Source organism: Furipterus horrens, unplaced genomic scaffold, assembly GCF_987537825.1.
Source record: "Furipterus horrens unplaced genomic scaffold, mFurHor1.1.pri manual_scaffold_7, whole genome shotgun sequence".
In the NCBI taxonomy this organism is placed as follows: Eukaryota; Metazoa; Chordata; class Mammalia; order Chiroptera; family Furipteridae; genus Furipterus; species Furipterus horrens.
In genome coordinates, this window is record NW_028327177.1 from 54,704,442 (window position 1) to 54,776,530 (window position 72,089).

Sequence of the window (72,089 nt, forward strand, 5' to 3'; positions counted from 1 at the left end):
GGCAGGAGGTTTGGACAGTCTCCACCCCAGGACTTAGAGGGCCCCAGCTGCCTAGGCCTGAGAACAAGGTACCTATTGAGCATGTGAAGCCACACAGGTGAAAGACACATGCATGTCTTTCATGGCTGGAGAAGCCTGTCTATGAGCCAGCTCCTGGGACACGGCCTCCCCTAACATCTGCCTGTTGCCTTATACCCTGTGTCCTGGAACTAGACAAAATGCCCATGACCTATAGGTGCCTTCTCTGCAAGCCTAGGGCTGCTGGGGTCCTCCAGAACTTGGGGGCCCCTCAAAGCAATTCCCAAACTCCAGAGAAATTGTGGTGAGTTAGCAGCTTTGAAGCAGCAATAGCCAGTCAAACCCAATTTACTTTTGCTGCCAAATGGGGCTTTTGGCTTTCCAGCCATCAAGATAACCAGGTATCTCTCAATGTGGGGAAACAGCAGCCAGTTTGCCAGGCTGTCCCTGATAAGGCAGTTCAGAATTTCCCAGCTCAACCTTCAGAGGGGAATTACACGCATGGTTAGTTTAGGGCTTTTAATAAGACATGAGTTTTTACCAAATCCTAAAACCCAGCCTCTCCAACACCTACCTGGTCCCTGGTTCTTGGTGTCCAAGATCTGCTCAGCCCAAACACCAGCCTGTGACTTTCTCCCCAGCACCCTGGTCCTATAAAATCTGTGCATCTGCAGCAGGTGCCACATGTGATACCTTAGAGCACAGAGGTTATCCAGACCTACTAGAGAACTCCTAGAACCAGTTTCCAACTTTTTGCTTAGCCTCCAGCTTGGAGGGAGGCCCGACCCCAGCACAAAGTTTTTGTGAGTTGACAGCTTGAAAGTGGCAACAGTCAGTCAGTCTCCACTGGGGGACTTCCGGATTTTCAATCATCAGTGGAGGGAACAGTTCTGGTCCCTCGTCTGGTCTAACAAGGCCATCCAGATTTTCCCAGCTCACCTTCAGTGAGCAATAGCTCATATGGTTAAGTTAGGGCTTTCAATAGGAAAATGGCTTATCCTATCACTGGTTTTAAGCAGCAGTTTCCCATACAAGATACTGGTCATTTACCCTGGAGCTGTCATTAGTAAACAAGCAGCAATGTGTTGTTCAACTGAGACCTGCTTATAGATCATTGTCCATGTGGCAATCAGCTTTGGTTGCTCCTCAGGTGGCTCTAAAGTCTGTCCTAAATGAAAAGAGGATGCTTGCTCATGGATATGGTGGGTACCTCCTTGAAAATGCTCCTGTGTAAAGCATTTTCATTATATAATGGAACTAATTGGTCACTGCCATCCTTATTAGAGTTTTTCTCTGAAATCATTCAAGATGCTATGGATATCACATGTTTTATAATTGTATGTCTTTCAGTCATTGAGGCAGTCTCAATGAATTCCCAATAGCAGGCTAACTGTCCCTTAATGAATGTGTACAAGGGCAGCATTACCTGGACATTTTCTCACCAAACCCCCAATGGTTGCTGTTTGGAGGCATTCATGACTTTTGCCATAAGTACCAAGCTACATGAGTACAGATGAGAGACATTTTCAATACCACATCTGAGTGAGGATTATAAGGACCCAAAGTTGCTGACAGTACTACCACTTTTGGTAATTCAGACATGGTCTGCTTTTGTTCTGATCCCTACTAAAATACAGCTTTTCTTCAGGTAGTCTTAGGTAGGAGTTAGAAATGTTCCCAAATGTGGAATATATATTTCAAAATTCAAATAACAACCCAAGTGCTGAGCTTTTTGTTTGGTCCTATGGGTTTGTAGTGACATCAGTTTATTTTTAGTCACTGTGGAATATCGAGTGGGTCCTGCCCAGATAATTCCTAATGACTTTACTGTCTGGCAGGCCCTTGGGTATTTGCTGAATTTATAAATCAGCCCTGGTTGGCCATGCGCATTACCATTGCATTCAAATCAGTGTTAACCTGCTTTTCAGTTTCCAATATTATCATAATGTCATCAATATAATGTATTATTACACTTGAACCTGAATCATGTCCAAATTCCTTCTGACCAAATATGACAGTAAGCTGGTGAGTTCAGATAACCCTGTGGCAGCACAGTAAAACTGAATGTCAGTCCTTCCCATGTGAAGAAAAACTGTCAGGTTGGCTGTTTTCCAAGGCTGAGATAGAGAAGAAAGCACTTGCAAGGTCAGTCACTGACTACTAGCCTCCTGTAGCCTGCTGTATTTTCTGAGTGACAGAGACCATATCCAGAACTGCTGAGACCATGGGCAGCGAGTCTAAGAATTTTTTTGTGTGTGTAGCTATTGCTTTAGCATCAAATTCTGCAACCTTTTTAAGTGTACAGAAGAGATTCCAGATTACAGTCTCATTTGTATTACTCCTAACCAGAGAAGTAGGAACTTGCCAAGAGAAATGAATCCTGAATCATGAAAGCCTCCTGGTAGGTGCTTTTTAACTCAACAATGTAAATTTAAGGAAATTGATCAATGAGGTGTCCTGGTTTTCTTGTGAACAGTGAGTGGCACAGTTAGATAACCTAAGAGTCACTGTTAACCATCTAGGCATTTATAGATCCAAGGAGAATGATAACCACTACAGACAAAGATAAATCCTGTCAGACACACAGCACTTCCATTAAGGTGGCACTGTTAATGTTTTAATTTGCAGAAATTATTGCATTTATACATTCAAACAAGGGGTCAGTCAGATTTTCTCCTATCCTGAAATAAGTCGTTATAAATTTCAGAGTTTACCCCCTTTATCAATGGCCTAGGAGATATGAATGACAGCATTATCTTTCTAGGCCAATGACAAAGTAACAGAAATAAAGAAAAAAAAAGATTTCATGTTTAGTTAAAGTATGAAGTGTTGATGTGATATGGTGTCTTGGAAGGAAGTTATCTACCTTGGTGTTAGTTACTTTTTTCTTCCTGTTCAATTTGTCTCTAGCATTTGTACAGAACCAGATGTCGGGTTGCACCTTTTTTAATTGTGAGGTGTATATCCAAGGTTCGAGGTATTGTAGTTTGGCTGCCATCTGGGTATTAAGTAGGACCTGGCATTGGACCTTTCAAGGAGATTCAAGAGTATTTTTGTTCTTGATGATGCCAAGTCAGAAGAGTGGGAGAAAATTGGACATGTTCATTAGGAGAAGTGAAGTCAGCTATTTTGAGAAAACTAGAAGAATTGAGGATCTAGTCCAGTTTATGGGTATATAACAAAACCTCAAAGAGAATTAACATGATTAGAACTTTATATATTCAAAAGCACAACATATTTTTCTCTACATAATTACTCCACATTTAACCAAAGATAATCACACTAAAAACAATTTGTTTGCATTAAACTTGGTCTTATTATTTAAATAAGTGTAGCAAGAATAATGTTTGATCATGTAAACTATGTTTAAGACTGCTTTGGTAGACCTTTTTATAAAAAATCTCAGATGGAACTCGTAAGTGCCTGTGAGGTCAGGAAACCAGGCAAAGGCTCCAGCAGTTCCATAAAGCTGAGTCTATGTACATGTCTCTGAAATACTACATTCCTGCCAAAGCCTTGGTAATAGAGCCAAGGTTTCCAATTGTGTCCTAATACAAGGACAACCATCAAATGTGTTAAAAGATAACATGAACTTACTTGATCTCTAATAAACCTACAAAGGATAAGAGCATTACATATTAATCAAACCAATGAGCATAATAAACTAGATTTTATTTACTAAAAATTAATCCTAGATCATATGGGTAAAATAAAAGGAGGATTCTATGGAAGTTAACCTGACAGGGTGATCTGATCATAAATTCTTAACTGGGCAGGTCATGGTGGGTATTTATGCCAAAAGCATGTAACTTCTTCCATAAAGGCTTATATTTGTGTCAAGCAAGTCCTGTTTATTGTTTCTGTGCAGCTAAGTTAACATATTTGAAATGCCTCTTTTGAGACCCCTCCTCCTAATATGACCACCATTTTAGATTGCTCCTTCTAAAGCATAGCCAGCCTCAAGGGAGCACAAAAACTTAACTATCCTATAATACGGTCTCTGCCTTTCTTTCTTCCACCTTCATGTAATCTTCTTTAGGTTCCTTTATTGATCTCAAAAGCATAAAAGAAACTGCAAACTGTTATTCTATAATGTATTTATCTCTGTCTTTTGAGATCTTGCTCCCAGGTGTACCCTCTGTTTGGCTCTAATAAAATTTTTAATACAAATTCTCTACAGGTTTGGATGTTCTTACATTGACAATCATATAAACATGAAAAACATTTGGTTAATTATCTGTTAGGTTTGTGCCCAGAAGAAGGGAATAATCACGTAGACCAGTTCAAAGCCTTTATTGAATGATGTTCAAGAGGGCAGGCTGAGTTGAGTGGATTACAGTACCAAGGGAAGGGGTAGGGGAATTTTTAAGGGCATGGAGCAACACCCAGGGGGTGGGGTCACCAGAGTCCAGGATGTAGGTGAAACAACAATGTCCTCTGGGTAGGGATGATTGCAATGGGAACAGGAAAGCTGGGAGATTTATGGCCCTTGTTCCTGGGAAATGCTCAAGGGGAGAGAAACCAGGTCTCAGTAGGATGCTGGCGGCTAAGCTTCAGTTGCCTCTGATAACAGGGAACTTTGTGATCAGGTACATGGCTGGTGATGCATACCCTCTGATTCAGCACAGGTGTTGGCTCAGGTCCTGTGAGACTGCGGGCCACAGTCCCAAGAACACAGTGACCATTGACCATAGCCTGTCCTGCAAGTCCTGACACAGGTGGCAGTTTTCAAGGCAGGCAACATGGGGTCTCTGGCCCTAACATTATCTATTATATTTCTGGGAATTTTATGAATGCTTAATTCACATAAGTGCTTAATGTTCTTTAAGCCAATTAAATAGAAGTATTTACAAATTAATTTTACTAATTCCCTCTGAAGGTAAAAAATACCCTACATTTATAGCACATATGTATATAGATGCACATAAAAATACATACAGACATAAACAGAGAGCTTATAGCTTCTGTTTTAAAATTTTTGCCATGAATTAGGCACAATAATAGGAAACCACTATTGTGGACTAAAAAGGGGGGGAGTCCTGTGGAAAGTAACTTCATAAGAGGATCTGATCATAAATTTCTAACTAGTCAGGTCATGGTGGGTAGTCACACCCCAGGCTTATAAGTTTTTAGTAATAAAATCCAGGGTCCTTATGACTTTGATTAAATTGTTTTAAATTCTAGCTCTAGAAATCATATTTCTCTTTCTATACATATACCCCTCAGAGACTAGCCTTTCCCTGGAATAATCAGCAACCCCAAGGCAAAAGAAGACAGTAGCTCAAACCTGAATAATGATCACAAAGTCCAGACTGTTGGCAAGCTAGAGATAACATCGGGACCTAAGTTTTGTTTCAGCTCCTGAGCCCTAAGCTGGAACGACCCCCTGGCTACTTTTCTATGAAACTAGATAGAAGGACATGGGAAAAGACCTCATAACTTTCTTAAGACCTGTCAGCTCCCAGCATGACTTTGAGTCCCCTAAACCACAATGTCTGTAATTTTGCCCTATATAATCGGTAACCTGCATGTCATCAAGGAGGTCTGGCTTTTGAGCATTTATTTAACACAGAAGAGAAAAAAAGCTACCCATCTTAAATAAAATGATTTAATATTCTCTGAGAGATATAATATATACTTAAATCATCCAAAAAGACTTGTAAATGTTTAAATCATTTTCTATTGTTATATAATTTTCTTTTTTTACATTATATTTTACTGATTGTGCTATCACAGTTGTCCCAATTTTTCCCCTTTGTCCTCTTGACTCAGCACCTCCCACTCCCTCAGGCTATCCCCCCACCATTGTTCATGTCCATGGGTCATGCATATATGTTCTTTCTTTAGCTACTCCATTTCCTATACTGTATTTTATATTCCCATGGCTATTCTGTAACTACCTATTTGTACTTCTTAATCCCCTCACCTCTTCACCCATTTATATAATTTAAGATGAGTTGTGGAATGAATGATTACTTAATTTTGGCAATTTATGGCATATTTAATGTGTCCAATTTCAATATAAACTATTTTATTTGAGTATATACACTTTGTAAAACATGTTTAAGTCTATATTCCAACATCTACATTTAAACTTTCCAGTTAGATTTTTTGAAATGTTTATTTTTAAAAAAAAGTCAGTATTTATAGTCTTGAATGGATCATGCTAAGTGAAATGTCAGATGGAAAATGACAAAAACTGTATGGTTTCAGTCATTAGTGAAATATTAAATAAAAAAGTAACAAACTAACAAAACAAACTCATACATACGGAAAATGGTGGTTACCAGAGTGGAAGGAGGTAGGAGGAGGGCCGCGTGGAGAATCAGGGGCAATTATGTGGCAATGGAAGGAAAACAACTTCAGGTGGGGAACATGAAATAAAGTACATGTGTTGAATTATAATCATATAAACCTGAAAATTATATGATGTTGTTAACCAATGTTACACCAATTAGTTTAATTTAAAAAATCAGTACTTGAAGTTTTTATTAAGTTGAGGAGAAATGAGTATGAAAAAGTAAAGGGGAAAACTTGAATAGCTTTTAACTATTGAAAATATTTTGTACATGCTAAAAAAATTATGAGCAAAAAATATTTTTTAAAATCTCTGATGTGTCTTTTCAGTCATGATAAACAGAAAGAAAGAGAAGGCATCTAACCAAGCACCTCTGTGAATATTTAAAGAGACTAAGGCCTTAAAAATGATTCTTTAAAAGTATCACTCCTAACTTTTAAACAGGTGAGGGGATATTTTTGTACATAATTTATTTTTTATAACTCAGCTGCTCGTTTTATTTCCAATTATACTGTAAAAGAATTAAACATGTTACTGGGTTGCATGGAAACTCTTACTAACAGATACTCTAAATATTAATTTATGTAGTCTATAATTCTCACTAACAAAAGTATAACTGTATTTAAAAATGAAATGAGTTAAATAAAGCTCATTTCTCATTAAGGACATTCACACTCTCCCATGTACATGTATCACACACACAAAAAAAGATTTCTGCAGTGTAAGGAGAAGGTGCTGTGACTGATTAAATGTGTCAAAAGTAGTTTGCGAAGTTTTGTGCTAGAGATTTCTCACTGGACGCGACATTCCACAGTCGGGTACATCTTAGAGGAAAATATGACAATAACCACAAAATATTTAAACATATATCTCTTTGATTCAATAATTCCAAGCTTAGAATTTATAAGGCTGATGTAATCATATGTATGTAGCAAAATAAATAATGAAAACAATGAAAAGAAAAAATATCCACCCTATATCCCTCAATAAATAATTTGGTTAGTAAATTGTGATACACCCATAGAATTGAATTCTATGTTATGGCTACTACAGTAAGAGATTTCCAAAATATTGGGTTGGCCAAAAAGTTTAATTTTTTTCTTTAAAAAAAAAAGACACATTTTTTATTTTCACCAATAACTTTATTAATTTGGATATTTTGAGTATGTCAGCTATCTCCTGTGTGGTATAATGTTGATTGTTCTCAATGTCTCAATTTGATTGCTATCAACTTCAACTGGTCTATCCAACTGTGGAACATTGTGTCCAGTGAGAAATCTCCAGCACAAAACTTCACAAACCACTTTTGACACGTTCAATCAGTCATAGCACCTTCTCCATACACTGCATAAACCTTTTTATTTTTTTGCATTTCAGTTGTGTTTTTACCTTTCTTGAAATAATAAAGCATAATATGCTGAAAATGTTGCTTATTTTCTTTCACCTTCAATATTAAAATGGCTAAACAAAAATTCACCATTTTTGATAAGTTCTTTTTTTAAATGCACACTAATATGAGAGCTGTCACAATAACATCTAACAAAATTGCTTCAAATGGAGTTAAAGACAAATAAGTGTTATTAGAGTCACCTTATGGGAAAAAAAACAAACAAACGAACTTTTTGGCCAACCTAATATAGTGTAGAGACAAAAAATGAAGTGCTGAACTGTGTTCTTCTTGTGCATGCTGGGCATGGAGCATGGGCACAGACTCCAGACTTCTAAATGGGGCCAAAGGTCAGGTGTGCAAGTATTTTCAGAAGTGGACTGAGACCAAGGTGGGTCTGCTAGACGGGTCTGGAAATAGATTCTTGCTAAGTTATAGGAAGAGCACTTCAGAGACTCATGCATGTAGGAATGTTTGAGCAATAGGGTCAAGATTTATTTATTGGAAGGGTGTGTAGGGCATAGATGCCCCTGGAGAGACTTCCATACTGCCTCATCCATGACCAGGTGGCTCAGCTCTGTCTTGCTGGGGAAGAAGCCCAGCCTCTGGGGCTGCAACCCACACTGGTCCTCACTAAGCTCAGCAGGAAGGCCAGCACTCCAAGAAGCTTTTCCATTTCTCTGGTATTGGCATCCGAAGCTTCAGTAGTCTGCCTTAGCCTCTGTTCCCCTCCAGCTCACCTTGGCACTGCACTTCAGCCACTGCAGCTGCCACACCAAGGCCCCATGGATGCTATGTAGAGAGAATGCTGCACAAATGCCTTGGGCCTTTGTTAAAGTTTGGTTATTGTGGGAGACATGCAGGCATGTTTTGAGAGACTTTGACGACCATGTGTGGAGACTCACCAAAAAACAGGAACTTGGGACTTAAGCAGCAGGTTTCTTATCTTTCATGCTTTCTCTGAATCCCACCCTCTGGAGGATTTTAAAGATAGAACAGAAATACAAAATGGCTTTAAAGGAAAAGGGAATCTGCTCTGTTTTTCTCTGTATAGCCTCAAATCCTTGTCAGTAGAATGTGAAAAACAGAATGATTAAGTAAGAGGAAATGTTTTTGACCTTGTGTAGAATACCTGGATGTTTCAACCCTGTATTGATCTTTATTTCCTTTTCACTCCCTACCATTTGGGGAAGGGTTGCATGTTTTCCTTATGCATTTCCACGTGTGGAAAGTAGATAAAAACCCTGGCTAATAAAGTAATGAGGACAATTTTCCTCAGAGAAAATCCCCTCACTTCCTTCCTCAGTTGGAGAGTGTCTGAGTAGTTTCTTCATCCACTCTGAGGGACCCAGAGTCTCTTACTGGTTATATTTACTTGGTTTTTGGAAGGGGTAAGCTTTCTTTCAAAGTACCAATCTTCTTCCTAATTCTTCATAGGTTTGTGTTGGGCCTTCCACACCCAATCCCTTTCTTGGATCTCCTAGGGTCTGTGTCCTTATCCTATTCAATCCTTCTTCAATATTTTCCCAAGCTAGACTCAACCCCTTTAAAGCTGCCATTTTAACTCTTACTGTGCATGCTTCATAGTTTTGCCTCATCACCTGGTTTCTACTGAACGTGCTTCAGCAGAGGAACTTCTCCCTGACTAAATCTTTCTTCCCAGGACAAAGCCAGTCTTTCTTGACTGCTTGGGAATTAAGGCCCCCTTGGGAAGGATGCAGCTGTCCCCTGGGATGTCTCTGAAGCTGTCTCTACCTAGGTAATCCATCTTATTTAGATAACTGACTCCCTTCTTCTTCATTAATATCTAACTAGCTTCCTACTGTAACAGAAGGGTGTGAGAAATGCTCACAACAAAAACCAGGACACTGGACTTGAGCAGCAAAGTGAGGTGTTTATTCATGAGTCTGCAGAGTCAGGTGCACCCTCAGCCAGGAGAATGTGCGCACCAAGTAGACAAAGAAAACTGGTTTATAGTAATGCATTTAGCTCCCCCTCCCCAACACAATTAGCTCCCCTACCCCTCTCTTTCTCTTCAGTTTCTCCATTACTGTTTACTCCGGAGTTACAATCTAATGCGATTATCTAAATGCCCCTATTGTGATTTGTAAATATGCTAATGCTGTCAACTTTCTTCTCAGAGATCCTCTAATTACATTTGCCCTTAAGACCCTTCAATTACATTTTTCCTTTGTTACTCATGATTTTCTACTGGTTTGGGAGTCACTATGTTCTTGTTCCTTACAAGGGGCATGTATTTTTTACCACATGAACTTCTGAATTGTTGAAAATTTTACTATCAGGATTGTGATAGTAATAAAAACAAGTCAATATGGATTACTAAGCTGCTGAGAGGAATCGGCTCAAGGACAGTGAAATGCCACCTCTCCACTGTGACAGGACACAGTGGCATGATTGTGCTATTTGATTCCACCTCCACATTTAAAGTTGATTGAATCAGTAATGGACACTTGATTCTATATAAGTCAACCAGATTCTCTCCTTCAAAGAATTTGTTATTGAGACTAAAAGAGAGCAACTTGTAAATGTAAAATTGTTATTTAATTGAGCTATATAGCTGAGTCATAGCAGCTGTATTATTTCCTGTGCATAAAAAGAAGCAGACTAACTGAGAGGATGAAGATGTCTTGTCTGTGTGCAACAGCTGTATGAACATTGAATGAAAGGGAGAACGCTTGGGATTCTCCAAAAGGAAGAGCATGTGCAAGAGTCCTGAGGCCAGGGGTTGCATCTTTTTTAAGAAGCAGTAGGTGGGTGGGCTAAGTAGTGTGCATTGAGGAGAGACAGAGAGGTGTAGTGAGTAGTGAGAGGGAGCAATTGTGCAGTCATAAGGTTCTGGGTCCTTTAAATTAGAGAGAGTCTTGATGTTTCCTCTGAATGAGGCAGAAACCACTACCTGATTTTACTCTGACTTTCCACTTTATTAGGATTACCTTGATTTAGAGGAAGCAAAGGCAGTCAGAAGCTGGTTGCATTAATCCAGTGGAAAATATTAGTTTCTTGTGTCAGAGTGGTAGGATGAAATTTCCACTAAACTGAAATAGGGAAGAATGTGAGAAATGGAGACATGAGGAGAAATATCAGATTCTAAGGTGTGGACAGGCAGGTTAAGTCTGCAATGCCTACAGGAAATGCAAGTGAAGATGTCAGTAAGGCAGTTGGATAAGCAGCCTTGAGGTCAAGGGAGAGGTCCACAATGGAGATACAAATATAGGAATCATCAGTGTGTAGGAGGAACTTCAAGCGGTGAGGCTAGGTGAGTCTCCTTTGAAGTGAGTATGCAACAGAAGAGAGAGTCAAGGACTGAGATCAAAGGCAGTACAGGACTTGGAAGGTAGGAGTTTAGGTAGGAGACAGCAAAGAAGATTCAGAAAGGCACCAGATAGGCTGGAGGAAGGGAAGGGAAGGGAAGGGAAGGGAAGGGAAGGGAAAGGAAGGGAAGGGAAGGGAAGAGGAGGGGAGGGGAGGAGAGGGAAAAACAAAGTGAGGGAGAGGGAGGAATGTAGGAGAAGGGAGGGAATGAAAGAGAAAAAAGGGAAGAGGAAGGGAAGAGAAGATGGGAGGAAAAGCAAAGCAAGGAGGGGAAAATGCAGGGTCAGGAAATAGGGAAAAGAGTACAGGGGAGAGGAGAGAAGAAACAGAAAAAGAAAATATTTAAAAAAAACAGAAAAACAAAAATATCACAGGGGCTCAACAGAAAATGGAGGCAACAGAAAAAAGAATTAGTGAACTTGAAGATAAAACAATGAAATTTATCCAACATGCACAACAGGAGGGAGAAAAAATATATATAAGCTGTCTTAGGCCCTGGAGATAATAACAAAAGATTCAATATTCATATTATCACAGCCTCAAGGAAAAAGAGAAAATAGGACTGAAAGCATATTTGAAATAACAATGGCTGGAAATAGCCCAGATTTGCTGAAATACACAGCTTGAAGAAACTGAGAAAGTTTTTCTATTTCTTATATTTGCATGTGAGTTTAAATTTATTGCAATAAAAATAGTAGAGAGAGAAAAATTTGATTCCCAGTTTTTAGTGGTGATATCAGCAAGATGGCAGAATAAAAGTTTTATATCATCATCCTTCTAACATCTGGAATTCCAGTGGAAAAGTTTTAGAACACCGGTAAAAAAAAATACCTGGAGCAGAAGTATTAAGTGGCTCTAAGGATCCAAGATTTGAATGATTACCATGCACATACAAAGGAATCTATGCAGACGACTACTTAGTGAAGAGAGTAACTCAGCATAAGTGTTACATTGTTGCCACAGCTGACTGTCACCTTAAATGGAGAATCAGGAAGATCCCTGGAGTTCCCATTATGTACCTTTCTAACCATAGATACAACATTGAGCAGATGCCAGATGATTATGGAGCCTCTTGTTCTAATACTTAAGTGAAAATGTTCCTTTGCTTTCCTTCAACTAACTTTCTCTGTTGTCAGTTTATTTGCTCCACTCAGCCATGTACTCTGTTATGGGCTGAGTATGGTTAAATGCACTCATTTTTTTATGTTGTTTTGAAAATGAAAAAAAAATCTGAGAGAAATTTAAGAGGGTAAGAAGAACATTTTTACCTTACACACATTACCCCATCCTCAAGGCAGCACAGCTTAGTGCTCAGAGAGATGTTTTGACCTATAAATTCTCCCATGGGAAAAAATGAGAGCATAGTGATTGAGTACCCAGCATTTTCAGTCCTGTGGGATACTGCTCAAAGGCCCAATCTTTCACACCCACTCAGAATACTAAGGTTATTAGCCTGGCTGGGGGGTGGGGATAGCCTGAGAATAGGGAATAGAGATGGGGTCTTACAGCAACAAAGGCTAGGGACTCATCAAAGAGCCAGGTGTCATATTAACTGCTGTGTGGACCACAACAGGAAGCCCACCCATGAGCTCCTTGGGACGCCCCAACTGCAAAACTCCCCAACTGGCCCAAAAGCACCCTAAATACTCTGAATAGCTACCCATGCCTTTGGCCAAATACCTGTGCATGCTTCTATGAACAGCAAGTGAGAGATTATGGAGACAGCTCCCGAGTGTGCACTGAAAGCTGGCCTGACTCTGTTGGATTGGTGGGAGAGGCAAAAGCTTGAACCTTTAAGGGTACAACCCTAGGAAAAATAAACTAGATTTTAGAACCCAGATTGGCTTTGTAGGGTCAAGAAAAGGTATACAATTTTAAGAATTCCCCCTTAAGAGGGAACAAGAAGTGTAGACAGGGCACATCTATTGAAAAGTTACAAGAGAGCCTCAGAATCTCTAGCAAGTGGCCAGTGAAGGTGTTTTTCTCTCAAAGCCACTTAGTGAAGCCTAGAAGAGATGACTACTTCTCTAATTGTGAAGACAACAATGCAACTTCAAAGAATGTCAACAAAACAATGAATTATAATACTACCAACAAAACAAAATAATTTTGACAACAAAAAAATGGAGATCTATTAATTGTCTGACAAAGGATTTAAAATAATAATTCTTTTAAGGAAGCTCAGCAAGGTAAAGAAAAACACCAATAGAAAACTAAATAAAATTAGGTAAATAATACATAAGCAAATAAGAGGTTCCACACAGAGACAGAAATCATAAGAAAGTAGCAAACAGGGACTTCCAGCCAAGATGGAGGCTTAGATGGACATGCTTGGTCTCCCTCTACAACTAGAGAGGAATACAACTACTTCAAAACAAAAGATAACTAGAAAGTCCAGAAAATAAAACTACATGGAAGCCCAATGTACAAAGTTATAAACCAGCAGCGCCCTTTGGGCAGGTAAGAGCGAAAGGGGGCGGAGCTGTTTGCGGTAGCACCAGGGACAGCGGCAGGGAGAACAGTCTCAGCTGCAGTCTAACCCCGGCAGCTCCCGACCCCAACGCTCGGAAAAACAACCACCACATCGCGTCGAACAGTGAGGCTCAGAGGGCGGGAGGACGGATCCCAGTCTCCTAGCAGAATAACTGCGGGAATCCATCTTGGACCCCCGCCCCCACACAAAGTGCCACAGTGCTTCGAAATAGGTTGCGGGTAGCCACTGGTTGCTGAGCAGTGATGACAAAGGGCCACTGCGCGGCGAAAAAGGTTGTGGATCGCCGCCAGTCGCTGGGTTGTGACGAGTACACAGGCACTGCCCCCTATAGCCAGCCCAAGAAAGCAAAACGCATCTGTCAAAATGAGACAGACAACTATAGAAATCCCGGTGGCGCAGCTCACCAGGCAACAGATGAAGAACCTGACAGATGAACAAATAAGAAACCTGTCAGAGGCTCAGTTCAGGGCCATTGTTATCAGGTGGCTTACAGAATTAACAAAAGATCTGGAAGAAGATGAGAAAGATTGAAAAACACTCATACTGAAAGGAACAAAACCTCATATGAGACAGATGGTGAGGAAATAAAATCCAGAGTTCAAATCCACAAACCAGAACATAGAGAAGGAACAAACAGTCAACCAGTGCAGAGAGAGGAAACGGGAAGCAAGGATGAGAGGATCAGAAACCTCTGGGACAGCTATAAGAGATCGAATATATGGATCATAGGATTGCCAGAGGGCGAAGAAGAAGAACTAGAAATTGAAAAATTAAGTGAAAATATAATAAAGCAGAACTTTCCAAACTTGGGGAAGGAAATAGACTTACAGGTCCAGGAAGCACAGAGAGTTCCAAAACAACTGGACCCAGGGAGAACCACTCCAAGACACATTATAATCAAAATGTCAAGAGTTAAAGATAAAGAGAGAATGTTAAAAGCAGCAAGAGAGAAGAAAAGAATCATGTACAAAGGGGTCCCAATTAGACTATCAGCTGACTTCTCAAGGGAGACCCTGTAGGCAAGAAGGGATTGGCAAGAAATATTCAAAGCAATGAAAATCCAAAACCTACAACCACGAATACTTTATCCAGTGAAGCTGTCATTCAGAATAGAAGGGCAGAGAAAGTGTTTCCAGGACAAAATAAAACTGAAAGAGTTCATTAGATCCAAACCACTGTTATATGAGTTGTTAAAAGGACTGGTTTAGAAAAAGGAGGATCAAAACTATGAACACTAAAATGAAAACTACATCACAAGAAACAACAACAGAAGCTAGGGAATTGAAGCAAAGGCAAACTAAATAGGCAATGAGAGTGGAAAAAGAACTATAGATATGGGAAACATATTGGGGGGGAGGTCAGCAGGGAAGGGGAAGGGGGAGAGGGAGGGAGATGGTATAGGAATTAAGAAACATCATAGGAGGAAATGGAATAGACAGAGGTTGAGAAGAACTATATGTACAACCAATGGACATGGACTAAAAGGGGGGGACAAGGGGAGGGAGGGGGGCCACCGCATGGAGGGGAGCAGAGGGAAGGGAAATTGGAACAAATGTAACACTGTAATCAATAAAACACATTTAAAAAAAAAGAAAGTAGCAAACCAATTCTGAAGCTAAAAAATACAATGAATGATGTGAAAACAGCAGGTTTGACCATGCAGAAGATACTGTAAACTATAGAATAGTCATGCAAAATTGAACAATGAAAGCAGAGGAGAAAAAAAGAATGAAAAGGAATGAGAAAACCTTATGGAATCTAGAGGAACCATCAAAAAGATGAATACAGGTTTTCCTCAGATATAGTGAGGTTTCCATTCACACCACCACAGAAAAAGTGAATATCATAATAAAGTGAGTTATACACTTTTTTTGGCTTCTCAGTGCATATAAAAGTTATGTTTATACTATACTGTAGTCTATTAGTGTACAATAGCATTATGTGTAAAATAAAGTGAACATACTTTAATAAAATATATTCATTGTAAAAAAAACAAAAAACAAAAAACCCACCTGTCTTCTGAACCTTCAGTGATATAATCTTTTGTAAACTTTTTTTCTGGTGGAGAGTAATGCCACAGTGTAGATGGCTGCTGACTGATCAGGTTATTTGTGGCAATTTTTAAAAATAGGACAGCAATATGTTTGTCACATTGATTGACTCTCCCTTTCACCAACAGTTTTTCTGTAGCTTGTGATGCTGTTTGATAGCATCTTAACAATAGAACTTTTTACAAAATTGGAGTCTTATCTCTCAACTGGAGGTAAGAAACATATGATGAAATTCAACTCTATTGATGTTTTTTTAAAAGAATATTATGAAATTAAAATATAAGAACACATCCAAGATTTTATAAGGGGAATAGTTTTAAAAATACAGTTAATCTTATGCCTACAGGTGAAAGATGAACTGCATCCCTCTAGAATAAAAAACAAGGCAAGGATGTCTACTCTTACTACTTTCATTCAATTAGTACTAAAAACTATAGTCAGTGTAATGAGACAAGAAAAACAAATGATCATATAATTTAGAAAAGAATAAATAATGGTGCCACTATTTTCAGAAGACATGGTAGCCTATGCAGAAAATTCAAAAGAATCTACAAAAAGTAAAACCTCCTAGAATTATTAAGCCTATTCAATGACATCTCAGGGTACTAATAAACATACAAAAATCAAATCTACCTCTATACATCTATATACTGTCAATGAACACATAGAAAAAATTAAAAGACAGTGTCATTTACAATTGGTAGTAAAGTAAAATAAGTATAGTTTTAACATTATATGTACTGGACTGGTAGGGTGAAACACTGATTAAACCAATCAATTTTGATCTAAATAAATGGGGAGGGGCTGCACCACATCCCGGATGCCTGCGAGAGTCATTGTGGCTCTGCTCTAAGTGACCCCACTGCCAAGGCCTCTGATGAAGATGAATTGAATCTTCTAGTTATCATAGTTGATACCAATCCAATTTGATGGGAAAAGCAAGCATTAAAGGAGTCACAGGTAAGATTGCTTGAGGAGGCCTCTGGGTAATCTGGCTTAGCTGAGTATATGTTGATATTGCACTTCCAAAAAAATAGCTTAAGTAAGGTATCATTTAAATATCATAAAATTCATCTGTTTTAATATACAATCCAATGATTTTTAGTTAAATCACAATAAAGTCATGTAACCATCACCACAGTTCGGTTTAAGAACATTCCTATTTCCCCAAAAGTTTCCCTCGTGTTGGTTTACACTCAGTCACAGGTTCTGGCCCCTAGTCCCAGGCAACTGCTGGTCTGCGTTCCGTCTCTTTACCACCTTTTCTGGACATTTCACGTATTGATTCTTCGTGATATGTGGTCTTTCACTTTTGCTTACAATCATTTTTTTGCCATATAGAAATTTTAATAGGTTTGTTTTACTTTTTAAAAATAAAGTAAAATTTATCAGCAAAAAAAAAAAATTATGAGACAAATTTTGTTTCATGGATTGTAAGACAAAACAGAATAAAATGTCATTTTTTTACTGAATTGTTATATAGATTTTGCCCAATCCTTATCAAAATTTCCAGAAGATTTGTTATAGAAATACATACAATTATTCTAAAATGTATATAAAAAGACAAAACAAATGTAATAGCTAAAATCATCCTGAAAATATGAAAATAAATGTGGAAGTATCAGTCTACCCCAATTCAATACATCTACAGTAATTTAAACTGTATGTACAGGTGGAGGACAAGACACACATATGCATTGAATAGGACAGAGAACCCAAAAAGATACAAAAATAAGCTCAACTCTATTTTCACAAATTTGCAAAACACTTCAATTGAAGATGAATAGACTTTTCAACACATGGCATTCATAGACAAGAAAATGAACCTCAATCTACACTTAATATTGTATATAAAAACTAAATCAAAATGAATTAGGATTTAAATATAAAATATAGAATTACAAAACTTGTAGAAAAATAAGAAAAAAAAATCTTCAGGATGTAGGGCTAGACAGAATTCTTAGATTTTTCATCAAAAGCACAATCCATAAAAGGAAATGTTAGTAAATTAGAATTTGACAATATTTAAAACTCTTGCTCTGTGAAAAAACCTGTTAGGAAAATAAAAAATAAGTCCCAGATTTGGAGAAAATATTTTCCAACAACATATCTGACAGAAGACTACTATCTTGAATATATTAGTATCTTTCAAAATTCAACAGTAGAAAAAGAAAAAAGTTCAATCATAAAAAAAGGGTAAAAGACAATTAAAGAACATATACAGATGGAAAATAAGAACATGAAAATATGACCAACTTTTTTAGCCTTTAGAAAATGCAAACTGAAACAATGAGAGCCTTGGCAAGTGTGGCTCAGTTGGTTGGAGCAGCATCCCATAGTCTAAAAGATCGCAGTTTTGATTTCCAGCTAGGGCCCATACCCAGGTTGCGATTTCAATCCCTGGTGGGGGCACATACCCTGTCAGGATACATATGAGAAGGCAATTAATCAATGTTTTTCTTTCACATTGTTTCACAATGTTTCTCTCTCTCTTTCTCCTCTTCTGTCTCTTCCACTCTGTCTTAAAGCAATGAAAAAATGTCCTTGGCTGAGGATAAAAAATAAAATAAAATCATGATACACCATTACACATACACAAAAATGTTTAAAACAAATAATGATAAAAACAAATGTCAGTGATAATTTGAGAAAATAGGATAATATACATTGTTGAAGAGAATATAAAATGGTTAAGCTACTTTGGAAGACAGTTTGAACCCAATAATTGTGCTCCTGGCCATTTATTCCAGAGATATAAAACCTTACATTCACAGAAAACTCTGTATAAAAATGTTCATAGACACTTTATTTGTAATAGATAAAAATCAGAAACAACTCAGAGAAAGACAAATGATTTCCACATGTCAATAATTAAATAAACTTTGGTGCATTTATATCATGGAACACTAATCAGCAAAAAAAAAAAAAAGGAACAGATTATTGACATATGCAATAACTTCAATGTATTTTCAGAGAATTATGCTGAGTGAATAAAGCTAATGTTAAAAGGTTACATAATGCATACTTTCACTTATTAATATTTTTGAAATGACCAAATTATAAAAATAAGAAACAGATTAATGGTTCCAGGGTGAAGGATAGGTATTGGGGATAGGCAGAAATTGTGGCAAAAAGAAAACTGATGTGGTTATAATAGGGCACCTTATAAAATATATGATAATCTGACCACTATGTTGTACATATGAAACTAATATAAATAAATGTTACTTCTCTGTACTATATCTTACAACTACATAACAAAAGGCAATTCTCTCAAAATAGAAAATTTTATTATAAATAATTCATGAAGGGCAAACAAAAATATAGAGGTAAAAAGATATATATCTTTTTTTAGAAAGTAAATGCTTCAAATACCATATTTTATATCTAAAAATATAGTAGTAATATTTTTCAATAGTTTTCTATTGAATGTATGCTAGAACAACTTTCATTTTCTGTAGTTGACTGCTCTTTAAATGTCATTCACTCTTCACTCTCTGTTGATAAGAATTAGACAATGTTCCAAAAGAGAACAATGTTTCAGAAAAGCAGGATCAGAGCAGGGCAGTGACGCCAGTCTCTTGGACAGAGAAATGTCTACTCCTGACACTATTATCAGTGTAGGACTTTCATTAGATTTTATTTTTCACATCATTTTACTACATGGCTCTATGAAGACTGTGTATCCTTGAGCACTTCTCTGGCAATGAGCAGAAATGATAAAGGAAGGTGAAAGCCATGGCGAGGAACTGGGATGAGGGGAGAAATCTACAGCGATCACCCTGGAAGCCCTGAATGCCAGGCACTCGGGAGAAGGCCCAGCTTTCTGCCCTTGGCTCATGGCATCAGTTTTACTGATTGTTCACAGGAAAAACTTGCTAATTCTATTTTTAAGTTAATAAAACTGGATATTGTGACCGAGAGCACTATTGGAAATAATTAGGAAAAATGGAAGCCCAGCTGTAACTAGCTCTAATTGCTGAAAACTCTCAGGTAGCGGTGATCAAAGCAAGTCCTACTGTATAAAGGACAGTACATCTGGTAGTGGGGAAAGTGAAAAAGGTTACCCCAAAGACTAAAGAGATGTAATTCAGCATAAACAATTGTAAAAGACACTGGGAAGTACTTGAAATTACCAAAGATGTTGAAGGTGAAAATTTGAAAAAAGCTTATAAAAAGCTTGATTGGAGTTTAATCCATACAAAACCATGCACCTGAAGCAACGGATTTTTTTTTTTAATTGGGAATGCTTATGCTGTTCTAAGCGATCCAAAAAAAAAGCTCCAAAACCATCTAACCTCACAAGCAATGCAGAACAAACATGGGTTTGATGTAGTCTCATTTGTTTAATATTTCTTTTCTTTCTCTTGGCTGGAGCAATAAATCCAATAAAATACCGCTACAACTTCTGGCCAGGATGGAGGCATAGACAGACATGCTGCGTCTCCCTCTACAACTAAGAAGGAATACAACTACCTCAAAACTAGAAACAACCAGAAGTTCCAGGAAATCAAACTGCATGGAAGTCCAGCAAACAGAGATATAAAGAAGAAATACTATCCAGACAGGTAGGAGGGGCAGAGTCGGGGTGGAGAGGACGCGGTGTGGTGGCAGCAGCGGTGGCAGCAGTGGTAGGCCAGTGGAAAGCACAGTCCCAGGTTTTAAAAAGTCAGAAGGAACACATGGGGAGCATTCCCAGCTCCTCACCAGACCTCACAGCTCACGGTCCCAGTACCAGGGAAAATCAAGCCTCATTGCTTCTGACTGTGTAGACCAGTGGGGGCTGGGGTGGAGGCAGAAACTGCTGATCTCAGAAGAGTCTGCTTGTTTAAAGGGATGGAATGGAAGGGCAGGTGAAGTGCTTCCCAGACAAGGTAAAGCTAAAGGAGCTCATCATCACCAAGCCATTATTATATGAAATGTCAAAGGGACCTACTTAAGGAAAAGAAGATCAAAACTATGAACATTAAAATGACAACAAACTCACAACTATCAACAACTGAATCTAAAAAATAAAAACAAAATGCAACCAAGCAAACCAGTATAGGAACAGAATCATAGTTATGGGAATAATTTGGAGGGTTATCAGCTGGGAGGGAGGAGGGTGAGAAATGGAGAAATGGTGCAGGGACTAAGAGGCATAATCGGTTGGTACAATATAGACAAGGGAAAGTTAAGAATAATATAGGAGAGGGTGAAGCCAAAGAACTTATATGCATGACCCATGGACATGAACTAAGAGGGATGGGATTGGTGGAGGGAAGGGGGTTACTGGGCAGAGGGGAGCAAAGGGGAAAAAAATTGGAACTACTGTAACAACATAATCGATAAAATATACTTTAAAAAATTGCTACAACTAATGTTATATTTTGCTGCCTATGTTTTCCTTCTACAAATTTTATGGGTTCAGATCTAACATTTAAGTATTTTATCCATTATGAATTTATTCTTTGTGGAATAAAAAGCATCAAACTAAAAATTTCTGCACAGGAAAGGAAAACATCAATAAAATAAAAAGACAACCCACAGAATGGGAGAACATATTCACTGATACATCTGATAATGGGTTGATATCCAAAATTTATAAAGAAGTTACAAAACTCTACATTAAAAAAAAAATCAATTAAAAAATGTGCAGAGTCTGTATAGACTCTTATCCAAAGAGGACATAAAGACTGCCAGTAGACATAGGAAAAGATTATCAACAGCACTAATCGATAGAGAAATGCAAGTTAAAACCACAGTGAGATATGATCTCATACTGGTCAAAATGGCTGTCATCAATAAATAAACAAACAGTAAGTGCTGGTAAGGATGTAGAGAAAGGAGAACCCATTTGCACTGTTGGTGGGAATACATATTGGTGCAGCCACCATGGAAAGCAGAATGGAAATACCTCAAAAAATTTAAAATCTATCTGTATTTTGTCCCAGTATTCCACTTCTGGGAGTATATCCAAAGGAACCCAAAACACTAATTCAAAAGAGCATAAACAGCGCTATATTCATTGTAGCATTTTTTACAATAACCAAGATATAGAAGCAGCCCAAGTGTTCGTCAGTAGATGAGTGGGTAAAACAACTATGGGGCATTTACACAATGGAATACCACTCTGCCATAAAAAGGAAAAAAATTTTTACCATTTTTGACAGTATGGATGGACCTGGAGAATATTATGCTAAGTGAATTAAGCCAGTCAGAGAAAGACAAATGTTTTCACTCATATTTGGGATCTAATGAACAAACTCAAATAACAAGAAAAATAGAAAGACTCATAGATAGAGAGCAGGATGACAGCTAAGGGGTGGGGGGGGAGGTTAAGAAGTGGGTGATTGAGCAAAAAGGGAAAGGACTCATGGACAAGGACAACAGTGTGGTTATCATGGGAGGAAATGAAATGGGGGATCAAAGGGGACTAAATGGTAATGGAAAAATACAATAAAAATTAAAATAATAATTTTTAAAAGCATGTGGAATTATGAAGAAACTTTCTTTAATATGACCTTTTCTCTTTTCTTTTCTTTTGATTCAAACTAGCCTCTTTCAATAACTTGATTCATCTGCCACTTTCTCCCTTGAAGACCATCCTCTTAATCATTAAGCCCTCAGAACAATGAGGTTCTGACCCACATCAAATAATCCTAGGAACAAAACCTTGGGTCTATTGACACCAGAGACAAAGTTTCAGTCAAATTAGAGATAACATCTAGGCCTCAGTTGTGTTTCAGCTTCAGGCCCAGAAAAGCATCAAAACCAGATGAAGGGATGTCATGCTTACATCTGGACCAGATGCAATGACCAATCACCCCTACCCTAGCACCAACCAATCAACAGAGATCATGACCCTAATTCCCCTAGTCATTATGATTTATGGTTTTTCTCCTATATAACCCATTTCCTGGAAGTCATCAGGTAACCAGGTCTTTGAGCATTAGCTAACCTGTCCCTGGGTATGGGCCTCTTCCTAAATATGAATCATTACTTTCTTTGCTGCAGGCTTTTATTGAGTGTCTTATTGGGCTCTGATGAGCACAGACAAATGGACCCATTTAGTCCAACAGCACAAGTAATCACCAAAACAATGGTAGATTTAATTTCCATAGATCTTGTGATGTTGATAAAACATCAGAAGACTTATAAAATATGTTATTTAGTGGTGGATTCCTTCAGATAGTGTATGTTCATTTTCAAGTATACAAGCTGGGAATAGCCACCAATATCAGTATCAACATAGTGAACATGCAAGAAAGGAAGAAAGAGAAGATGGAGGTTTTTCTGCATTGATCCAGCTGATGCTCACTATTGTATTGATCCTCGTGGTTTTACTAAGTCAATGGATAATCTCTAACCCTCCTTATTCCTTATATCCAAGATATGGATCAGGGCAATTTATTAAAATATAAACAGAAAAATTGGGTGTTGTTTATTATGTCAACAGGACTTTTAAAATGAATATAAAATAATGTTACTACAAAAGGTAGAAAAGGATCTGGAAGAAGATTATGTGACTAATATTGGAAATAATTACTGAAAAGAAAAACAATGGAAAACAGACATGCAATATGCAGCAAAAGTGTACTGTAATGATTGACTCTGAAGGAAGGCAGATGTCTTGAGCATGCACAACTGTAAAGAACTAGAGCAGTTGACCAGTATTTATACAAGCTGACGAACTAAAATTTTATTTATGTTATTTAGTTTACTCTTTATTATTTTCTGTGTTTAGTTTTATCATGAGAGCTAATGAAAGTGATTTGAAGTTAAAAACTAAACTTAATAGTGGGTCCCTCAGAGAAGGAAAACTCTGACTCCAAAAAACCTCCGCTGCCTTGCGGCATACCTCTTCAGGGGAAAGGCTAAGGGAGTAAACCCCGACAGAAAATCTGGAGTCGGAGTCCCTAAGGCGGTTTGACGTTATAGTCAACACCGGCAACTCCTGCGGCGCACCTGAAGCCAAGCTGTATTGACTCCGTCTTTCCCTTGGATCCTTCAGCTGCGAAGAGAGGGGGGGGTCTGCTGCATGGGCAACAGCAGACCCTCCATATCACCCTGCCCAGGCTCTGTAGCTTCAGCTTCACTGGAGAGGACAGTCCAGCGTCATCGCAAGATGTCGATTCAACACGGGAGGAGACAGATACCGTGTCACTCCCGAGTCGGACTACACAGCCATTCTCGGCGGTGCAGATAGACTCTTAAGAAGCTACACCATCGTCTCTCGAGACGGACGGCTGCCGATGATGATGATGAATAGTGGGTCCCTGAAATCTTAGACTGTTCATGACCTATTGACTTTTAAATAGTAAGAAACTGAAAACTAAAATTAACATTTTAGATGTACTTCTGCAATTATTTTCACTTTAAAAGCTTATATGATTACTAACTTAAAATATTTCAAAAAAGGATTATCACACGTATAGAAGTTTACAGTTATAGTGATTCTCCATTTTTTTCCCTTGTCATGTAAATATTTATGAAATTATTATTTTGTATACAAAATAGGTCTTTGCTTTTTATTTAAATTATTTTAGTGTTTAGTTCCACAAGACATTTCAGTTTCAATTGATGGAATAAATGTTCTATGAAAAAATTATTTAAAAAATAATAATAAAGTTTGAGCTCTTTGAAAATAAATTCCAATATGACTAAATGACTCCTGATACTTCTATAGATTTGACTGTTGATTTCAGGCAAAGTAACTTGTGAAGAATGCAATTAAGTATTCAGTCATGTGCTACATAATGACATTTCAATCAACAAGTTACCACATATATGATGGTGGTTCCATAACATTATAACGGAGCTGAAAAATTCTTATCCCCAAGTGACATCATAATGTCATGGTGTAACGCATTACTAATGCATTTGTGGCAACGCTGTTGTGAACAAACCTACTGAGCTTCCAAATATAGACAAGTATAGCACATACAATTATGCACAGTACATAATACTTCATAATGATAATAAACAACTATGCTACTGGTTTATGTATTTACTAGGCTATACTTTTTGTCATTATTTTAGAGTGTACTTCTAGTTATTTAAAAAAAGAAGTTCACTGTAAAAGTTTTTGTTGTTATCTCATGCATCTTGTGCTCACTGTATCTCTTGATTGCATAATTTTCTTGTGTTTGATTTAATCTTGTGGTGTTTTATAAAGTTTGTGTAGCCTAAGTGTACAGTGTTCATAAAGTCTATAGTAGTGTACAGTAGAATACTAGGCCTGCATGTTTATTCACCACCCACTCACTGACATCCAGAGCAACTTCCAGTCCTGCAAGCTCTATTCATGTGGTATCCTATACAGGTGTACCATTTGTAAGGATCATTTATACTGTATATTTACTGAATCTTTTTTTTATATTTAAATAAGTTTATATATATAAATAATTACCATTGTGTCACAGTTGCCTACAGTATACAATACAGTGACAGGCCGTGCAAGTTTATAGACTAAGAGCATTTGGCTATACCCTATAGCCTAAGTGTATAGTAGACTATACTATCTGAGTTCCTGTAATTACATTCTATGCTGTTCACACAATGACAATATGACCTAATGATAGATTTATCAGAACACATCTCTGTAGTTAAGTGGCCATGACCGTACTTCAGCAAACTATAATTGTAGCAGGACATTGTCCCAATTTGCTACATGGCCTTGGATAAGTCATCATTATTCTGTTTTCTTGTTTATAACTTTGGGAAGCTGCCAGCTATGTCACCTCATTCCCTAAGAATATTTCTAATCTATCAAATGTGAGAAAATATGTTAGAAATTAAAGAAAGTAAAAAAAAGAAATCCTAACATATTAATTTATTTTTCAATCCATGAGGAGACATTGACTTTCATTGACATCTTGTCCCAAATTCGTACCATACCTTTTCCATTATTTCCAGTGTTCTAAGGTTAGATTTATATGTGGTCAATAAAATATATCTATCAAAACTTATGCAAGTAGAGAAATCAACTTTCAGCCAGACAGTATAAGTTGCTCCACTAACCTGTTCACCAGTGAAAATGGTTATTAAAAAAACAAACAAGCAACAACAACTAATTACCTCTGGAAATAATCCAAAGGAAAAAGAGCAAATGAAGAAACATCTATTCAATAAATATATCAAAATTAGATAAGAAAAGTGAGCTTGTGTTGTTTGTATCAAGATTGTTCTATTCTTCTTCCTCCTAGCTTTGCAAAGAAGAGGCTTAAACTCCAGGTTGCTACAGTTAAAACAAAAGGGTTCCCAGTCAAAGGACTATCTTCAAAGGAAGGGTAGGAGACCAGCATTTCTCATCCTGCCTCCAGCTGCCCATTGTTGAGTCTTAAGTTCCAGATGAGTGTGTATTTTAAAGATGGGGCATCCTTCCATCCAGCTCCCATTTGTGAAACAAATGTTTTACCTTGAAAAAGGCATGTTGAGAACACAGAAGCCCTTACCGATTTAGCCCTGGCTTGTGCCCTGACTTTGCCATGAAACATACTGGTTCCATGTCAGGAGACATGAATGGAGAAGACCACAGTCTTCTGCCACACCCTCCATTGAGTATATAAGTTACTACTTTGTGCAAGAGGTGGTACAGAGAGATTTTATTTTCTTCATTTCCAGCTTCAGAGCCCTGACCTATATTTTGACTAGCGAGAGAAACAGGCCATAAAACAGGTAGATTCTAATCTATTCCAAAAGGCACTAACTTCATTTTGTAACAGAAAGGAGAGTTCAAGTCTAAAACTATTGATTTGGTGAAAGTAATTGAGAAATTTGTAGATTAAATGGAGATAGAGTATAAACTGTAGGCCAGCTAATCTCCAGGAGAGAACATGGAAATAAGACAATTTAGGGTTAGAACTAATTCTTTCAAAGTAGCCAGTATCCAATTTAGTTAATTTATAGAGCAATTTATGTTATAGTTCATTGCTGAAAACAATAGAACAATCAGCCAGAAATTAGTGAAGTTTAATGTGGATACACCCAAAGTTGTACTTTCCTGAGGAGTCACATTGGAAGTTTAATTCTGTGGTAAGGTAAACAAATTTGGGAGAGTGTATTCAAAATATTCCAAGAGGGGGGAAAAATGCCCATCAACCACATATTGTATAATCAACAAAGTTATATTTCAAAAATGAAAGTGAAATAAAGATTTCTTATAAAAAATACTAAGGGAAAATTTTAAGACTGATAGCAAGTGACTCCAGAGAATAATTCAAATACACACACACACACACAAACACCAGAAAAATTAATTATATAAAAATATATTTTCTCCTTTCTTCTCTCAACTGATTTAAAAATCAATTGTATAAAAAATGCATATAATATATTGTTGGGCCTACATCATATAAAAGTATAATTTATATGTAATATAGTATCAATAAGTACCAAAGAGGTAGGTGCAAGCAAAACTCTATTAGATAAAGTAATTACTGAAGATAGTAAATAATTATAATAATGTATTGTGTTTGAAATATTAATAGAGGTACTACATATGACAATAATATTACTGATGGGGAAAAGAGAATAGAGCTGACAAGAGTGACATTTTTATATATCAATACAGTGTTGGGCAAAAGTAAGTTAATGATAAAAAGTCAGAGCCCATCAAATTGGATTATAAAAAAGACATGGTTCAGTGATATGGTGTCAACAGAAGACATTTTATATTCAGATATATAAATACATTTAAATTATGTATAAAATTATGAAAAATATATATATAATCAGCAACAAGACAACCTGGGAAGCTATTCTAATATCAGACAGTATGAACTTTTAAAAGATGTTATTAGTGGCAAATAGAGACATTTTATAATGATAAGAAAGTTAAATCATAAGAATTATAAGCATATCTGCACTTATTAAAACAGAACCAAAATACATGACACAAATCTAATATGAAGGGAGAAATAGACAATTCAATAATAATAGTTTGAGACTTTGATACCTTACTTTAAGTAATAGATAGAACAACTAGATAGAAGATCAACAAGAAAAGAGAAGATTTCAACAGCACTATTCTCCAAGTCAACATAATAGACATCTGTTGTTTATATCCCAGCCTATTGATAGTAATACTATTGGCTAGGGATGCCTGAGGCATGTGCCTGGGTCTCTAATACTTGTAGCAAGCCCCTACAAGCACTTCCCTTCATCCGGGCCAATGCTATAGATATACCAATTCTTCACATTCTTGTTATGGTCACAGAACACACTTCAGCAAAAACCATCAGAAAACAATGAGAAACAATATTTACATATTACCCACAGGTTCAGGAGGGTACAGCGTAGACCAAAGGAACACACAACTTTGCAGTTAAAATATGAGAGAGAGAGAGAGAGAGAGAGAAACACGTTGGGCTCTGACTTTATTAAGGTCTAAAGTTTTGTGGGTTTGCTATGTATTGGCTAATTTGAAGCATAACAAGAATTAGAGTGTGAAAAGGAGAATATGAGTCACTGGTGGGGTTAATTATCTAGATTACCAGGGTGTTCTGTTTGTAGATAGGGGAAGCTTAATTTTTCTCTGGTTACTTTTGGTAGTAACTATGTATATCATCATAGAGTTGGTGCTATGTTTATTCAATATGGATTTTTTTTTTTTAATGAATGCTTTGACAATCAAAATCTTAATGGCAGGCACATATACTACCACATCTATAAACACTTCACTCAACAACAAAAGAATGTACTTTTGTTTTCAAGTATACATGGGAATTTTTTTTTAGGATAAACTGCATGATAGGTCATAAAACAAACCTCCATAAGTTTAAAATAATAGAAATAATATAAAGTATATTCCCTGACCACAATGGAATGGAATGATACATTAATATCAGGAAAATGTTTTGGAAACCCACAAATATGTGGACACGCATGAAAATAACCAATGAGTCCAAAAGAAAAAAATATTATTAAAAAGGATATTATTAAATATTTTGAGATCAATTAAAATGAAGACACAACACACTAAAACTTATGGGATGCAACAAAGGCAGTGCTTACAGCAAACTTACAGGTGCAAATGTCTATCTCTATCAAAAAAAAAAGCAGAGATTTCAAAAGGGTAACTTAATTCTCTACCTTAAGATATTGGAAAAAGACATAAAAATCCTAGAGGAAAACATAGGCAGGAAAATTTCAGATATCTCACGTAACAATATCTTCACGGATATATCTCCTAAGGCAAGAGAAATAAAGGAAAAAATAAACAAATGGGATTACATCAAACTAAAGAGTTTCTACTAAGCAAAAGAAAACATCAGCAAGATGAAAAGGAAACCAACCATATGGGAAAACATATTTGCCAATGACATCACAGACTGGGGACTGATCTCCAAAATATATAAAGAGCTTATACAACTCAAAATCAAGAAAACAAACAACCCAGTTAAAAAATGGGCAAAGGACCTGAACAAACACTTCTCTGAAGAGGACATACAGAAGGTCCATAGACACATGAAAAAATACTCAACATTATTAGCCATCAGGGAGATGCAAATAAAAACCATTTTACACCAGTCAGAATGGCCATCATCAACAAAACAACAAAAAACAAGTGCTGGCGAGGATGTGGAGAAACGGAAACCCTACTGCACTGTTGCTGGGAATGCACACTGGTGCAGCCACTATGGAAAACAATATGTTATTACCTCAAAAAACTAAAAATGGAACTGCCTTTTGAACCAGCGTGTCCACTACTAGGATTATACCCAAAAAATCCTAAAACACTAATTCAAAAGAACTTATGCACCTCTATGTTCATAGCAGCACTGTTTACAATAGCTAAGTGCTGGAAACAGCCTAAGTGCCCATCTGTAGATGAGTGGATCAAAAAACTGTCATACATTTACACAATGGAATACTATGTAGCAGAAAGGAAGAAGGAACTCCTGCCATTTGCGACAACATGGACGGAACTAGAGAGAATTATGCTTAGTGAAATAAGCCATTCAAAGAAAGAAAATATTATATGATATCACCTAATACAGGAAACTAAAGAACAACACAAACAAAAGAACTAAATAGAACAAAGAGCAGAATAAATAGCAGTCAATAGGGAAGAGGGGGGAGGGAGAGAAGGGGGATAAGTAAGGGAAGGGTTTAGTCAAAGAACGTGTATAAATGACTCATGGACATGGACAACGGGGAGGGATATGATTATGGGAGAAGAGGTGGGCTGGGTGGGGAAGAAAAATGGGGGGAAAATGGGACAACTGTAATTGAAAAACTAAAAATAGGAGAAACAAGATGGCGGAGGAGTAAGTGGAAGCTACACTAACTTCCTCCCAGAACTAGTCTGGATTTACAACGTAATTTTGGAGAAATCATCTGGAATAACCAACCGAACACCAGCTGGAGAGAAGTCTTATAACCACGGAGAGATAGAAAAGGCCGCTACATCACAACGTGACCGGTAGGGAGTGTGGAGACACGGAAGGGCTGTCTGGGCTCACACGGGTGGCAGCTGAAGGGACTGAGAAACAGCTCAGCAGCTGGGGATTCCCCCTGAGAAGGGCAGGGTCTAAACCCCCAGCTGGGCTCCCCAGCCTACAGCAACAAAGTGGAAAGTAAAATAGTATCCAGCTGAGAAAAGTGAAAAGCCACAGGGTTTCTTGCTAGCCGGAGAGAAACAGCTGGAGAAAAAGAGCTCTTAAGCGGATCACATACAAAAATATTTTGGCCCCCACTTACTCTGGGCACAAGCAGAGGGAAGACAGAGAGGACTGGAAATGCTTGGGGAGAGTTTGGTGTGGTGGCTTTGAGGGGAGAGCTGGGGAAGCGGCCGGCTGGGTCCCAGTGCTGACTCATCCCCACACTGCAGGCAGACCATTCCCGGCCAAGTGGCGTCAGCCTGAGGGGAAGCAAAGGCCCTGCCTACAGAAATTAAGCTGCCACACCCACAGTCCTTAAGCCTGACAGCTAATCACAGATTGAATAGATTAACAAGAAGCCAGACAAAGGCAATAGATCCCTGAAAGTCTCCAACAGGCTGCCTAGGCCCAGATTGGTACAGGATCTGACGCCACCAGGGGCAGATCCAGGAAGTGCAGATCATTCTAAGAAGCACCAACAAACAATAGGAGTCACAAAAATGGGGAGACAGAGAAACAACCCCCCATCGAAAGGAAAGGTAGAGTCCCCAGAAAGAGTGCTAAATGAAATAGAGGGGAGCCAACTATCAGATATGGAATTGAAAGCATGGATTATGGAGAAGCTCAATGAGCTCAGCGGAAACTACAAAGAACTCCAGAAAAACTACAGTGAACTCCAGAAGAACTATAAGGAACTTACTGAGAATTATACCAGCATCAAAAAGGACATGGAAGCTATCAATAAGAGCCAGGAGGAAATGAAGAATACGATCTCTGAATTGAAGAACACAGTAGAAGGAATTAAAAACAGGCTAGAGGAAGCAGAAAATCAGATCAGCAAGCTGGAGGACAATGTAGACAAAAACTCACAGACAGTGCAACAAAATGAAAAAAGGCTGAACAAGACTGAAGAGGCTCTAAGACAGCTGCAGGACAACATGAAACGTAATAATATCCGTATCATAGGAATTCCAGAAGGAGAAGAAGAAGAGCAAGGGATAGAAAACCTCTTTGAAAAACTAATGACAGAAAACTTCCCTAACATGAAGAGAGAAAGAATCATGCAAGTCCAGGAAGCACAGAGGGTCCCAATGAAGATGAACCCCAACAGGCCCACTTCAAGACACATCATAATTAAAATGGCAACATTCAAAGACAAAAAGAGAATCCTAAAAGCAGCAAGAGAGAAACAACTAACAACATACAAGGGAGCTCCAATAAGGCTATCATCAGATTTCTCAGCAGAAACACTACAAGACAGAAGGGAATGGCAAAATATATTCCAAGTAATGAAAAACAAAGGCCTACAACCAAAAATACTCTACCCAGCAAGACTCTCATTCAAAATGGAAGGTGAAATAAGGAGTTTCCAAGACAAAAGAAGGTTAAAAGAATACATCTCCACCAAACCAGTATTGCAAGAGATGCTAAAGGGTCTGCTTTAAGAAGATGAAGAAACAGAGAGAGACATAGAGGAACATGAGTACAAAGGGGGAAAATGACAATGAATAAGTACTGAAAGAAAGAAGGAACTTCTACCATTTGCAACAACATGATTGGAACTAGAGAGAATTATGCTTAGCGAAATAAGCCAGGCAACAAAAGAAAATTACCTTATGCTATCACCTGTTAAAGGAAACTAATGGACAACACAAACAAATGAGCAAAATTGAACCAGAGGTATGTAAACGAGGAATAAACTAACAGTAACAAAGGGGGAAATGGGAGGGAGAGAAGTGGTAAGAAGGGGAAGGGTCTAGTCAAAGAACATGTATAAATGACCCATCGACATGGACAACTGGGTGGGGACTGAATGTGGGAGAAGGGAGGGACAGGGTGCAGAGAAGCAAGAGGGGGAAAAAAGTGAGACAAGTGTAGTGGAAAAACAAACAAACAGAAAAATTTTTAGTGGGGGGAAAAATAAAAATAAAAAGAATAGAAATGCAAGTTCAGTGAATATTAGAAGGACAAGGATTTTCCTTTACACTGTATATATTTTCTCCCTATCTGATCCCTCCAGAATTTGGCATTCTAAAGAATTAAGTAATGACCTAACTTTCTTTGCATAAAACTAATAAGACCAGTTGTTAATAACGATTTTTTTGACTAAGACTTTGACTGGAATGTCATGCCTAAAGGAGACATGCTTGGGCTTTGGTTGTTACCAAAAAGCCCTGAGCAACTGGGACTGACCTTCAAAGGTAATAAAAGTCCATAAGATAAAAGGCCTGGTACCTTGGATGGATGAGCGGTCCATAGCAATCTTTCCAGGGAAGGAACGAAGGTTGTTTTCCTGAAAGATGGCTAGAAGGGACCTTAAGGCACAATGGAAAACCAGGAGGACCTGGAAAAGACAGGTGTTTACAGGCAAGGCTGAATGCCAGGTATGTGGCTCAGCTTCTGTGCCTTGAAGGGGAGACTGAAGGTCACCCTAAATGTTCCTTGCGTAATTTCCAGCAAAGCAGAACTAAAGATCATAAGTGATCATTTGCTGCTCTTGTTGTGTTTATGCAAATGAACAGGATAAATTAAAAATGAACTTAATGCAGTCCCTTTAATGACAAGGAGGGTAATCTTAGGGAGAAAAATCAAGATTCAAGGAAGATCACAATGCCCAGTGGTAGACTATAAAGTAGTGCAGCTAACCGTCTTTAAAGTTTCTTTTCATTTAAAATTTGTTTTCATTTGAAAGTTAAACTATGTCTGTGGCATTATCAAAGATGTTTAATTTACAGGCAAGAAGAATGTCAAATACCTTGCAACTGGATGTCTTTCCGATAAGACAATCCTACAGATCTATAAACTTGTGGGGGGGTTATGTTACATAAATTAACATGTGTTTTCTGTTTTCAAAGGGCATAAGCCTACAATCTCATTACCTGAGTGATTATCTGTACGCATAGGCCTCACTTAATCCTGTCTGCATTGCTGCCTCCTGAGACTCAATGGTTTGGCTGAACTAAGTGGCTGGGTTGGTGAAGAATGGGGTGGTCTGTGGACTTCACTTTAAAACTGGTTTCTCTTTTCTATCCTAATGGCTTGGACAGAAAGAGCCCAGAGGCCTGAGAGGGGGGATACCTAAAATATTTCCCTCAGTCCAAACTAAGTATAATGGGCAAAAGGATTTTGGACAGGTGAGATGTACCTGGCATACCTTCCTCCAAAGAAACCCTTCTTTTCCCTAATGTGGGACATTGAAAAATTAATACCTGTCTTTTGTCATCTAGTGGTTACGGATTGAATGATGTCCTTTAACCCTGTTGCCCCCAGAATACAACAAGGATGCCAGCCTGTTAAACCAAGCATGCCGTTGTCCAGAGACAGCCAACCAACCTGGAGTCTGCACGATCCTTCCCCTTGTGGGAAGGCCACCCTCCCCTTCACACCCCCACTCTTATTAGGGATTTCTTGACCCAAGGGTAGGTAGGACGACGACCATGTCCATCTTGAAGCAGCTAGAGGAGCTCGAGACCTTCGTCCATTGTCCTTTATAAGATTGTAAAGGGTCTCAAGTCTGAGAGGGAGGGACTGTTTTTTTTATTGTTAAAATATTTAACTAATTAATTAATTATTTTTTAATAAAAGAAGAAGAATATATGAAAGGGTGAGCCATGGGCATGGACTTGGGGAGGTGATTGTCGGGGAAGGGGGGTGCTGTGTGGAGGGGAGCAAAGGGGAAAAAATTGGAACTATTGTAACAATATAATCAATAAAATATACTTAAAGAAAAAAAAAGAAAAACTAAAAATAAATAAATAAATAAATAAATAAAACAAAAAATTGAGAAAGAAAATAAAGATCTAAATGAACAAAAAAATCCCACATTTATTAATCAGAAGCCTTTCTAAAATGATCTACAAATTTATTACAACCTCTTTCAGTATCCCAGATGACTTCTTTGTAGAAAATTTCAAACTGAATCTGTAATAAAGTCGTATGAATTTGCAAAGTACCAAGACTAACCAAAACAATCTTGACAAATAAAAAAAAGTAGAATGATACACACTTCCTAATTTTAAAATTACAATGCAATTGTACAAAGCAATTGTAAACAAACAGTGAAGTACTGGCACAAAGATAGATATATAGATTAATGGAATATATGAGTCCAAAAATAAATCTTGGGCATCATTTATCAATTGACTTCAATAATGGTGTTAAGAGCAATCAATGAGGTAAGAATATTATTTTCAAAAAATGATGCTGCAATAACTGGGTATTTACATGCAAAAAAATAAAATTGTACCCCCTACCTTAACCTATCCACAAAAATTAATACAAAACAGATCTAAAACCTAAATTAAAAATAGAACCTCCAAAACTCTAGAAGAAAACATGAGGGTAAATTTCCAAAGTCTGATTTGGTAAAGGATTCTTAGATATGACATGGAGAACATAAGCATAAGAAGAAAAATTAGATAATTTGCACTTTACAAAATTTGAAAAGTTTTGTGCCTGAAAAATTACCATCAATGATATGAAATGACAAACTACAGAATGAAAGAACATATCTGTATATCTTATATAAGATAAGGAACTTGTACCTAAAATATTAAAAGAACTCTAACAATTCAACAATTAAAAATAATTAAAAATGAACAAAGGATCTAAATAGACATATGTCTAAAGAAGATACACAAATGTTCAATAAATATATGAAAATATGCTCTGTATCATTATCCATCATGAAAATGCAAATTAAAATCACAATGTACAATGAGATACCACTTCACACCTACTAAGCTGGCTAGAATCAAAAAGTCAGATATTAGCAAGTGTTAAATAAAGATATGGAGAAATTGGAATCCTCACACATTGCTTATGGGAATGTAAAATGGTGTAACCACTTTGGAAACCAGTATGACAGTTCTTCAAATGGTAAAACATAGTTAGCACAAAATTCCAAAATTCCATTCCTATATTTATTTAAGAGAAATATAAATGTGTCCACACAAAAGCTGTACACAAAGGTTTATAGCAGCACTATTTACATAGCCAAAAGGTGGGAACAACTCAAATGTTGAAGGGAAAAAGGGTCTCAGGACTGCGGGGACAATGAGCCTTCCAACACAGAGACACTTGCCATGGTTTGATTCCTTTTTTTTTTTTTTTTTGTTCTGCTTGTCTGCCTCCACGACTGCATCAGGAGGGAGGCTCTTGGGCCTGCATGGTAAAGGGGGCTTCCAGAACCAGGCTACCTACTATAGCTGGGTTTAACTTGCCAGTTTCCCCAAACTGTAGGAGAAAAAGAGTGTACAAATGCATATATTAAAAAACACTATCAACTACAGAGACATCAGATGAAACTATAAATAATATGCAAATACTGTAAGTTGGAGGGAGTTAAGAGAAACAAAAGAACAGGAAACAATATAAAACACATAAATAAAACGTCAAGCTTTCTGAAAATCTTTGAGATTTAAGCTTTGTGGCAGGCAAAGAGTTCTTAGAATTAAAATTAACAACATAATCTATAAAAAAATTTGATAAATAGAATTTTATCAAAGTGCAAAACGTATTCTCTGTATAAACATCTGTCAAGATGAAAAGGCAAGCTACAGTCAGGGAGAATATATTACAAAGCAAAGAACTAGACATTTTATTGAAGAAGACATATATATAGATAACAGGTAAATGAAAGTATGTTCAACATCACTAACCATTAGAAAAATACAAATTAAAACCACAATTAGATATCAACACACATATAGAATGACTGAAATAAAAAAGTGTCAAAGTAGAAAAACAGGATCACTCATACTTTGCTGGTGGGAATAGGAAATGATATAACCACTTTGGATAACAGTTGTTATTTTCTAAAAAAAAAACCTAAACCAGTAACCATCCAGCAATTATAGTCCTGAACATTTATCTCAGAAAATAAAAACTCATGTTATATAAAAACCTGCCCATGAATATTCTTAACAACTTTATTTATAACAATTAGAAACTGGAATCAGCCCTGCATCTCCAACAGAGGAATATTTAATACACTGTGGCACATATATACAGTGGAATACTATATAGCAACAAAAATAAATATACTATTGATGCATGCATGTATTTGGATAAGTCTCCAGACAACCATGTTGAGTGAAAATATCCAATCCCAAGAGGCTACAAAATGTGTGGTTCTACTAGATAACATTTTAAAGTCACAACATTTTAAAAATAGATTCTAGATTAGCAGTTGCCAATTGTTAGTGATGGGGTAGGAGGTGAAGATTTGGTTGTGGTCATTAAAGGGCAATATAAAGAATCCTTGTGGTGTTGGAACTGTTCGGTACTTGCCTTTCGTGGTGGGTATATGAACCTACAAGTTGATAACATTGTATAGAACCTAATACAAACAAGCACTAGTAAGTACAAGTAAAACTGGAAAAACCTTAATAAATTAGTTGGATTGTATCAATATCCTGATTGAGATATTACACAGCAGTTTTGCAAAATGTTGCTATTGAAGAAACTGAACACAGTGCAGAGAATCTCTCTACTTTATTTTAAACAATTGCATGTAAATCTATAATCATCAAATAAAAATTTTCATTTAAAATGCAATTTAAAGTCTCTAATATACAGAGAAGTAAACTGCTGAAAGAGCAAAGAAGAAAGTATGAAACTGAATCATTTCATTTTGGAGAAAGGTATGACATATAAATAAAAAGAAAATGCATTGGGGAAATGGAAAAACAGCACTAAAATCACATTTACTGCGAACAATAGTTTAGAAAACCATAACACGTTTCTCATTACTATCTCTCCTATCAGAAGCTTGGCTGGGTCAAGGAACTGTTCCACATTAGGCCTTAATGGGAGAAACATGATGATTATGTTAGTTAATATTTCTCAGCAGGATTGCTAGATAAAGACCTTCATTTCACTACCAATGCCCCTTGGGCCATGAAAGAACAGCTTCAGCAAAGAATACAAGTATAAGTAAGTAGCTGTGAAATATTGGCATACTCTGATTTCTTTGTCTTCTAGTCCAGACTTTAATGAGAACACACAAAGCAGCCTGGAATAAATTATACAGATTTGCAAGAGATTTGAGGGACAAAGTATTTCAACACTTGCATATTCAAAAGAGAAATCTGATGCTGGAACAGATAAGTGAGTTGCCCAAATTGTTAGGTGGAAAAACAAAATAGGAAACATGTTTGATGATAAAGTCTCTTTGAATGTCCTTATATATTCAAGTATTTTGTTATGAAAATGAACCATGGGTCCATTGGATAGCAGTGCTGCTGGGAACACAGAGGAGAAAAGAGGTGGCATTTAGTAAATGAAAAGAGAGAGAGAGCTTTGCTGATTCACTTGTATGTTATTTTATCATAAGAAAGCTTGTTTCTTATTTATATTGTACTTATGCAAGATTTTTAAGTACATTTATATATCAATTAATCTAAGATATTCCCTTTGTAAAGGGACAGTGATTTTTTTCATCATCCAAAGGAAAATTATATTGAAATTCAGTTGAGAGCTAGTAAACCCACTTAAACCACTATTACTTAATGATATTATTAGCACTTGGATTTTTTTTTTTAAATAGAATAAAAAAAGGAGGAAGGGAAAGAAGAAAATAAAAGGAAGAAGGTTGGTAAGAGGAAGAAGAAGATGAAATATTCTCATTTCAGGCAACTTAAAATTGAAAACTGTGCTGCTATACTAAATGTGGGTAGAGACAATGCATTCACACATTTCTTTTTTAGTCTCCTTATGTGGAGAGCTCCCTATTCAAAACCTTAGGTGCTGTTAATAGTATCCCAACCATTATCGGAGAGATTCTTGGGTGTTAACATTTTTAAACTGATTATAAAACTATTTAAGACAATTCCACTAACATATATTACTAACTAGGCACTGTGTTAAACCTTCTCATGGATATCAGTCTAATGGACTCTCGTAGGAAAGTTACAGTCTGTTAATAGACAGTTTTAAAGACATACACTCTCTGAAATTTAATGCAAACTGTGAGCTAGTGAATGATCTCTAGTATAGATATTAATATAGATATACAAACCTCAGGAAAACTAAGGTTTAGTGTGTAGTTACTAAAAAGTATAAGTAAACAAACATTGTACAAAATAGAGTAAGACCATGACTGTGACACACACACACATATGTACATAAGCCAGAAAAAGTTAGCAGAGTTCAAATAAATACTGAACACCATCTGTTTAGGGAAAGCAGAGGAGAGCTATTTTAGATAGGCCATGAAGTATGATAGTAGTTAATAGTAACTAACATATTTAGTGAGTTTACTTCTACTAGACACTGAACTAACTGCTTTATGTGGATCGTCTCATAGAATATTAAGAACCACTTCATTCCATAGGTAACATCATTATCTCAATTCTGCAAATGAGAACAGGTGTAGAAAGGGAAAGTGACACACCAGCCACCACACAGCTAACAAGCAGTAATATCAGGATTCAAGTCCAAGCTCAATCTGTAGACTCTAAATCAGCAACTTTCAACCTTTTTCATTTCAGGGCCCACATAAACTAATCACTAAAATTCTGCAACGTGCCAAAAACTATATATTTTGCCAATCTGACAAAAAAGGTATAATCCTGATTCATTTGCACCAGATGGCTATTGTTGCATTGGCTGTTGTCTTTTTTGTTTATTTGTTTGTTTGTTTGCAATCTAAGGGAAAAGAGGTCAGTGCCCAACTAAATAGTTACGTATTGCATGTTTCAAAAATTCTTGCAGCACATCGGTTAAAAATCACTGTTCTAAACTACTGTAATATATTGAGTAAGAGTTCAGCAGAATTTTATGGTAGGAAAAGGAATTACAAGAGTTAGCACTAACCTTAGCAAATATGAGACGTTTAAAAGTACTTGGCTCATTCAGTGAAAGTGAATAGTCTGATTTTGATTAATTGTATTTTACTCTTAAAGAGAAAGTAAAAGCATGGTTGTAAATTATGTCAGAATTATATAGTAAGAAATAAAAATGAAGAAAATTTGTGTTTAAGCTGGCAGGTGATGGGGAGCAGAGAATTCCAGTGTTATGAGATTGTAACATAAACAGCTCACACGTAGGAGTGCAACCCAAATCTATTTCATCTATTTTTGTTCATCATCGCTGCTGACCTTTGTTAACAAGATATCCTCTGTCCATATAAATGTTTATTGCCACATTAGAAATAAAAAATAATTCCTGAATGATACAAAGGCACTTACTAGATAAAGTAGCCACAATTCCAGGTATTAGGAGATCAAAAAGAAAAGTTAAATCAGTAATTTAGAAAGCTCCTGGGTGGAGTAAAAGCTGTACTTCACAGAGAAGTAGGAATGAAGTGGGGAAGCTGCTATGTCTCAAGTTAAGCAAAACTGAAAACTGTGCTTCGCAGAGACTAGAGGTGAGAAGTGCAGGCTGTACCCTGTGGACATAGAGGTAGGTGGTTTGTCTCCTACTCCAGGGAGCACCTCCTTGAAATTACAGTGAACAACAAAAAGAGTGTCCCCACCAAAAAAAAAAAAAAAGAAAATGGACTGCAGAAGAGAAAGTTTACTCAGTGGATGGTAGGCTTTAACTAATTTAGGGAGAATAGAAAACTGTTGCAGAACATTGATGGAAGAATTTGAGTGCCCTAGAGTGGAGGCTGAAGTTGGACTTCTCAGGAAGCACAAGAGAGATTGCAACACATATGGAACAAGTGAATCTGAAAACAGAGAGATTTATTTACTGTTTATGGAGCAATCAAATCACTGCCAACTAACAACCCACCACTACCACCATCACTATGCAAAGAGCTACAGGAAACTGCATTGCCCCAAAATAAACTGGAGGACTGTTTCTGAAAGCATTTACTAGGAATGGCTATGTAGGTAAGAGTGGGTCTAGCATGTGAATATAAAGGCTTCCACATTGTAGCAATTGAGAGTTCCCATTCAAATGGACTTCTTACCTAACTATCCAAAAGTGAGTTCTGTTTCACAACCATGCCCAGGAAAATTAGTTGGTACACCAGTTCACCTATGCAACAGTGGAGGACACCTCCGCTCTTAGAACCAGCCAATGCAGCAGATGCTGTTACTATCTGTACTTTGCAAAAGGGCTGTGTGTGCACCCTCAGATGCCACAAGTCTTGAATGTTTGTATATTGAGAGTTTACTCCATGGTATTACTGCCTAGGCATCCATTATGTTTGGCCAAGTGGCCCACAGGGACACTAAGCAACCCCCTCTTCTGTGAGCACATGCCCTAGATAGCAGCCCACAGACTCAATAGCAAATGTGAGTTCTTGATATGACTTCCCAACAGCTCTTGTGATCTGCAATTTCCCTTGTTTACCAGTTCCTACAAGCCTTATGTACTTCTTAGATGAGACTCTATGGAGCATACCAAAACCCTGATCTTTTGGTTTGAGTTGCCCAAGCCAGACCTAGCACAGAAACTCCAAAGCACTCCATACAGGGACCGTAATAAGGGCATGTGCCCCAAGTCCTGTCTTTCTCTGTCTGCAGTTTGCCTTGACCTCTCTGTGTGACCCCTTGAGGTACTCACTACAGGACGTGTGAGTAATAAGTTTCAGTATTTCAATTTCTCTTCCTGTCTGTTCTTTAACTGTTGTTCACCATCTGGTACATTGTGTTCCACTTAACAAATGTTAATTTAACAAAATCATAACAGATTAGAAAGTCAAAGATCTCAAATATTTTCAGGCAATTGACAGCCTAAAAATAATTAATCCAGATAGTAGAAAAATGATCTAGATAAACAGAAACAGAAATAATTGAGTGCACAAAAGAAAGCATTTAAAAAATTCCAACTGCATTCTCAGTAAGATTCAGAGTGATTACATTATAAAACAAGACAACAAGAACTTGGATATAAGCATAGGAATGATAAAAGGGCCAATAAAAAGAGCAAAATACAAAATCAAAATTAAAGAATGCAAAAAAGGACAAAGACATTAAAAATACATGAAAAATGTAAAAGATTATACTGGCAGGTCAAACATTAATAGGGGTTTTTATCAGAGCATATGGAAGAGAAAAAAATAAGCAAAAGATTTCTCGGTATTAAAGAAAAAATAAACATCGATGTTGAAAAGACTGAATGATAAGTAGGAAAGATTTTTTTTAAAGATATAAAACTAAAGATATCTTTATTAAGTTTTAGAGAAGCAAAGATCTTTAGAAGATCCTGAAATCCAGAGATATAAAAGAAGACAAAACAGACTCAGATAGGGAGCAGGATGACAGATAAGGAGAGGGGGATTATGTAGTGGAGGGACTGAGCAAAAAGGAAAAAGAGCTCATGGACATGGACAATAGTGGGGTGATTGTTGGGGAAGGGGTATAAGGAGGGACAAATGATAATGGAAAAATACAATAAAAATACATTTTACAAAAATAAGAAAGAAAGAAAGAAAGAAAGAAAGAAAGAAAGAAAGAAAGAAAGAAAGAAAGAAAGAACAAATCTCCTACCAATAAATTCAAATCACTGTCCTTTGAGATTTTTCATTTGGCAGGGTGGATTCTGAATGGCAATGAAACACTATTTGCAAAGTCGTAAAGAAAATTATTTGAACTTAAAGTTCAAATGTAAAACAAGCAAATGAAAGACATTTGAAGCAAATGATGGAATATAAAGATAAAAGTAATCTTAGTACATTGTCTCTTCAGAAATAAATTAATAAAGAACTGAGCAGAATACTAATAACCAGATACATTGAAAGCAATGAATAAATGGTGGCTAACATTATTGCTATTATCACTTCCAAGGATAAGACTCTTCATAGGAGAATACTCTTCACAGGATTCTTTCTTCTCTTTTTCACATTCATCTAGTTTGTACCTCATTTTTACTCTTCATGTAAATCAAATGATCTTGTTGAAATAATTAAATCAAAATATATGTCACTTGAAAAACATTTAGGGAGTTAGTGATTTTTTCCAAGGAATTTTTAAAGTGGTATTTTTAATATAAAAATTTTATAAATAAAAAAGGATTAAGTGTCTCTGTTTCTTTTTTTCATGTTTATTATTGTTTTAAATTGTGAAATATGTTAAGCATAGAGAAAAAATTTCAAGACACATGTCTCATCTCTAGGATTTAAAACAAGTTATCACTTAGGCAGAAACAATGATCCAATTCACACCTTTGCCCTTCTTCCTCCCAAGAAACTTCTGACCTAGTGATTGCATGTAATTTTTCCTTGAAAGTTTTTATACCTGCACTAAATATGCATGTATCCACAAATAATGTATATCATTGTTATGGTTTGTTATTTACTTAAATGACATCAAATTGTACATATCTTTACATTCTTTCTTTATTCAAGATTTAGATAATTTGATACATTTATATCATGTTTACTTGTTAAAAAGCCTATCATTAGGTTAAATGTCTGTCCTTTTATGCCTTTACAGCACACTCCTTTCTGTGGCCCTTGGTCAAGATTTGGAAATGAAGATGCATCTTCCTTCCAAAGAATCCAAACAGATGGCTTTTGAAATGCCAAGGTTCAGTGACCAGGCCAGGCTGTACTCTACAGTCATGATTAATGTGTTGCTTACCTCAAGACTAGATTCCACCCAATCTGGATCATGGGTCATGCAGAGAGGAAGGACTGCCCTTTGTCTTTTGGCACTGAACTTTCCTACAAGTCAGCAAAGTAAGCGGTCACCAGTGTGGTCTGGCTTAACGGCATTAGGGAAGTTGCTCCTATCCAACAGACCTTTCACCATCAGCTTTCTACTGATACTGGAAATCTTACCAATAAGGACCCACCTTTAGTTATAGAACTATTCTTCTTGGAAGTACCTTAGGCATTAAGCTCAATCAACCAATAGTGCCTCATTTCAAATAAATTAATATAATCTGTAGCTCCATGTTAAATGAAGAGGGCATAGGTGAATTTAGGCAGATGAAATGCTAAAGAAATATAGAACAATTTGCATAAGAAATTAAGACAAGTGGAAATTCTGCACAGCCAAGCCACAGCCCAGGGACCTACGGGGTGTCCTATTAAAAAATTATCTTTTCCACCAACTTACACCACACACGAGAATAAACTCAAGATGAATCAAAGACTTAAATGTAAGTCATGACACCATAAAAGTCCTAGAGGAAAACATAGGCAGGAATATTTCAGATATCTCACGTAACAATATCTTCACAGATACATCTCCTAAGGCAAGAGAAATAAAGGAAAAAATAAACAAATGAGACTATATCAAACTAAAGAGTTTCTGCTCAGCAAAAGAAAACATCAGCAAGATGAAAAGGAAACCAACCGTATGGGAAAACATATTTGCCAATGACATCATAGACAGGGGACTGATCTCCAAAATATATAAAGATCTTATATAACTCAACATTAAGAAAACAAACAACCCAATTAAAAAAATGGGCAAAGGACCTGAACAAACATTTCTCTGAAGAGGACATACAGAAGGTCCATAGACACGTGAAAAAATACTCAACATTATTAGCCATCAGGGAGATGCAAATAAAAACCATTTTACACCAGTCAGAATGGCCATCATCAACAAAACAACAAACAACAAGTGCTGGCGAGGATGTGGAGAAACGGGAACCCTATTGCACTGTTGCTGGAAATGCACACTGGTGCAGCCACTATGGAAAACAGTATGGCATTACCTCAAAAAACTAAAAATGAAACTGCCTTTTGAACCAGTGATTCCACTGCTAGGACTATACCCGAAAAGTCCTAAACCACTAATTCAAAAGACCTTATGCACCCCTATGTTCATAGCAGCACTGTTTACAATAGCTAAGTGCTAAAAACAGCCTAAATGCCCATCTGTAGATGAGGGGATCAAAAAACTGTGGTACATTTACACAATGGAATACTATGTAGCAGAAAGAAAGAAGGAACTCCTGCCATTTGCAACAACATGGATGGAACTAGAGAGAATTATGCTTAGTGAAATAAGCCAGGCAAAGAAAGAAAAATACCATATGATATCACCTAATACAGGAAACTAAAGAACAACACAAACAAACAAACTAAATAGGACAAATAACAGAGTAGCAGTCCATAGGGGGGAGAGGAGGGAGAGAAGGGGGATAAGTAAGGGAATGGTCTAGTCAAAGAACGTGTATAAATGACTCATGGACATGGACAACGGGGAAGGATATGATTATGGGAGAAGGGGTGGTCTGGGTGGGGGAGAGAAATGGGGGAAAAATGGGACAACTGTAATTGAAAAACCAAAAAATAAAAATAAAAAGGGTTTTATTTAGTGTGTATGTGGAATCTTGTTCTGTTTTGCTTTGTTTGTATTTATGTATTTAATTTTATTTGGTGTACACCACTATGACCTTACTTTAATTGAAATCCAATATAGGATTTTTTTTTTTTTTTTGATTAGTCAACTCCACAAAGACAATAATACTGCTGTGGAAGACCAAAGGGGGCGGCAATATATTTATTTACAATTCTCTGTTTTTAAATATTTAATCTATATACTGTAAATAAGTTATAATGAGAGAGCTTTACATAGACAAGAAAATGATGCCCTGCATCTCTATTCACATTCAGCACAGTAGCATATTAAATAGAACATCAGATTATCTTTTCCATTTGCATTATGCTTTCTTGAGATAATAATCTACATTTTCAAAAGATCTAAATATATTCAAGTACTATACAACTAAAACTACTTGAGCCAACATATTTGGCTTACAATTTCATTTTTAGAATAATTTAAAGTGCTATAAGCTACCTAGCAATCAACATTTTCTATAAGAACAAAACTACCTTTAAACATTAATTTACAAGATAATATACAATGTTTATCTGGAATAGCTGAAATTTCAGCACAAAGTCACTGTCACATGTATAACAGCAGGATTTTGTTTGCATAACGTGAAGCTTTGAAATTAACTGATGAATTATTGCCGTAATGGCTTATTATTGGTTTCCTACAAAAGAGAATAAGAACTACTAATATATTCTATTTTAAAAAATAATAACTTATTTATTTGTTTGTTTATTTATTTATTTATTTTTAGAGAGAGGGGAAAGGAGAAAGAGAGGGAGAGAAACATCACTGTGTGGTTGCCTCTCACTTGCGCCCCCAGCTGGGGACCTGATGTGCAACCTAGTCATGTGCCCTGACTGGGAATTGAACCAGCGACACTTGGCTTGCAAGCTGACGCTCAATCCACTGAACCACAGCAGCCAGGGCTATCTTTTTTTTTCTTGAGGTCACTTGACAGTAAGTTTGCATATTCAACAAGTCTACTACTGAGTTACAATATTGTCTACTATAATCATTGCCCTTTTATAACAGCAAATGCTAATGGTAGCTAATAACATATGCCACTCAAAAAAAAGTCACAAGTTTCTTTTCTTTTTGAACAGGAACCTATATGTTGGCAGTTGGTGTACAATACGGCTAAGACAATAAAACTATAAAACAGTATACCTGACACAAATGTTGAAGAAATATGTATCTGTTTCATAACTTTTGTCCTTATAATGCCTTGCTACACTACAAATATATAAGTAGAATATTTTCTTGCTTGAGATATTAAATCCAGTAGGATTGTCAAGTTCTCATTCTCCTTTGTCATTTTCTCTTTATCAGTTAATTCAATGATCAAAGCATATGCCCAAACCTGCAGATAATGTGTACTGCAGTCTATTTCTACTAGAATTTTCGTGCAAACTTAATAAAGAGCACATTGTAGTGTGAATTAAAACTAAAACTCAGTGGTCCATGAAGTATGCATTATTTTGGCATGTGTTTTTTCCTTCTTAAGAATGACTAAGTTGAGCATGTTCAAAATTTACCTGGGCCAACCTCATGAACATAGCAGTACCTAGTGTTCATTCCCTCAATGCCCAAATTAGACCAATCTAGTACAACAATCAATAGTGTTAAAAAATAATAAACCAAAACAGGTTGAACAGAAGAGCACCGTCCTTTTAGAGGACTGAGATAGTATCGACTGTAAATGAGGTGGCCACTATGATCAAATGCTGACAAAACCACGCTTTTATACTGCATGGACCCAAGCCATGGTCTAAACCTAAATGAACTCTTAACTCTGGGACAGAAATATGATTTAAATTTCAAATTATAACTGCAATAAATGGTGATACAGACTAATTTTAAAGCACGAGTAACATGGTACATGGTACATTGTATTGCTTCTTGAACTTTCCAAACAATGCTTGTCCATGTCAGGTTTGGGCCATTATCCTGCTAAAACAGAGTGCATTATATTTATTCAAAAGCCCAGATTTCAATGTCCTGGATAAAGAAATCTTCCTTTTTAGAAAGTGTATGATTCCCAAACGTTTTACAAGAATGGCTTCTTCCATGGTAGAGATCTCCATCAAGTCAAAGGGCAAATTCTCCCCCTCCTCCACCAAAGGCTAGGGAATCCATGTCTCCTTTGATAAAAAACATATTATCTCCTGTCCATTTGAAGACCTCAAACTCCAGACAGAATGTAAAAACAAAGGTCTCTCCAGTACCATAAAAGCCATCACTCACTTTAAATCGTTCAGATCCTAATGCACCAAAAACGTGCTTGTCACTGTCTTTAATCACCATCAGCACTGGGGTGTCCAAACCTGTCATTGTTCAATAAAGGGTCTTCAACCTTGTGCCATGCTTCCCAGTACCATAAACAAGAGTCCATGGATAGCCTATTGTTCTTGGTGGAAAATGCTTGGTAAGCTTTTCAATTTGATCTGTCAGTAAAAGCTCACTGGGATCACTTAGGTTTGGTTGAAAAGATTCAGACTCCAGGTCTGCTTTCACTGGAGCTGCCTGCTTTGAATTTATGTCTTCCCTTGTAGTAATCTCCCATTCTATGGCTGCTGCTTCAGTAGTAGAATCTTCATTTGTTTCAGATTTTTCAATCTTTTTTACAACTATGAACCCAGGTTCTCTGGTATATTCACCAGTATCTTCTTCATATATTTCTGGACTCCACTGAATGAAGTAGGCATATAAGTGGTCTGTCCTTTCCTGTGGCACAGCAAACCAATATTCATGTTATTTATCTCTCTGTGCATACTGTTGCATTGTTGCACTCGCTTGGGATACAAATGTTTTTCTTATTGGCTTTCTAACTCCGAGACATAAGAATTTATGTAATCGATGCCTTCTCTTTTCTTTTAAAAGTGCAGAAGCTTCTATATTGACAGTTGCTATTTTAGGCTTAATTTCATTTTGTGACACCTGTTGAATATTTTCCCTTTGCTGTTTAGTTTGTTGCATAGTATGGGTTTTCCATAGTTTCTGTAGCTCTTCTACCTCTGTTTCTGAGTCCTGATTTTGTTCCTTTCTTTGTTTTTGTTTGACAGTTTGCTTTTGTTTGAATTTTGCTGCTTTCCCACAAGGAAGACTATCTTTTTCATCCTCTTCTTGGTGTAGTAAATTCTCATTAAGAAAATCCTGGTCTGCATTATCTTTTACATTTATGCATTCTTCTTTAGGTCTAATATTTCTTGAATATTATCTGTAGGCTGATCTTCTTCCTTAGTGGCCATTTCAAGATTATTTAAATCAGTTTTAAAAGAAAGAGCTCCAACTTCATTTGTAGAATGTCCAGAATCAGATTTTAACTGATCAGGAGTAGTAGTAGACTCTGATATGACTGTCAAACATTCTCCTCCACTCTGATTGACAGTCTGCACAGACTCTGATGACACACCAGATGATTCACCTTGTCGCAGCTCATTAGCAGTGACAAGCTCCTCCCGTACAGGAGAGAGTTCTGATTCCGTGAAAACGTCTTCAGAAAGAGACTCCTTGGTGCTCCTAGGAGCAGTGCTGGTACTATCATTACCTGCATCATGGATTCTTGAGTTTATTTCATCAGTATTAATTCTTGTTATTTTCTTTAAATGTCAGAAGTCCCTTCCTGATAACTAATCTATTTCTATGGGTAAGGATTCCTTTATTTTGCTATCCAAAATTTATTTGTACATTGCAGCTGACCTCACCTCTTCCATTGGACACATGATCCCATAATCCTCACAGCCATTCTCTTGAACCAAAGGGTCAGTTTCATGTGGATCAAACATATTATTTGGTGTAAATAGCAGCACACCACTGACTGTGCCCTTGCCTCTAGTAATATGTTTGCAATTGATTTTTAGAAACTTCTCAGTAAATGCTTCTTCCTCCTCAGAAGTTCAAGATACAACTTGTGCAGGTCAAACACCAGTAAAAGTAGATGAGGGAGTTGTTTCTTTTGGGTGGACTACATCAGGATTAGTGGTCTTATCAAATTCAACCTTGGATAACGTTGGTGACAGGGGACTTATGGGGCTTAGAGATGGAGAGCTTTCAACACTGGAGACACACTCAGGATCAGGAACATATAAAACCTGTCTGGTAACAACAGCTCCGGAGAATAACTTATTTAATTGAACAAGTTCATTTGGTGTTGTATCAAATTTCAGGGCTATACTATTAAACTAATCCCTTGATTCAACACTATACTCAATAGTCCCTTTAGGTTTCTGAAAAGACATTCGTCTCCCATCTTTCCTGTCTAGTCTTCTTTTGGCCAGTGTCAGGTCCCTCGGGGTTGGACATCGCCTGTGGCCGGTGGGGCAGGGACCCGCAGCTGGGGTCCCCCTGAGCAGGCTCCCTCACACAGTCCTCGAAGCACACCTGCCGGGCTTCACCGCCACCCCCGAACCTCCACAGGCGGTTGGCCGTTCCCTGCAGAAGGCGCCCGCTCTTCCTGGTGATCATGGTCAGTAGTCCATGCTGCCGCGGGGCAGGGGCCCAGGAGGCTAAGGGTCTTCGCGGCGGCCGCCACACCCCACGAGGGGGCGATGGCTCCGAGTGCCTCACTGGAGGCAGGGAGGGGCAGGGGTCACGCAGGGAGAGGGTGCCACAGCTTGGCACCGAGGCGAACCATCAGGAAACCAAGCGCGGGGGGAGCAGAAGCCGGCCAAAAGTTTTGAGAAGTTTTTCTTGTGGCTTCCAAACACCCAGGTAGGCAACCCTTAGCTTTTGAAGGAGAAAACCTCCTCCTGGAAGAGACGCATGGGTGGAGGAGCTGGAGACTTTTCAGCAGGCCAGATGGTCCTGTCTCCCACCCGCAGTGGAGCAGCCCGCTCCGCCCAGCCTGGAAACCCAATTTTTATTGATACATTTAATATTTTCATCTTTTATGATCTGGATAAGGGACTTATTACATGTATTTTACATGTGTTTTTTCTAAGCCAGTTTCATTCTTGAGAATATTTAATAGTTTATAAAATATATAAATATTATTCATATTACTATACATCAATATATAAATATAAAAACATAAATTGTAAAATAAAATTTATCATTTTTCAGGAAGTAGTACCATACTATGAATTACTCAACTTCAGAATTTCAACTGTTGCTGTACAAGCCACAGACTATCCAGGTCACGCAGCCTGCCTTGGAGCATCTCCCAGGAAGCCTTCATGTGTGTGATGCCAAAATACTCAAGTTCCAAACACAAATACGATAGATTCTTTCTTTTCTAAATTTTTATTAGACAGAGAAGCAGCCATAGCCAGTGAGTAGGAAGGACCCAGAAATTGTTTTATGGACGGTAACATTCATCTGTATGTATGTGGGCACGCATGCTTCTTTGCAAGAAGCATATCAGACATTTAGAGAAAAAAAATAACGTAAAAATAATAAAAGCAAGTTTTACTCTTACAGTCAATATATAATCAGTGAAAAGAAAGATATTCAGATCCAGTTGTGCCTGTTAGTTTTTTGCCTATGAAAATCAACCAGGAAGACTTTACAAGCAAACTGAGGTATTCAGGAAAACAACCCATGCTCCCTGAAAGGAATAGAGTGATTTCTAAAATACAAATGTGATCACCATAGTCTAGGCCTATCTTCTTGCTTCTATCAGAAGAAAGACTTAACCCCAGAATGAAATTTGGTCCTGTGACCTTCTTGTCATAGCACGTTGGTGGCTCATCTCTGCCTACACTGTTTCATGGCTCATGCTTCATTGTACTGAATAATTTGAAGCTCCTCATCTCAGGAGGCCTCCCTTGGCCTGTTTGACCACAATTCTCTCTTTAACATTTAATTTCCTCCAGGAAGCTTCCCCTGACTATCTACCCCAAAACCTGAACAGGCTTTTACGTGCTTATTGAATTCTAATAACCATTTATATCAACTACAAATATTAGACTCTTAGAGACAGGGACTTTCTTGCTCACTAATATATATTTTGACTTTATCCATTTCTAGGCCCAGTAGGCATGCCAAACACGTGTTTTTAGTGAACAGAGAGCTGAAAAACATAGAAAAGAGAACCTGGCTAAATAGAGGTAAACCTTATGGTGAGTGGGGGGAGAGAGAGAAAGGATGTTTGGACTGTTGCTGCAGAGATCATGCTGACCAGAAAATGGAGCAGTTAAGAAAAAAACAAGATTTTGAGGAAGAGAATCAGAAGTCAGGGGGTATAATCACCTTTGTTGGATCCTAAAGGCACAAGAAGAGGAAGTTTTCAGAGCCTCAGGTTTGTTCACAAAATGTTTTGAGGTAATTGTCCCATTCATGTAAATTGAGAATAAAGGAAAAGAAATGGTAAACCTAAGGAAGTCTAGGTCAAAAGGAAGAGGGGGCAGCAGGCTGGGTACCAAATGTAGATGGTAGCACTATCATCCTAAAGCCTTTGAATGGAACCTATTCATTCTAAAGAAACAGAGATCACATCAAGAGATTGAGGCTGCAGGAATGCCAGACTAGGAACTTTGTTTCTTCAATTGTGTTTTACAAACACAGATTATTCTCTTCTTACAGAGAATAAAGGTCTGAGTCCCAACCAGAATCCACTGTTGGTCCAGCATTTGAATACTAGGACCACCTGTGATAGAAGCAAATGGGAAGGTGATTTAAGAGATATCATACCGGGTCTATGCTCTATAAGAAAGAAGGGATCCTCAGGGAAGACCCTGATGTTTTATATAGGCAATCTTGGCCAGCAAACAAGCTTTTTGGATTCCACTCTCTAAATAGGAAAGTATGCATTAGTATAAAACTTGTTAGCATTTGCAAATTTGGGAATTTGTGCTTTCAAAATAACTTAATTTTATAGAACCATATAGAACTACTAGTGTAGATACATTGGCAACCTGGAAAAGTTGAAAGTAATCTTGTTATTTACTTTGTTTACTCAAACTCTTCCCTGAGTATGTGATCTATGGCTGACAACTGTGGTAATAAATTTTTATAACACTTTACGTCCATTGTGCACTTCTTACATGCATACCATCCAAAGACTGTAATGCTTTTCGGTAAGTATAGTCATCAGAACCATCATAAATGAAGATAATCAAATCCCCTTACATCCAAGGATGAGACTGAGAACATATTAATAAGAGAACTTGGCTAAAATCACACAAATGTACTGAGACAGAGCCAAGAATTAGACCTATCTCTCCATATTTCAGAGCTCATATGCTAATCATTGCACCATGTTGTCTCCCACATTCTAATTTATTTATGAGCCCGTGAGAACACTGTATTTTGAGTGCTTGTTTGCTTACTTTCATAGGAATTACCATTAAGGAAGGATACTTAAACTGTAAGCTGATGGAATGATTATTATGTTTGCTTGGGAATTTAGCTGCATATCTGTATTAGCTGAATGTTGGGCTGGTGATGTAATTTCCTTATGAGTCCCATCATCCTTGCTGCTTTGGGAAAGTGATGCTTGGAGAGACTTGAAAATGGAGTAATACTATGTGTTTTTTTTTTGTTTTTTGTAGAACCCAGCTCCTGGCACAAATGCATCTCATCTATATGGGAGTTCAATACATATTTATTGAATGATTGGATTAAATGAGTCAACTAGAGAGATTTCATGTGTACTGATTAAAGGAGTGTAGGATTATAGTTGCTAGAGTCTTCAGCCTCAGCCAGCCTCTTGGGTGACAATTGACCCTCAGATCATCAAGCCAAACAAGAAACTAGGAAAATTAAAACACTCCTGAGCATATTTTAGAACCAAATTTTTCTTATGTCATCTATGAAGATGAAGGTACAGATTTTCTTTTTCTTAAGACTTAATCTGTTATTTAAAAAAAAAGACATGTCCTCCCGATTTTTATGGAAAATACAATTTTGAAGACTATACTAATAACAATAAAATATATGATTATATTGTTGAATGTCATGTGACAATAAAACTGTTCTTGCTACCTTATCCAAGATCCTCAGATGGACAATCCTGTGGGATCTGAACTAAAAGACAAACTACATGGGTGGAGAAGAATTCTTGCAGAAACTTGGTTGAATTATTGGCACAATTCATTTTTTTTTTCACTCCTGGATTGGGGTAAGTGAGGGGAGCTACTCAACTTGTTTCCAAATTGAGACCTGAAGACAATAGTTAGAATAGCAGCCTCTCCAGAAGCAAAATCCTTATCTCTGCTTTTTACTCCTAGGAGGCCTTGAGGGTCAGGGATTAAAGGCACCTTCAGTACTCCTATTATCTTCTCTTAAGAGTAAATTCAGCAGCCCACATTGGTGGCTAGGTAGGATTGAGTTTCTTTCCTAAAACACAAATACCCGGGTGTTTAGTTAATCAAGATAAAAGACTTAAGTATGTGATTTGAGCCTGAAGCCTTAGCTTGCTGCAATTTACCTCTTGTGCCTAGATTTCTTTTGTCTTAATTGCAACCACTTCAATCAAGGATTCAGAGATTTAGAATTTGGTCCTAAACAATAACTCTTCACGTAGGAACTTAAGTCATACACCAGCCAGTTTACCTGAAGCTTATTATTTAATCTAAGCTTATTTACTCATCTGTAAAATATTTTGTATGAAGACTTAAATAAAAAATTTTTTCTAAAAGTATAAACTACATTGTTCTCCTGTTATTAGTAATTTTCATAGCCCTGGCTGGTTTGGCTCAGTGGATTGAGCGTCGGCCTGCGAGCTAAGTGTCGTTGGTTCGATCTTCCAGTCAGGGCACATCAGAGAAGGAAAACTCTGACTCCAAAAAACCTCCGCTGCCTTGCGGCATACCTCTTCAGGGGAAAGGCTAAGGGAGTAAACCCCGACAGAAAATCCGGAGCCGGAGTCCCTAAGGCGGTTTGACGTTGTAGTCAACACCGGCAACTCCTGTGACGCACCTGAAGCCAAGCTGTATTGACTCCATCTTTCCCTTGGACCCTTCAGCTGCGAAGAGAGGGGGGGTCTGCTGCATGGGCAACAGCAGACCCTCCATATCACCCTGCCCAGGCTCTGTAGCTTCAGCTTCACTGGAGAGGACACTGCAGCATCATTGCAAGATGTCGATTCAACACGGGAGGAGACAGATACCGTGTCACTCCCGAGTCGGACTGCACAGCCATTCTCAGCGGTGCAGATAGACTCTTAAGAAGCTACACCATCGTCTCTCGAGATGGACGGCTGCCGATAAAGTAATTTTCATAAACTGTTGCCACTTACTTCATGTGACATGTTTCAAAATTGAGTGGCTGAAGTTTTACTAACACGAAATATAATGAAGATGCCCAGATATAATTTATTTGACTAGAAATTACTACAGATAAAGTAATATATAACATTTTCTACCCCACCCTCTACCAACAATAAACATGCTTACAAAATAAGAGCCTTGAAAACCAAGTTACTTCATTCACTTGCTTAGCAAATTTCTGTTCTTCACTTACTTTCCTTCATTTTTCAAAAATAAAATGAGTTTCTGACAGGTTTTCTTTTCTACAATTTCTCCATACTTGCTTATATTAAAATCACAAAATGCATAAGTTACTGTTTTTATTCATGGAAGTATACGTTATTAGCAACACAGTCATGAATTGAGGATAGCAACTCTTAAAACCCTGAAAGCCAGATAAAGTTGAATTTGGCTTGTAGAAATCAAAGAGAGTTTTTACTCCAAGCTCACTTATTTTCTAATATTTTCTTGAAATGTAGATTATCTATGTTTGTTAAAATATTTAGAGCCTCATCGCCGCCGCTGCTGCCGCCGCCCCGGAGAGACTACTGAGCTCGTGTCGGTCCGCCGCCACCCACTCCGGACACAGAACATCCAGTCATGGATAAAAATGAGCTGGTGCAGAAGGCCAAGCTGGCCGAGCAGGCTGAGCGATCTGATGACATGGCAGCCTGCATGAAGTCTGTAACTGAGCAAGGAGCCGAATTGTCTAATGAAGAGAGGAATCTTCTCTCAGTTGCTTATAAAAATGTTGTGGGGGCCCGTAGGTCATCTTGGAGGGTCCTCTCAAGTATTGAGCAAAAAACAGAAGGTGCTGAGAAAAAAACAGCAGATGGCTCGAGAATACGGAGAGAAGATTGAGACTGAGCTAAGAGACATCTGCAATGATGTACTCTCCTGGAAAAGTTCTTGATCCTCAATGCTTCACAAGCAGAGAGCAAAGTCTTCTATTTGAAAATGAAAGGAGACTACTACCGTTACTTGGCTGAGGTTGCTGCTGGGGATGATAAGAAAGGGATTGTGGATCAGTCACAACAGGTATACCAAGAAGCTTTTGAAATCAGCAAAAAGGAAATGCAACCAACACATCCGATCAGATTGGGTCTGGCCCTTAACTTCTCTGTGTTCTATTACGAGATTCTGAACTCCCCAGAGAAAGCCTGCTCTCTTGCAAAGACAACTTTTGATGAAGCCATTGCTGAACTTGATACATTAAGTGAAGAGTCATACAAAGACAGCACACTAATAATGCAGTTACTGAGAGACAACTTGACATTGTGGACATCGGATACCCAAGGAGACGAAGCTGAAGCAGGAGAAGGAGGGGAAAATTAACCGGCCTTCAAATTTTTGTATGCCTCATTTTAAAATTTTACACAGTAGACCATTTGTCATCCATGCTGTCTCACAAATAGCTTTTTGTTTACGATTTAGGACAGGTTTATGTTACTTCTATTTGAATTTCTATATTTTCCACGTGGTTTTTATGTTTAATATTAGGGTAGTAGAGCCAGTTAGGGAGTTATGTTTTCATCTTGAGGTGGCCAATATGGGGATGTGGAATTTTTATACAAGTTATAAATGTTTGGCATAGTACTTTTGGTACATTGTGGCTTCACAAGGGCCAGTGCTAAAATTGCTTCCATGCCTAAGCAAAGAAAACTGCCTACATATTGGTTTGTCCTGGTGGGGAATAAAAGGGATAATTGGTTCCAGTCACAGGTGTAGTTTGTTGTGGGTACTTAAAGTTTTGGGGCACTTAGAGTGCTGTAGTACAAATGGATATTCCATGGATAGTACATGTTGAACCACACGTGTATCTGTGGAATACTCAAATCTCAGTGTGCACACCTTTAACTACAGCTGCAGAAGTGTTCCTCTAGTTGTGACCCAGCTTACTCTGGATAAGGGCAGAAATGGTTCATATTCCATTATTTGTAAAGTTACCTTCTGTTTGCTTTCATTATTTTTGCTACACTCATTTTATTTGTATTTAAATGTTTTAGGCAACCGAAGAACAAATGTACAAGTAAAGGTGCAGTAAAATGAATTGCTTGATAGTCATTACTTAATGTATATCAAGCACAGCAGTAAAACAAACAAAAAAAAACATGTATTTAACTTTTTTTAGGTGTTTTTGTTTTTCTTTTTTTTCCTTTCTTTTGTGATTTCCTTTTTTGATATTTGCCTAACATGCATGTGCTGTAAAAATAGTTAATAGGAAAATAACTTGAGATGATGGCTAGCTTTGTTAATGTCTTATGAAATTTTCATGAACAATCTAAGCATAATTGTTAAGAACATGTGTATTAGTTCATGTAAATGGAATAAAAGTTTTATGAATGGACTTTTCAACTACTTCTCTACCGCTTTTCATGTAAATTAGTCATTTGGTTCTGAAACTTCTCTAAAGGAAATTGTACATTCTTGGAAATTTATTCCTTATTCCCTCTTGGCAGCTAATGAGCTTTTAGCAAGTTTAAATACAAAGTTTATCATAAACAGAATACTACTAATAGAACTACTGTTCCCAACCACATCCCATGCTCCTCCCCCCAACCCCCTGAAAAAAAGGTAATTTTTTTTTTTTTAGATGTGGGATTGGAAAAAAAAGTAATGCGTTCCATTTAAAATTTTAGTATATGGCTTTTTCTAACTTCGAGAGTCACAATATTATTGGCCCATCATGACATTGGGTATAATTAACTAAGTTTTGTGCTTCTAAATCATTTTGTTTTTAAGAATTTCTTGATACTCTTATAGCCTGCCTTTCTATTTGTCAGGTGCGCAGGATTACCTTTTTTAGCCTTCTTGTCTTGTCACCAACCATTCCTACTTGGTGGCCATGTACTTGGAAAAAAAGGCCGCATGATATCTCTGGCTCCAGTCAATGTGTAAGGATACCCTTCTTCCTTTGCTTGCATCCCAACAGACTATTTCCTTCGCCCTATTTACTGCAGTAGGTCTCTCCTTAGTTGATGAGATTGTGTTACCTCCCTGTAAAACTCTACCTATCTTGAAAGGTCTGCCATTGGCTGCTTTTAAAATCCTCCTTCTTCCTCTTCTTTAAATAATGGGGCTAAATTATACCCAAAGCTCACCCTACTGACTATTTCCTCAGTACCTTGCAGAAACACCAAACAAAAATATCATTTGAAAAGAGATGTATTTTTTTTCTTTTGGAATCTAAGCTCTTCAAGAGCAGGGACAATGTTTTCTTGTATGTTCTATTGTGCCTTGTACACTGTAAATGCTCAATAAATATTGATGATGGGAAAAAAAATTTAACCATTATACATTACCATAATAGTTAAATAATAATATATCATATGTCCTGATGGATATAATACAAATTTTTAATTAAATTTATTGGTGCAACATTGGTTAAAATATTATATAAATTTCAAGTGTATAACTTTGTAATATAACATCTGTATACTCTGTAGTGTGCTCACCATTCAAATCATGGTCTCCTTCAATTACCTTGTATTTCACTCCTTTTACCCTCTTTATTTTTCCCGTGCCCCTCTTCTCTGGTAACACCATTCTGTTTCCTGTATCTATGAGTTTGTTTTTTGTTTTTGTTTATTTGTTTATTGCTTTTTGTCTTATATACAAGAGTGAAATCATATAGTTCTTTTCATTTTCCCTCTGACTTATTTCACTTAGCATAATACTCAAGATCCATCCATGTTATCACAAAAAGCAATACTTTATCTTTTTTATAGCTAAATAATTTTCCATTGTCTATATGAACAACATATTTTTTCTCTATCTGCTGAAGGATCTGTGGGTGTGTTGTTTCCATGTCTTGACTATTGTAAGTATAATGCTATAATGAATATAAGTGGTACATATATCTTTACCAATAAGTATTTTTTAATTTTTTCAGTTAGATACTGAGAAGGATTGTTGTATCATATAGTAACTTTATTGTTAATTTTTTGAGGAACCTCCATGATTTTTTCCATAGTTGCTGCACCAATTTACATTTCCACCAGCAGTGTATGAGGGTTCCCATTTCTCTATATCCTCTCCAACACTTGTTATTTCTGATCTCAATGATAATGGACTTCTGACAGGTGTGAGCTGATATCTCATTTGGTTTTGATTTGTGGTTCTCTTATAGGTAGTGATAGTGAGCATTTTTTTTCAAGTATTTGTTGGCCATCTGTATTTCTTCCTGGGAAAAGTGCCTATTCAGGTCCTTAGCCCATTTTTAAATTAAATTGGTTGTATTTTTGTTGTTGAATTGCATGAATCATTTGTATATTTTGTATATATCACCTTGTTGTAGGTGTCATTTACAACAAAAGACTATTAGAAACAATAGAAAATACAGTAAAGTTGCAGGATACAAAATCAATATAAAAAATCTGTTGCATTTGTATATACTAACTACAAGCATATCCAAAATAGACATGGAGAAAATAATTCCATTTACAATTACAACAAAAATGATAAAATAACTAGGAGTAGATTTAATGAAGGAAGTAAATTACCTATACATCAGAAACTACAAGACATTTTCTAAAGAAATTGAAGAAGACACACATAAATGGAAATACATACTATATTTACAGATTGGAAGAATTAGCATTATTAAAATGGTTATCTTACTTAAAGCAATACACAGATTTAATGCAATGCCCACATATATACCACTGGCATTTTTCACAGAAATAAAACAAAAATCTGAAATTTGTGTGGAATCACAAAAGACCTGATACAGCCAAAGAAATTCTGAAAGGGGAAAAAAAGCCAGAGGTATTACACTCCCTGACTTCAAACTACACTATAAAACTACATAATTAAAACAGTATGGGATTGGCAGGAAAACTGACACATGGATCAGAATTAAAAGTTCAGAGATAAACCCTGATATATGTGGGCAACTAATTTTTGACAAAGAAGTCAAAAACATATAATGTAGAAAATAAAGTCTCTTCAATAAATTGTATTGTGAAAACTGAAAAGCCACTGCAAAAGGATGAAACTAGACTGCTGACACTACACACAAATTTTGACTTAAAATGGTTTAAGAATTTGAACATAAGATATGAAACAATAAGGTGCATAGAAGAAAAAATAAACATTAAACTGATGTACCTTGATCATGGAGGGATCTTTGTAAACTTAACCCCAAGACAAGGGAAGTAAAAACAAAAATAAATAAATGGAATTATATCAAACCAGAAATTCTACGCAGGAAAAAAACCCACCAACAAAACAAAAAGACAACAACCAAATAAAGATAAAATATTTGTAGATATAAATATTTTTAAACATTTCATCTATTACAGCATAGGTTTTTGGATTAAGAAAGGAGAAATATTTTCTTATCTTTTTATAGATTTGGACTGATTGTAAACCCATACTGCCCTCTGGCGTCTATTATTGTATGTCTCTCATATAACTGGATGGAAAACCACAGGGTATGTCAAGAACCTCAACACTCTCTAAAAAATAAACTTTTTACCTAAGTTCTGGCTTACAGGTCATTTGTTTTTAAATAAACAAAGCATTCAAATTTTAACATATCTTTCTTATTTAGTTTACATTTAATCAGGGCTACTTACTTAAAGGTAATATTTAGTATGTTCCTTAGGATATTTTTATCAAAATACCACTGATTTAAAGTTAAAATAATAAAAGTGTGAAATGAAAGAACTTTTCTTAAATTACATATATTTTAAACACTTTTATATACTTTTATTTTCCATTTAATGTATTTTCATATATGAACATTTTATAATTTTATATAATTATATAATAAGGCATGTTACCAAGATGTACATTTTACCAATCCTTCCACCAAAATGGATGGAGATTTAACCTACCTGTTTAGAATTTGATAAAGTTATTGAGAACAAATGGAAAGGAAAGTGCTTTAAAGAATGAGCTACCTGGATTTAAAAATTTTAGGTTAGCCTGCTTTCTAAAACCATAATCTTGAGCGAGTAGTTACTATAACTTAGTTTCAATGATCTCATCTTCAAATTACACATACATAACATTAACAGAATCATTCCAAAATGTATAAAATTATATATATTTTATAGCATGAGACAATATACACACAGATCACTAGACCTTTTTCTGACACAGAGTAAGTGCTCACTAGTTGTCAGTTTCTTTATCTTCTTTCTCTTTGAGCAACAATTCTCATGAGACATAACTTCAAAAATTGGCCCATATTAAGCACTCAATAATATTGTAAGTGAGTGAATAATTTTAGCAAATGATAGTTGTATGTGGAGAAATTTTAGCATATTTCAGGGTCTGTATCTGGTCCAATTGCCTTTCAAATTCAATATATTAGTGTATATCTAATTGGAATAAAATACAAAACTATAGATTTATGCCATTGTTCCTGAAGTAGTTGACTATATAATTTGTCTTTTCTTTTTCCTTACTTGGTTTCAGTAGAAACTAGTTTGGAAGAAAAGGTTTTTGTTTTTATCACAGTTACTTATATTGCCTCTCTGTCCTTAACTTAAATATATGGAAATGATTCAAAAACTAAGAGACTAGGAAAATAATTTTATCAATCTCTATATTCATATCTATCCTTTTTTCCACACATGCTAACCTAATGACATCAGCAAATTACCTTTAGGTTGATCCTATTGAGTTTTTCCCATTTCTATTTTTCTACCAAATGGTGACTGCCTCTATGGGCAGAGAACCTGTCTTTGTTGTCTGTGTCCTCATGGAGTCTAACACAAGACCTTTTACACAGCTGAAACTTTAGATGCCCAATGTGAATAAAGTGTTCTAATTGGGAACCAGAGGTAATCATCACTTCCCTTATTCCCATAGTGTAAAGGAAACTATATAGTTTCTATTCATCACTTGAAATGCTACTATTATCACCTATCATTGAATATCTTGGTTAAGATCATTTTAAAATGATACACTTGAAGTACAGGAATAAGAAACTCACAAAGAAATTAGAAACACTCTTATTAGGGCTCTTGGGCCACTATCTCAATCAGAAAATTTTATTTCACTTTACCAATGAAATTAATCTTTATGCATGGGTTTTATTCAGACCATACTTTATGCCAGACATTGAATAGGCACTGAGGATGCAAGGATGAACACAAAATTGTTTCCAACACAAAGGGGTCTCTGATATAGTTATGGGGGAAAATAAGTAATGCAGACACAATTACAATTATGGGCTAAGAGAGGACAACTCCCAGAAGGGATATATGAGTTGTCTCTTAGTAGGACATATGCATTAGCCAGGTGAAAATAAGGGGGATGCAATGGACAGAGAGAAGGAATGTTCCTAAAAATATGATGAGAAATATTATTGAGGAAACTCCATACTGTTTTCCACAGTGGCTGCACCAGTCTTCATTTCCACCAATAGTGCACGAGGGTTCCCTTTCTCCATATCTTCCCCAGCTTTTGTTCTTTGTTGATTTATTGATAGTAGCCATTATGGCAAATGTGAAGTAATATTTAATTGTGGTTTTAATTTGCATCTCTCTGATTAGTGACATTGAACATTTTATTCATATGTTTATTGCCCATCTATATGTCCTCATTGGAGAAGTGTCTATTTAGATCCTTTGCCCATTTTTTAATTGGGTTGCCTTTCTGATGTTGAGTTACATAAGTTTGTTATATCGTCGGCGGCGGCGGCGGCAGCCGTCCGTCTCGAGAGACGATGGTGTAGCTTCTTAAGAGTCTATCTGCACCGCCGAGAATGGTTGTGCAGTCCGACTCGGGAGTGACACGGTATCTGTCTCCTCCTGTGTTGAATCGACATCTTGCGATGACGCTGGAGTGTCCTCTCCAGTGAAGCTGAAGCTACAGAGCCTGGGCAGGGTGATATGGAGGGTCTGCTGTTGCCCATGCAGCAGACCCCCCCTCTCTTCGCAGCTGAAGGGTCCAAGGGAAAGACGGAGTCAATACAGCTTGGCTTCAGGTACGCCGCAGGAGTTGCCGGTGTTGACTACAACGTCAAACCGCCTTAGGGACTCCGGCTCCGGATTTTCTGTCGGGGTTTACTCCCTTAGCCTTTCCCCTGAAGAGGTATGCCGCAAGGCAGCGGAGGTTTTTTGGAGTCAGAGTTTTCCTTCTCTGAAATTAAACCCTTATTAGATGTATCATTGGCAAATATGTTCTCTCATACGGTGGGTTTCCTTTTCATTTTGTTGATGGTTTCTTTAGCTGTGCAGAAGGTTTTTTAATTTGATGTAGTCCCACTTCTGGGAATATATCCTAAGAATCCCAAAACACCAATTACAAAGAAGGTATGCACCCTAATGTTTGTCATTTGCAATAGCCATGATCTGGAAAAAGCCTAAGTGTCCATAAGTAAATGAGTGGATAAAAAAACTGTGCTACATTTACACAATGGGATACTATGCAGCTATGAAGAAAAGGAAATCTTAACTTTTGCGACAGCAGGATGAATCTGGAGATTATTATGCTAAGTGAAATAAGCCAGTCAGTAAAAAACCAATACCATATGATTGCACTTTTATGTGGAATCTCATGAACAAGATAAACTGACAACAAAATGGAAACAGAGGCATAGATATATGGAACAGACTTAATAGTTGTTGGAGGGATGGATAAAATATGGTGAAGGGATTAGCCAAAGAACAAGCACACATGACCCATGGACAAGGACAGTGGTGTGGTGATGGCCTGAGAAGGTGGGGAGTGGGGGCTCAATGAGGGTGGGCTAAAGGAGGAAAAGTGGGGACAACTGTAATAGCATTAATAATAAAAAATAAAGGAAAAAATATCACAAGAAATAATACAAAAGTAAGAGAGAGCAGGATAAAATCAAGGAATTTATTTATGGACTTGCTTGCTATCTGAGGCATAGATGAAGAGACGGGAGTAGTAAATGAGAGTTCTGAGAAGTAAGCAGAGATAGGAGCATATATAGCCCTTACAAAATGCTGGCTAATGGGTTCTAGCTTGAGAGCAAAGGAAACCTTTGAAGAATTTTAAGCAAGAGTGACAATCATATGAATTTTTGGAAGATACTTTTCATTATATTATTAGGCATAAATTAGAATAGAGGAAGGATGGAACTAGAGAGACAAGTTGAAATATTTTTAAAAAATCTCAGTAAGAGCTGACAGTAGCCTGACCTTGAGTATAGGCCACAGTCATGGGGATATTTGGGTAGGAAGTAAAATAAACAGGTTTAGTGACAGAGGAGAGACTACAGAAGAGAGAAAGGTCACAGTAAGGTGTCTCACTTGAAAAACCAGAGTATTATTCTCAGGGATATCAGAACCTTGAAGGGAAAGCAGGTTTTAGGTAGAAGATGATATGGTAAATTTAGTTTGAAATATGGTGAGTTTCAGGAGCATTTAGCAAGTTGGATGCATAAATCAAAACACTGCACAAAAAAATAGTTTATAGTCAACACCAGGTAGGTAGTTCATGAGGGCCAGGGGTGTAGGACTGTTGCTTGGAGGGAATGTGCATGGGAGAAAAATAGAAGGACAACAACAATAAAGAGATTCAGTGGAGGGACATCCACAAAGCAGTGAGGGTCTCCAGGAAGGTATCCCAGAGTACACATTCAATAAACATTTGCTTAAGTACGCAGTTCATTTAAATTTAAAACAAAGATCTATAATAAAAACCTTTTAATATTCTTTGTAACCAATAGAGAAAATTTAAAAGAATATGTATTCATAAGAGCAGACTTCACACAAAAATAGATGTTATGTTTGAGCAGTTACCATATGCTAGATACTCCCTGTGAATCTCATACATACTACATTATGCATCTTACAACCTGGTGATATAGATTATTTAAACTTGCATTCATGAGGAAACGTATGATCATAGAAGCAATATGGTGTGGTTTTTAATAATATAAACCCTGAGATCAGAAAGACCTAGATTCTGTTGCTGACTATATTATTAGCTGATGTCCTTAGACAACTTACATTCTTCAAGTATCTCATCACTCAAAATTCACACATATAGTAAGCATCATATTATATTTGTGTTATGTAACTTTTATCATTGGGTGATTTACCTAAAGTCACAAAGGTTATCACAAATTAAACTAAGATTTAAATCTAAGCATAAAAAATTCCAATCATTACACTCACCTTAATACTCATCTTCTATATCTCAAAAAAATTCTAAAACTATATATATTCTAAATATATATGTATACATATATATAAAACTTAAAAGTTACCTGAAAAAACATATTAAATATAATATTAAAAGTATTTTTGAAAGGAGTTCATATAATTGAATAAAAATTGATTCATATTAATAGATGAGCAAAGGACATAAATAGACATTTCATTAGTCAGAAATGATTCCCAGTAATTTAAGATATGGGGAAAAGGGCTTTAATTTGGAGGAAATAAAGTGAATAAAACTATAAACTGAGATAATAAATTTTTCATCAACAAAAGAAACAGCAACAGAAAAAAAAATACTGTTTCACATTGGCAGTGGTGTGGCTACATGGACTTGCTCATATAATGCTTATCTGAACACAAACTGCCTTAATTTTGATATCTGGATTTTGGCATTTTGTTTCATGACCCATGAAAATGTTTATACCTCTTGGCATAATAATTATAGTTTAAAAACTATTTTCTATATTATCAAACATTTATTATAGCATCATGTATAACAGTGAACATTTGGAAACAATAAAATTTCCATAAAGAGAAGATATTAAAGCACATTGGGATCCTTTTATATGATGGAACATTATGCAGTTATTTATAATTATGAACATAGAAGGAATCTTAGCATGTAATGCTAAATAAAAAAACAGAGCTCAATTCTTCCTAGACATTATTATTCCAACTATGTATAAAATGTGCATAGGAGGAAGCTTATTTGAAAAAATAATGAAGGAAAAGTTTCCTAACTTGATGAAAGAAATGGACTTATGAGTCCAGGAAGCACATAGGGTCCCGAACAAGGTGGACCCAAAATTAACCACACCAAGAGACATCATAAATAAATTGCTAAAGGTTAAAGATAGAGAATCATAAAAGCAGCAAGAGAAAAGCAGATAGTTACCTACAAATGAGTTCCCATAAGACTATCAGCTGATTTCTCAAAAGAAACTTTGTAGGCAAGAAGGGACTGGCAAGAAGTGATGAAAAGCAAGGACCTACAACCAAGATAAGTCTATCCAGCAAAGCTATCATATAGAATGTAAGGGCAGATAGAGTGCTTTCCAGATAAGGTAAAGCTAAAGAAGTTCATCATGACCAAGCACTTATATGAAATGTTAAATGGACATATTTAAGAAAAAGAAGATTAAAACTATGAAAGTAAAATGACAACAAACTCATAACTATCAACAAATTAATCTAAAAAACAAAACCAAACTAAACAACTAAAACTGGAAAAGAACCATGGATATGGAGATCATATGGAAGGTTATCAGCATGGAGGGGGAGAGGAGAGAATGAGGGAAAAGGTGCAGGGATCAAGAAGTGCAACTGGTAGGTACAAAATAGACAGGGGGACGTTAAGAAGAGTAAAGTAAATGGAGAAGCCAAAGAACTTATATGCATGACCCAAGGACGTGAACTAGGTATTGGGAATTGTTGGAGGGAAGGAAGGTACCAGGTGGGGTGGGAGGCGGGGCATGCAAAAAGAAAAAAGAGATTGAGACAATTGTGCTAGTATAATTAATAAAATATACTTAAAAATAACTAAAAATTAGTACTTGGGAGTGGGGAGTTGTAAATTCTTGCAGTCACTATGGAAAACAGTATGGAGAGTCCTCAAAAAATTACAAGGAGAACTACCATGCAGCCCAGTAATTTCACCACTGAGTGTCCAAAAAAATGAAGATAAGTATTTGAAAAGATATATACATCCCTATATTCATTGCAGCATTGTTTATAATTGCCAAGGTGTTCATTGATAGGTAAATGGATAGATATGGTAAATATATATAAAAAAATTTTGCTCAGCAAAAAAAAAAAAAATTAAATATTGCCATTTGTGAAAACATAAATGGGCCAAGAGAATATTATGTAATGTAAAGTAAAATAAGTCAAATAGAGTAGGAAAAATAGCATATGTTTTCACTGATATGCAGAATCTAAATAACAAAAAAAAATTGAACAAATGAAACAGAAACAAACTCATAAATATAGAGAACAAACTGATGGTGAAGGAAAGTGGGGGTTGCACTGAAAAGGGGAAAGGGATTAAGAGGTATAAACTTCCCATTATGAACTAAGACACAGGTATATAATATATAACATAGGAAATAAAGTCAGTAATATCATAATAAATGTGTATGGTGACCAATGGCTACTAAATTTATTGTATGGATCACTTTACGAGGTATGTAAATGTTGAATCAGTATGTTGTAGGTTGGAAACTAATATAATATTGTATATTAACTATAATTAAGATACATTTTAAAAGTAAAATTAAAAAATAAAAGCTAGTATTTTTTAGCCTTTAACAAACATTCAATTAAAAAAAAAATCAATAGACCCAGAAAACATGCTATCAGTAGGTTGCTTAATATGGGGATCAATTAATTTAGGACTTACTGATACATCCTAAGATTGAAACAAAATAAAAGAATTAATAGGCCAAATATAAAAGCAAAAATTGTTATTATTATAATTTTACTATTCTCCAGTTCTTTTTGAAGGGTAAATTATTTAATATTATACTCGTATGAGTGAAGGCTTTCCAGTTCTGGTCACAAGAAACAAATGTCTAAATGTAGACATCTGATACTCTCTGAATTTCTCTTAGGAAATAATTCAAATCCTAACAGACTTTAGTAGACTGTGAATAAATTATAATCAGAATCAACACGTGACTTATTAAAGACATTTCTACTGACTAGCAATTGCTGTATATCAGGAAAGTAGAAATGTAGAAAAGGGTAAGAGTGAAACCAGATTAGAAAGCGTCCAAATTTTGCTTTGTGAACTTGAGGAAGTTACTTGACATTTTAGAAGCTAAATTCCATCATCAGAGCATTATTAAAAATAATACTCAGTTTGAAGTGTTTTCTAAGGGATTATATGACATAAAAGTGATTTGCTCACAATTTCTTCTCTACCAATTTTAATTCTCTGTCTCAAATTCATAAATTAAACCCTTCTTTCCAGAGACTTATTTTTACCAAGTGACTATATATGGAAAAAGAATAACTAAATTTTAACTAAATTTGTATCCGCCAAGAACAGAGCCAGAACATACACATACATTCTCTCTCTGAGAATACTATTAAAAATATACTCTTTACATTGATTTTAAACCTTGATTATTCTAGTCTTCCCAATGGTGTTTATAAATCTATACTGTTTATTCTTTTTTCTCTTCCATTTAATGGTTTCTAAAGCATTTGAAAATGTACATTAAAAATATTGTCCTCTATTTTTCATGTAAATTTCACAGATCTTTCAACAAGACTTCCAGACTAGTTCATTTTGTTTATCCATTTCTAGAGTATTCTAATTTAAGCTTCCTCCCAAATTTTGCACATGTATTGAATGATCTAAAGGAGGAGAACACCATAAAATTATTGCTAGTTCCCCATGTCCTGGACATCATACTTCTGAATACATGCAGCAGCTTAAATTTAGTTTAGCCTTTTGTGATAACAAAATTACATAATTTATTGAAATGAATGGCTACCACCATCTTCTGTACATGTGTTTAATTTTTTCCTAAATATATTTAACCTGTGTGTTTTTACCTAGAAAACTCCATCTTTTAATTTTTAGTCTATTTTTCCACTTTGTCAAAATTAATTCAATTTGATTGTATATTCATAACACTAGTTTCTATACCTGCCTTTCTGTATCTACAGAAGTAGTAAACATATTGTCATCTATACTATGATGCAGCAATTCCGTGCCTAGCTGTTTATCTAAGGAACTAACTATATGTGTCCACAAAAAGACATGTACACAAATATTCACAGCAACTTTATTTATAATAGCCTCAGTGTGGAAATGACCCACATGTACTTAATAGGTGAACAATGTGTGTATATCTATACAGGAAAATACTATGCAGCAGTAAATTGAAACAAACATGTAACAACATGAATGCATCTCAAAAAATATACTGAGCAAAAGGAGCCACACACTTAAAAGAGTGGGTACTATTGATTTAGTAAAAAGCAAAACAAATGTATATAGAACTCAGAACAGTGATCACTCCTTGAGGGGCTGGGATATACTCGAGACCAAAATAAAGAAACTTTCTGTTGTTCTGGAATGGGAACTGTTCTGTATCTGATTATATACACACAGTCAAAATTTATAAAATCATGCATTTAAAATGGGGCAGTTATTGTAAGAAAGCTACGTCTTATTAAACTTGATTTTTTAAAAACTGATAACTTAAACATTCATCAGTAGGTGAAATTGGTTAAACAAGCCTTTGTACATTCATACAACACAAGACTGTACACCAAAAAAAAAAAGAAAAAAGAGGAAGAAGAAGAAAACCTAACTGCTAATATGCATAAACATATACAGATGAATGTCCAACAATTTGCTGAACAGAAGCAGCCAGACACAAAAGAAATCATCTACTTTCATGGGTTGGATTGAATCCCCAGTGCCCATAGCAAAGCTTTATTTCATTTATTTTTTTCTGTGTTGATGGTTTGGTCTCCCTGTTTCCACAATTTCTGCTTCCTACAATCACTTCCCAAACTCTAAACAAAATTATTGCACCAAAATCCTTGTTACTTTTGGTGTTACAGAAACTACAGCAAGTTTATTAAAAGGTTAAAGTATGTGCATGTCATTTTTAGTGATTCCTCTCTTTAGTCAAATCTCTTTAATAAGGTACTAATTCCTAGTTCCAACTACATCAAATAAGAAATTCTCTCTTACATTACAGAGATTGCCAAATGTAGATCTGTAGAACAGCTACATCAGAATCACATTTGAAGCTTATTAGGAATACAGATTTTTCAGGCCTTGTATGTTCCTGAACTTAGGGCAAAGCTTTTAGTCTTTCATCATGAAGTACGGTGTTAGCTGTGGGTTTTCCATAAATGCCTTCTGCAGGTTGAGGCAGTTCTCTTTTATCTTTCCTGTGTTTCCATCCCAATAATGTGTTGAATTTTGTCAAATACTTTTTTTTTTTTTGGTTATCATAGAGATGATCATATGGTTTTTGTACTTTAGTCTTTGATATAGTATATTACATTAATTAATTTTGGGGTATTAACCCACTTTGCATTCTTGAAATAAACCTTACTTAGTCAGAATGCATACTTTTCTATTCATTGATGGTTGTGGTTTTCTACTATGTTGTTGAGGATTGTATTTCTATATTCAAAGGAGACACTGGTCAGTAATTTTTCTTTTCTTGTATTGTTTTTGTCTAGTTTGGGGCATTTTGTTGCTTTTATTCACTTGTTTATTTGGTTATCTGATTGGTGCCTTATAAAGACTGTTCAGTGATTTCTATTTTTACCATGGTGCAGAGCACCTGATATTTCTCCTCAGAAGGTCAGCCTTGGAAATCTGCATGGCCTCCTTGCAATGACAGTACTTTCACCAGGACTGTGTCTTTTCCTCCATCTCTCAATTTAGTTGGTTGCTTCTGATGCCATGGCATCAGTTCTTAGTACAGTATTCACTAACTTGCTGACTGGTTGTTCTGTTGGTTTTAACAATGCCCTGGGGGCATAACTCTCTCCACAGTCTGATCCAATGAAATTCAGGCTTTTTTGCAATAGTAGTAATTTTTTTTCCCTTTTTATTAAATATATTGGGGGTGATACTGGTTAATAAAATTATGCAGGTTTCAGGTGCACAACTCTATCACACATCATCTGTAGTGTGTTGTATGTTCACCACCCCAAGTCAAGTCTGCCCATCAGTTCATTACCATTTATCCCCCTTAATAGGACAAAAGCCACTTTCTCAGGCTGTCTTTCCCAGAACTGGCTGAACCCCATAAAACATGATTGACCCTAATTGTTTTATGAGCTAGAAGCACCCTGAAGGTGCAGAGGCTCCAGAAACTTATGAAACAGGACATACCAGACCATGACTGGTCAACCAGACCTGCACCCAAAGATAACATCAAAACAAGTTGCAGCCAAACTGAAACATTCTGCTCTACAACCACCCCACCTGGCAAAAGCCCAAAGCCTTAACCCCTTGGGCCTGGTGCATATCTCCACACCTAGCTCTTTCCCTCCTTTGGGAGAGTAAAAATAAAAAACCGTTACTCTCTGCACTTTCTTCTCTGTGAATTCTTTCACAGCCTGTGTCACAGACAACCCTAACCCCCACTAAACTCTCCTCTCCCTCCCTCCCATTCCCTCCCCTCCAGCACTCACCACACTGTTGTCCTTGACCAAGAGTTTTTTTTCTTTTTTTCTTTTCTGCTCAATCCCACCACCCCTCCCTCAGCTGTATTTTTAGGCCAGTTTTGAGCCTTGCTTGCTCCAACTCCAGAGATCTTTTATTTGTTTTTTCCCCTGGTTCGTCCTGGTAAACTACTAACTATGGTTTAGCTTGTTGCCTTCATGGAGCTGTTACCAAACCAAATCCGGAACCGATTTGGGTTCTTGTCTTCTGAAATAAAATAATTTAGCTCACAGATGCTGATAATGAAAATAAGATTTATTTCAGCTCTGCAGAGGACGGAAACTCTGGGAATCAGAACCAGAAAGTCACACGTGGATGTGAGTACTCAGGCTTTTTATTGGGGTGAGAGGATTGGGGTAGGCTTTTCAGTTTAAGTGTGAGTTTCCATAACTATTGGGCATGGAAGGGCTATTTCTCTTGGGAGTAAGGGGAAGGGGAGCTGAAAGAGGAGTCCAAGCTCACTCCCTTTGTTCAGGTACTATCTCTCCATTTTCATTAATATTACTTCCTTCCCCCGACACCTATAGTATCTCCCAACTGCTGGGAGAAATATCAAATGACATTCCCAGACCAGGGTGATTTAAGCTATGTATTCTTTGGTTAGGGAGGAGAGGTGGAAACCATTTGCTCTCAAGTGTCCTTGGTTAGGGGAGATAAGGTCTTGTGATTCACCGACTGACTAAGTCACTCAAACTGTTCAGCCTTGTTTACTTTTCTTGTCTCAGTTTCTCCATTTCATTTGCCCAGGAATTTTCCTACCTTCTTTCCATGATGTCTCAGAGCTACCAGCCTCCTCTTAATGCTTACCTTCAAAATGTCTGCTGTTTGCAGCATCATCCTTAGGCTTAAGCTTCCTCAGGTACTTTTCCAAATTAAGTTGAGAAGAGCTTCAGAGCTCTATGTTCTTATAGACTGCCTCTACCCTTGGGCAAAAACTCTGAGCCACCTATGCAGTAAGGGAATAATGGCCCACTTCTTTCTGAATGACAGCTGTCTTTATGAGCAGAACTCTGGCAAGTGCATCAGCCTCTTTTTCTTAGTTTGCCTCTACTGGTGTGGAACCTTCATCCTATGAGAAGAATGAAGAGAGGGAGATGGGACCCAGTGTTCTCATCATACTGCTCTGACAAATGCAGACTGTGGAAACTCTTGATCTCTTAGTCACACATGGGGGAGGGAGTCCTGAATCCTTAGCTGCAGTGGCCAGGAATAGAGATTCTGTCATGATGAGCTGGTGGGCAGAGGTAGGGTAGTCAAGGCTCAAATGCCACGTTTATCGTTATTCTTACTGAGCTTTGGTAGATTCTGCTTGAATAAATATTTTTCCATTTGTTGAAAGGCCTTAATATTCAGAGAGTTTAATGAATTTTTTTCTATAATTTTCACTAGTTACTGTTGTTCCCGTGGGTATAGGGTCTGTGGGACTCCTTGTGTTGTCTTTTGGAAGTTGAGAGACTCATTTTCTTTTTCTTTAAGTGAATTTTTGTTTGTGGTTTTCTTCTTGAATTCTTTCTTGAATACTGTTCCCCCAAAAGCTCTATGTTACCTAAAAATAAAGCCTATGAAATTTTAAAGATAAATTTTATTAATTATTCTGTTACAGTTGTCCCAATTCTTTCCCTTTGTCCCTCTCTTCCCAGTACCTTCCTTCCAGCAGTCTCCCTCCATCCTTTTATTCATGTTCATGGGTCATGCATGGAAGTTCTTTGGCTTCTCCCTTTCCTATACTATTCTGAACATACCCCTATCTATTTTGTTCCTACCAGTTACGCTTCTTGGTCCCTACACCATTTCCCCATTTCTCCCCCTTCTGTCTCCCAGTTGATAACCCTCCAAATGATCCCCATACCTATGATTTTGTTTCTGTTTGGTTGTTTGCTTAGTTTGTTTTGTTTTGTCTTTTAGACTCAGTTGTTGATAGTTGTGAGTTTGTTGCCATTTTAATGTTTATAGTATTGAGCTTGTTTTTTCTTTTTTTTAAACAAGTCCCTTTAACATTTCATGTAATAAGGGCTTGGTGATGGTAAACTCCTTTAGCTTTACCTTGTCTGGAAAGCACTTTATCTGCCCTTCCATTCTAAATGATAGCTTTGTTGGATAGATTAATCTTGGTTGTAGGTCCTCACT

General features: G+C 36.7%; 3 pseudogenes; 2 read left to right on the top strand and 1 right to left on the bottom strand.

The window, feature by feature from the left end:
* Window positions 1–8,227: 8,227 nt before the first annotated feature.
* On the top strand, window positions 8,228–23,250 carry LOC150004471 (dnaJ homolog subfamily B member 14-like; annotated as a pseudogene).
* Window positions 23,251–46,350: 23,100 nt separating this feature from the next.
* On the bottom strand, window positions 46,351–48,879 carry LOC150004472 (oxidation resistance protein 1 pseudogene; annotated as a pseudogene).
* A 5,270-nt stretch (window positions 48,880–54,149) lies between these two features.
* LOC150004473 (14-3-3 protein zeta/delta pseudogene) lies at window positions 54,150–55,678 on the top strand (annotated as a pseudogene).
* The last annotated feature ends 16,411 nt before the right edge of the window (window positions 55,679–72,089 follow it).